Source organism: Xenopus laevis, chromosome 9_10L (genome assembly GCF_017654675.1).
Source record: "Xenopus laevis strain J_2021 chromosome 9_10L, Xenopus_laevis_v10.1, whole genome shotgun sequence".
In the NCBI taxonomy this organism is placed as follows: domain Eukaryota; kingdom Metazoa; phylum Chordata; class Amphibia; order Anura; family Pipidae; genus Xenopus; species Xenopus laevis.
Window position 1 is genome coordinate 49,403,754 of NC_054387.1, and position 72,089 is coordinate 49,475,842.

A 72,089-nucleotide genomic window follows, 5' to 3' on the forward strand; every position below is an offset into this window, starting at 1 on the left:
AAGGGGAGCAAATAAGAGTTCAAGTCTTCCTGGGGTATATAGAAGAGCAAATATGTATTATTCCTAAATCTCATGCTAAATGGATTTTAGATTAACCCCCTCCTTACTTCTGACCCCCTCCCCAGGGGCCAGCTCCACAGTTTGGAAACCACTGATAATTTGTGGAACTGAAGGGCCAGGTAATAGCCATAAAATTTCAAGGACATGTAAACCCCCCACCCAAAAATGTAATCACTGAACAGCCTCTTTGAAATCCCTAAATACCTGCCACTCTAGTTGTTCAAAGGTTAGTAGTAAGGCTGCAGCATTCCCTTAATTACTTAGGATTCCCTTTGCTCCTCTAACCCACTCAGCCCCCTTCCTTTGGGAATTTCCTTTTAGCTGCTGTCTCATGGACATGCATGAAGAGATAGAAACTCTGCTCTAGTTGTCTGCTCCTATTTTTAAATCCTAACCCCTCTCCTGAGCTCAGAGTAACCATTACAGTGCTCAATCCAAGCAAGACTTGTCTTTGCACATGTGATGTTGGCAGATATAAATGCACTGATGATGTGTCAGAGGGAAAATGGCCCCTGGGTGAAAGCTGCTATTTGTTTTAGGGAAATGTAATGACTCTGGCAAATGGAGGGGGTATATGCAGTACAAATAATGCCATTTGGGTGGGGGAGATGTGCCCAAGGCTTTACATGTCCTTTATTGGAGAGTGATTCCAGGACAGAGCTATTATTTGTACGGTAACAATATGCCCCAAAATCATTATTCCGGGATCAGTACTGATATAGTTGTTTTCAGGCAAGCGATTCGGATTTTTGATTGATTTTATTGAGTTTTTCCTCAATGCGATTAAATTGAGTTTTTTCATTAATAAATACGGGCATGGGAGTTTTGTTGTGGTTTTTTTAATAAAATATGAGATAAATTTGGATTTTAGTAAATTACCCCCATAAGTGATGTGCTCCTAAATAACTTCAGCTATCAGTATTTCTCCTCCTAGATTTAATGTTATGCACAGAAGCTCTATTTCCTGTGTACTTCTTTCTTATGGCCTATGCCCTGCACACCCCCAGCTTAAATAATTGCCTACAACTCCCTGGGCAGATACTGTATATAATTATGTCCCTCCCCCCAAATCTGTGTCGGTATTATTTCCATTCATAATTAAACAGAGGCAGAAGGAAATGTTTTAGCATTAATTGATGTTTTAGATTATTTGGGCTTTAACAAGACACTGAGGTTAAGGTGTGGAGTAATAGTAGGTGTCTGTATATGTGTTACATCATCTGGCAAAACAGTAAAGCAATGTGGTTAAAGATGGATAATACGAGGTGAATCAGAAGAAAGAGTTTATGTAAGAGGTATGTACGTACTTGGAAGATGATGGATGGCATCTGGGTGGGATGGGAAACTGTGAGCTCTATGTATGAACTTGTCATTTAATTTACTCTCAGAAGTATCCATACTTAGAACTTAAACACCATGGCACGCTTCCAAGACATCTATCACAGCATTGTGCTAAACATCCCCTAGTGCCCACTATTTTTTCACACACTTACGGTAATGCTTATGGTAAAGCTTTAGGTGCAGCATTTATTAGTAGCCCGAAAACATACTGTAGTTATAGAACTCCTCAGTGATGTTTAATATCCTTATAATTTACAGTAAGGGTACATTATCCCCTATAATACACAAGTGATACTCAGAGTTCCCTGTATAACTCAGTCTGCAGCCTTGTGTCTTTATATGGTCACAGAACCACAGAAGATCTTACAGAAGGCCCAAAAACATTTGCTAAATGAAAGGGTTAGACAACTTTACCACTAAGACCCTCAAATTGAAAATGGAACAACTGAAATGGAGCCTGGCAAAATACCTGATACAACTCTGGAAAGGGTGGTTAATTTCACTGAACATGTACAGCTGGCCCAGCACACTAAAAGCAAGTCAAATAAACAAGTTCACCACCTTATTATCACCAAACAACAGTTGGAAAAGGACAGAGGTTATTATCTGGAGGCAGAAAGATGAGACATCCAACAACACCAAAGATATGTGGCTGAAGAACCTATCAGACAAAGTACTTACTCACTTACTCCGGAAAAGGATGTACTAGCCAAGGGTTTAAACTACACATAGACAGCACAACTCCCAGTTGTCGAGCTCATCACAGTCACAGAATCTTCCATCAAGAACAATAATATACCAGTGAAGGACACCGAACAACATAAACTGAAAATCTCAGCTGCCTTGTCAAGTACTAGAATACCTCCCTCTAACCTTACTAGAGAGGAGGGCTCTTAGTAAGGACCCTAACATACCAGCAGATAAAGTGAGATCTGTTGTCTTCAACACTCACTATCACTGCAAAATGACCACATTACACTTTAATGAGAGACCCAACAAGCAGTTAAAAGGAAAAAAGGTAACAGATTGCTCAAAACAACTTAAAAAGAAGGAAGCCATCAATCAAGCTTTGTACCATCACCTGTACCCCAGATAATCCACCCCATGCTTATATGGTCTCCCCAAAATACAAAAGGAAAGAGCCCCACTCAGGCCTATTGTCAGCAGCATCAACCCATTGACTTACAATACTTATCTAACATCTTAGCCCCACTAGTAGGCAAAACAGTGCATCATATTCAGAATTCCAAAGAGTTTGTCACCAAAATCCATGGAGTCAAATTAGAGGCAGAAGAGACAATGGTGTGATATGACGTGACTTCATTGTTCACATGTATACCTACCACAGAGGCAATTGAGACTGTAAGAAGTCGACTCAGCAGAAGAATGGAGCTCAGTCCTAGCCAAGTATGCTTGTTGCTGGACTTGTGCATAAACACAACATAGAATGTAGATGACACTTGGGTCAAAATCAGAGCTCATGAAGTGGCGGCCTTTACGGAACACATTAGTGGACAATAACATCAAGTTCACAAGGGAAGATGTCCATGAGAACAAACTTGCCTTTCTGGTCTGTTTGATATCCATCCAAGAGGGGGGTAACTTTAAAACAGAAGTATACAGAAACCCCAATTATACGGTTTAATATCTGTTGTTCGATTCCCACCATCTGCTGAAACACAAGCTAGGTGTCATTAGAACTCTGCACCACAGGATGGAAAGTGTGACAATTGATACAGAGTCCACAGACATCTCAGAGGAGCACTGAAAGCTTGTGGCTACCCAGACTGGGCCTTTGTCAAAATAGCAACAAAACGAACCAAGCAACTCACTGTACAAAAATGTGTACACTCTAAGGATCCAACAACAAAAGAAAAACAAAGCAATATGACATACACAGTCCAGTGTGAGGAGTGCACAGATCTATATATTGGGGAGACAAAACAACTGCTCACCAAGCGAATGGCTCAGCATAGGAGGATGAACTCTACAGGGCAAGACTCTTTCTACACCTAAAAGACAAGGGACACTCATTTGAAGATAGGACTGAATTTTAAAGGTAAAGCTGTCTGCTGCTGGTATGTGAAACAATAGTACTTTTTCCTGCATATTTTTCCACATTACTTGGGGGTTTATATTAGCAGTATGTCAGTACTTTCCCATAGACTCCAGAGCTGGGGGGCTGGGGGGGATCATGGTCTCCCAAATAACGTTACCCCTGATTCTGGTTTTAAATATTCAGTGCACATTTTGCTGTGGTTTTGCTGCATTCACCCAAAAACCTCTTCTTTGCTTTTCTCAGAACAGCTTAATATGGCAACAGAACCAGTAGTTACATGACTGTGTTACATTTTTTCGCCTTCAGCAACTGTTGGCATTTGGGCACATTTTTTTATGCAAATTTGGGTGTAGTATCATTCTAATATCATGTAATCATCATAGTAGTAGAATTCTAGTGCATCTGGAGCTCTGCCACAGCCTCTGGCTCATCATTAGTGAAACCCCCTCTACTTCTCCAACAAGGGTTTGATAAATGAGAGGGAGGTGACATTATAGGGTGAGGCCAGGTTGGTGTATAAACAAGATATGGTGGGTGTAGGAGGTGTGGATACACATCATTTCTCAAAGTTCACTACTGTGTGTCCCTCCTTTCTGCTTAGAGTCTCAGGCTTGAATTCAAGCCCAACCCCTTCATGTTCTTCCAACAACCAGTCTATAGAGGTCACTGCTCTTCTGGCTGCTGAAAATGCCAACTATTGGCATCATGGCGGGGGAGGATGGATACAGTACCAAAGTATTTGCCATTAATGTAGGATCTTATTTACCCATGGCAGATGTATATCTTCTTATTCATATGGCCGGACCAGTCTAGTCCTACGTAATATCACTGCTTTCTAGAATCTGATGGACTTCTACTTACTCTAAGGTGGGTATCCTATACAAGGTGGCTTGGTGCAGCTGAGTCTGGAAACAATATAGAATCCTAGGTAGAATGTAGGTTGTACTGTATTTGTGTCCCCCAAGCCACCAAAACAGACACCTGGGAGCAAAAGAATTATGGGGCACTGTGTACCCAAGTATGGTTGATTTTTTTTCAGTGGATGGGCACACCGCAACTACAAGGTTAGTGATTTTGGCACCCCATTATGATGTCATCCTGAGCTCATGAAGAGTACTAGAGACAGAAGAGTCTCAAAGGCCTGGGATAAAAGGGTGAGCAATTTTGGTCATATGGTGGGGGTTAATTTACTCTAACAACAGTTTAAGAAAAAGTGCCCAAAATCAGTCTGAATACTTACTTTTCTAGACGTTTGTGCAATCAGAGTTTTAGTTGTTATGCTTTTGCCACTTGGGGTATTGCCTTTTGTGGAAACCACTTGTTTGCAGATAATAAAAGGAGTTGTTACAGCTCAGAATCAAACTCAAGACCCACCTCCTGCAGGGAAGGAACATTAACCACTGGATTTCTAATAACCTGTGCCAGAGGGGGACTGGGCATTTATAGGGGGTAAAACACTGCTCAAAATATACAAGGGAACAAAGCCTTTCAGTTAATTGCCATGGTGGCTCAGTGGTGAGATCTGGTGCCTTGCAGCAATGAGGTCTTCAACTTTATCCTGAGTGCTGTGTGTGAGAACTTATGTTATTGTTATTTATCCTTTATAAATAAATACATGAATGAAAGGCCTGCGCACAAAACCACTTTGTGTCTCAGTGGTAGTTCTGCTTCCTTGCAGTGCTGGAGTTCTGACCCAAGCACTGGAAGGAGCTTATATCTTTATTGCCTATCACATGCGTGCACATACACCTCAAACACACACAAGATAAGCCTATTGACGTAACTCTATGTTCTTTAGTGGGGGGGGGGGGCAAATTGAAACCTAAAAGAAAGAACCTACAAGCTCCTCATAGCTATGTGGTTACAACTCCTTCCCCTGATTCTGAGCAGTAATAGTTTCATTTATCATTATCTGCTAATCGATGTGTGTGTGTGTATGGTTTCTACATTCTACATACCGCACTTTGTAAGTAACACTTGATGAAGAGGCTTGCCCCGAAACGTTTGCTGGGATCTCACCTGAATAAAAGAAGCTTTCATGTTTTGCAGAGGCATTGAGTGGAATTGCTCCCTGTACCCCATTCCCTCTGGCCATAAACATCTCACGCTAAACTGTGTACCCCGAGGTGAGAGATTGTGTTTGCAGGCAAAATAGCAGTGCTTGGAGCAGGTGTGACCCGTTGGTATTTACGCTCCTTTGTTTTGGCTCTGTTCCCATATATACACCTCTTGTTCCCTCATTATACAGGTGCACTACGGCCAGGGCAGCTCTGTACAAACATGAACAGAGACAATGGACACCAAAGCCAAGCTATTTATCTATGTGGCTTACTGTATGTATAACAGCTACCCGTAACTCCGAGCTTTATGGCTAGGAACATACAGTACATCTCCTAGGTAAATATTCACTTTCTTTTCCTTTGCAAATATCTCACAATACACCCATCATAAAGCATGATCAGTTTGAGGAAAAACAAAGCTGCGGTCCTTTAGATATAAATAACTGTCATACAAGGCAAAAGGGAACTTGAGTAGCATGAAAACAGAATAATATCTGTACCAGTATTGGGTGCGGTGTATTTGCATGCCTTGGCTCAGTGACCCAGAGAGGGGCTATTGTTCTTTTTCTGGAAACTGTACATATGCTGTAACACTAACTAACTGCTCTGACAAGGAACCATAAAAATACCCCCCACACATACACACACAGTGATTGAGGGTGAGGTTCAGGCCACAAGCAGCCAGCATAGCTCAGCTAGAGGGTTACGATTGATTCCAGTAACCCTATGTATGCATTAACTCGGGACAACAATGTTGCAGGGTAAAACTTTGTGACTTTTGGCGCATGCGCAGTAGATCCGTACCGGTGAAATGCTTCTACTGCGCATGCGCCAAAAAAGCAGGAAGAAGACCGCTTGGGAGAAGATGGCGCCTGTGAACTCTGTGGACTGGACCTGCGCAGAGGGGTGAGTAACAAGTTAGGGGCATTTGCCCGACGGGACAGGTAGGCCAGGGGGGAGGAGGGAGGGGGGGCAACACAGGGGAAGGGGAGGGATTTTTGCGCCCAGGGGGTTTCCTTCTCCTTTAATGAGCAGGGTCAATAGGCGCTCAGTCTGAGATGCACTTGGATTAGGAAATTAACCCTTATGACTCAGTCATATTCTGACCTTACGCCACCTTCTGAAAATCCTGACACATCACTAGAAAGATGGAATGTGCACTATAAAAGGAACACAGTAATAGCAGACATTCTGACTCACAATGGAAGGTGCCAAGGGGGGGGGGAGATCATATTCTAGTATATTGTGTAAAGAGGTTACATGGGGGCACTGCCAGCCCTATTGAACCTTGTTTATTCATTTTAAGGACAACTGTCCATATAGGATTGCACATAATCTCTTCCTGAGGTTCTGCCATGTGATCAGTATAGACAGGAGACCATTGTGTTTCTATTTCCTTATTCTTAAAGGCTTTGACTGTGTGAGGTGCTGGGAATTATTACCATAGGGCCGCAAGTTTAATTGTGCAGTGGAAAACACAAAACTGCAGCATCAGGCAAGTTAAAAAAAAAACCAATGGTTCAAAACTGAACTTGGAATTTATTTTCTCCAGGTTTCCAACTGTGAAGCTGAGTTTGACGTATATTTTATAATGCTGATTCCAGGCTTTCCTACTTCTCTTTGTTCCCTATAATACAAGCACATTGACTACCATGGTGCAGTTCCCCGTAGCAACCGAGCAGCAGTTTGTTTTGATCAGTCTACTGCTGGAAGAAAAGGATGCATGGACCTGTGACGTTTGCAACTTAGCTCCTATTCTAGTAAATAAGCCTAATGGAGCCATGTTCCTAAACTGTACCCAGATTTTGCTGATATTGTACTTGTTGTTGTGGATTTTTCAGCCCTAAATGTTCTATGTCGCTATCTGTTGTCATTGCAACACTAATATTTCTATCTAACCAATGAATCCTACTAATTAAATAACCAGACTGAACATCAAAACTTGTGGAAAATAAGAGGGACCAGAGGTCACAGCTTTATTAAACATTTAGCATATTAAGTCCCCTCCACCAAATGCAGCCTAGTTGGCATCGCAAGCAATTTTTTTAAGAGCATATACCAAGGAGGCCTTAACCCTGCTATCCTTGGGCACAGGGCCGCCATCAGAAATCACGAGGCCCCGTACAACAACATTTTCTGGGCCCCTGGTCCCCACCTGGCCCCCAAGCCCTACCCCAGGTCCCACCCACACCACAGTAATAAGGCCATACATGGTAAACCCCACCACACACAAGTTATAAAAAGCCATTGGTGGTCAGGGTCCCCTTATAAAAGCGTCCCACATAAATGTGTTTTAAAAAAAAAAACATTGGTGGTCAGGGCCCCCCAACAAGTTCAAAAAAATCATTGGTGGCCAGGGCCCCCCTATAAATTAAAAAAAATACAGTGTTGTCAGGACCCCCCCAAAAAAGTTTTTTTAAACTATATATTTATATTTTCGCCCTGTTAAAAACATTGGGATCAACCATCATTTTTACCTGCCAATAACGGCTATAGAAAAGGATATTGCAGCAAGCAGTAAAAAAATCCAAAATTATTTTTTAAATATGTTAATAGTAAAAAAATGAAGCAGGAAGGGGTGGGACCCTTACTATCAGAGTGGGGTCAGCTGGTTGATGAAAACAAAATAAAAGCGCAGATTCTGAACTCATATTTTTCATCTGTCTACACAAATGAGGAACCAGTAAGTGAAAGTTTCCTTCTCAACAGTACCAATTCTAGAAATACAACTAATGATGCATGGTTCACACATGAGGAAATTCAAAAGAGACTAGAACATGTTAAGATTAACAAAGGTCCGGGGCCAGATGGTATTCATCCCAGGGTAATTAGCGAGCTTAGCTCTGTGATTGCCGAACCTCTTTACTTAATTTTTCAGGATTCATTGAGATCTGGCTTAGTGTTGAGAGACTGGCGAATTGCTAATGTGGTGCCTTTATTCAAAAAAGGATCCCGTTCTCAGCCTCAAAACTATAGGCCAGTTAGTCTGACTTCAGTGAGAGGAAAGCTTTTCGAAGGTTTAATAATGGATAAGATACTGGACTTCATAGCAAATCATAATACTATGAGTTTGTGCCAGCATGGTTTTATGCATAATAGATCTTGCCAGACTAACTTAATTTCTTTTTATGAGAATGTAAGTAGAGACCTCGATTCTGGGATGGCAGTGGATGTGATTTTAGACTTTGCTAAAGCATTTGATACAGTGCCACACAAAAGGTTACTGGTTAAATTAAGGAATGTTGGCCTGGAACATAGTATTTGTACCTGGATAGAGAACTGGCTAAAAGATAGACTACAAAGAGTGGTGGTAAATGGAACATTTTCTAATTGGACCAGTGTTGTTAGTGGAGTACCGCAGGGCTCTGTACTAGGTCCCTTGCTTTTCAACTTGTTTATTAATGACCTGGAGGTGGGCATTGAAAGTACTGTTTCTATTTTTGCAGATGATACTAAATTGTGCAGAACTATAGGTTCCATGCAGGATGCTGCCACTTTGCAGAGTGATCTGTCTAAATTGGAAAACTGGGCGGCAAACTGGAAAATGAGGTTCAATGTTGATAAATGCAAGGTTATGCACTTTGGCAAAAATAATATAAATGCAAGTTATAAGTTATACACTAAATGGCAGTGTGTTGGGAGTTTCCTTAAATGAGAAGGATCTAGGGGTCTTTGTAGATAACACATTGTCTAATTCTGGGCAGTGTCATTCTGTGGCTACTAAAGCAAATAAAGTTCTGTCTTGCATAAAAAAGGGCATTAACTCAAGGGATGAAAACATAATTATGCCTCTTTATAGGTCCCTGGTAAGGCCTCATCTGGAGTATGCAGTGCAGTTTTGGACTCCAGTCCTGAAGAGGGATATAAATGAGCTGGAGAGAGTGCAGAGACGTGCAACTAAATTGGTTAGAGGGATGGAAGACTTAAATTATGAGGTAGATTGTCAAGGTTGGGGTTGTTTTCTCTGGAAAAAAGGCGCTTGCGAGGGGACATGATTACACTTTACAAGTACATTAGAGGACATTATAGACAAATGGCAGGGGACCTTTTTACCCATAAAGTGGATCACCCTACCAGAGGACACCCCTTCAGACTAGAAGAAAAGAACTCTCATTTGAAGCAACGTAGGTGGTTCTTCACAGACAGGACAGTGAGGTTGTGGAATGTACTGCCAGGTGATGTTGTGATGCTGATTCAGTTAATGCCTTTAAGAATGGCTTGGATGATTTTTTGGACAGACATAATATCAAAGGCTATTGTGATACTAAGCTCTATAGTTAGTATAGGTATGGGTATATAGAATTTATGTGAAAGTAGGGAGGGGTGTGTGTAGGGATGCTGAGTTTTCATTTGGAGGGGTTGAACTTCTCTTTTTTCAACCCAATTTAACTATGTAACTATGTAACTATGCGCACCACATGGTGGTCCATACTTTAAGCATCCATGCAAGTCTGACCATGTGATCACAGCCTGCTAGTCTGGGCATAGGATGCAGCCCTGGCACTTTTTATTTTTTGCCGATCTCTGAGTTCTGATGTACATTCTGCCACCTGCCTGTGACCTCTGTCCTCTAGAAGATCTGAACCTGTACAGCTTATGGAGTTGGGAGGATGGGAAAAAACACAAAAAGGATATCTGACCCCCTCTCCACCTCCATGTCTCGTACCTGCCTTGAATATACTTAAATAATTCTCCAAAGCATGCTTATAAGTTAAAAAATATAAAATGATTACATCAAGGTATTAAAAAACATTAGAAAATCCCCTTATAGCGCCTAACGCGTTTCATGCTTACCTAGCACTTAGTCATAGGCAAAATCTGACCAATTTCTCCTTTTTTGTTCCTTAAATACTAGCTCTCATAGTCCCTCCCCTCAATAAAACCAATTACAATCTTACACGTGTGTTACAACTGCCATATACTGTATCATCCACAGGGCTAATGGATTTGTTCAACGTCAAATGATCTATGTGTTAAATAATCCATGTTACAGGGCATTTAAAAGTATAATTTACACAGTATAAAATAATATAAATATAATTAGATATAACAAGTGACATCAAAAGTATAATTGAGTCCGAGTGGCAACCTGGTTTGTAAATGAAAAATCCAATAAACCTCCTTTTTCTTTAATTTCATTAGAAGATCTCCCCCTCTGATACCTGTCTTAATTTGTTCTATCCCCTGTATAGAAAGATACTGTAAATTACTTCCATTGCATTCATGAAAATGCCTAGTGACATTGGTTTGGTTGCTTAGTTTAGTATTACTCACTTGGTTAATGTGTTCTCTGATACGTTCTTTTCATGATCTAATAGTACAGCCCATGTATTGCTTACCACACTTAGTACAGGTAATGAGGTAAACAATACCTTTGCTGCAACAATTGATGTATTGTTTAATTTTGTATACATTTTTTTTGTCACAGTTGAATTAAATTCTTTAGAGGTTTTTAAGTACTTGCATGTAATACAGCGATTATGCCCGCACTTGAAACACCCACTGAATCTCAAAAAATCATCTTGTTTTCTCTTTTTATTTTCTTTATATAGACTCGGAGACAGTAAGTCGCCAAGAGTATAGGCACGTCTTGCCACATAACCTATCCCCGGATCCAAAGCTGCACAAAAGTCGCCATCAGCATATAGTATTGGCAAAAACTTTTTTACTGTTTTAACTATTTTCTTATATTGCCTACTATACCGCGTAATAAAGGAAATTTTTTGTAAATAATCCTTCTGGTGTGTTTTATTCTGTGGGAACAAGAGAGTATCCCTATCAGTGTTTTCTGCTCTCACTTAGGCTCTCTGAATTAACTTATTGTTGTAACCTCTTTCTTTAAACCTTCATTTCGTCTGCCTTAGTTTTATATTCACCTATAGTGGAACAGTTCCTTTGCAGCCGTAGGAATTGTGCAGTAGGGATTGCGGCTATTTGACTTCTTGGGTGACACGACTGTGCATGAAGCAGCGTTTCCACTACAAGGTTTTCGATAAATTGTTGTATGTATACTATTTGCTTTGGCCATAAATTTTACATCTAGAAATTCTATTTCCATCTTTGAAAACGTATCTTTAAATCGTTAGTTCAGATGATTGGTATTTATTTTCTCCACAAACTCTCTGAACTTTTGTTCTCCTCCCGTCCAAATGCATAATAGACCAATATAACGAATGTATATCTTTAAATATTGATTCCTATCTGCTGTCGTGTACGTCTCTTCCCACCAACCCATATAGAAGTTGGCAAAAGAGGGAGCGAGCTTCGCTCCCATAGCTGTCCCACATTGCTGGAGATAATATTGTTCATTAAACAGAAAATAGTTGTGCTCCAGAAGAAATCTTATAGCCGGAAGAAGAAATTCCTTCAATTCCTCTGTATAATTACAGTATCTATCCAAGTGATATCTAATAGCTTCCAGTCCTCTATCGTGTGGGATAGATGAGAAAAGCAGGGTCACATCAAGTGTGGCCCAACTGTACTCCTCACACCACACGATCTGCTTCAATTTACTACATCTGTAGTATCCCTAACATCGCTCTCCAAGCGTAATACTAATGGTTGTAAATGTGCATCTATCCACTCGGACAGGTGCTCATTCAGTGAGCCTATTCCAGATATAATTGGCCTTCCAATGGGTGGCCTCTGGGCTTTATGCACTTTTGGTTAATGGTAAAAGGTAGGTATAACAGGAGATTTAGGTATAAGATAATCTTTTATTATATCATTGATAAGCTAACTCAACCAATGTCACCTGCCTTGAGCCAAGGGAAAGGAAGGTTAAAAACCAACTAGAGAGACCCCCTACCATTGGCAGTCAGCAACACCTAGCCCCAAGAAAAATGGGTCATGGTCCTCCATTTAAAGAATTTCAGCCGCCTTTAACTGTGTTGCTGCACAGTAGCAGATACAATGTCGCAATCTATGTGAGCAGATTACTGACTCAGCACCATATTCAGAAAGTGAAAGTTAGTTGCGTGTTTGTGTTTGTTGTGTATTTGCCATCTGCATGGGACTTTAGCATGTTCACGGGGAGCTGGTTGCACGTCCATAGGATCAGCTGCAGATGAAGAAGCGTCTGTACAGGTAAGGGAATACCCGAGAAGAATGACATTCGGGTGTTTTGAGGGGGGGGGATGAGGCAGGTACAGTGAGCGGAGGAATCACATATCCTTCCCTTCATACATGCCATCACTTCTCTCACCTACCTGAATATGTTGTCATTAAATTGATAAATATAAAGAGAAATTAGTATAAATACCTACCAGTATGAGTGAGGACCCGCTGTTTTAAAATATAAGCATATTATAAGCCACAAAGGGCTTCCATGAATAACTAAAACTTTTATTATACAAGACATGGAGCTCCGAGGTGACTTCTAATATCCTTATATTTTACATCTGGGGTACATTATTTGTTACAATCACACCGCCATAAGGGGGTACTCCTGTACCGGGCCCGGGCTTGAAGGGGGGCCTGGCTGTGCTGCACCTTTCAAATAGCCGGGCCCCCTTAACCGTGCCGAAGCCTCTTCCGTCCCGAAAAGCCGAACAGCCGAAGTGAAAAGACCCGAAGTGGTTGAAACGACCCGAAGTCCTGAAATGGCGAAAAGACCCGAAGTCACGAAAGGAGGCGAAGTTGAAGTCCTGAAGCCACGAGTTCAATTCTACTGAACAACAATTTTTTTTTTCTAATCCCCTGGCCACCAATGTATTATTTTAATACTCTATAGGTCCCTGCCACCAATGTTTTTTTTAAAAAATATTCTCTGGGGGCACCATTTTTTTTAACTTGTAAGGGGGCCCTGGCACCAATGTTTTTTTTTAAATATTCTCTGGGGCACCAATTTTTTTTTTTACTTGTAAGGGGGGACCAATGTTTTTTTTTTTTTTTAAACTTTTAGGGGGGGCCCTGGTGCAACAGTTTTTTTAACTTATAAGGGGGCCCTGACCATCAATAGCTTTTTAGAAATTGTGTGTGTGTTACCTTTTTTAGTGCCGATGTCTCTGTGGTGTTTTAATTGGTCCCAGGGGGCCCAAATATTTTGTTGTACGGGGCCCGTGATTTCAATGCATACATTTCTGTGAGTCATGTGACAAATGTCATCGCTAAGTATCAATTATAACTGATGCCATCACTAAGCGGCATTTTATAAGGATATGAGTTACAGGACATGGTCCTTGTGTATTATTCAGATATTACTTGCATTGTAGATATTTTGTATTTATAATAGTTAGCAGGTTAAAATACCTCCCAACATTTTGTAAACAGAAAGAGGGACAAAAGGTTTTGATGCGTGTAGCGCATTGAATTTTTTTTGACCACGCCTATTTTGTGGCCACACCCCCTAATTACCATGCCCACTTTACAAAATTTGGCAGGTTATGAAAATCATTTCTATGGTTTTTATATGTTATTACAGTTTTACTAATGAAGATTAATTGCCCTTAAAGCTGTGAATCTAAAACTGTTACAAAAGTATCTTACAGTAGGTATGTATTCTGGGCTTTCTGCCAAGAGCCAATTAAGTTACAAACTTTGCATATTTTTCTGGCTGTCCCGAGAAACTCTGGACATTTCAGTATAAATCAGGGACTGCGGGTTGAGCTGTCAAAAGAGGAACTGTCCCTCTCAAAACAGGACAGTTGGGAGGTATGGGTTAATTCTGTTTGGCTCAGGTTCAGAGCAGGGTCCAACCTGCTGTTGTTGCCACATATAGATTGCTAGAGTATCAGAGTGAGACAGCCCAGGGCTGCAGTCTCTTCCCTATCTCGCTAAAACAAGCTGCAACTTGGTTTCTCTGCTCTGCTTGTACTTTTTTAGGTATTTTGTGGTCTAATTTCAAACTAGTAGTTGAGAGTGGGTCAGGAACTCTGGCCATCAGATATTTATTATTCCTCTGCTTTTTAACTCCCTATTCTCATAAACCTTATCATCTGCATGAAACCTAACCATTAGCTGATCCACAGAGAGGAAAAAAAATCTCATCTCAAAGTTGCTTCTCTTACTGACTGGACCAATACATTGAATTTCCCGCTTGGAAAATAGTCCCTGCTCGCATTGTCCCACCATCAGATGGAACTAGGGTTGCCACTTGGCCTGGCCGGTAAAAATGATGGCTGATCCCAATGTTATTAATAGGGAAAAATTATAAATATATAGGAAGGCCGGTATTTTTTTCCAGAAAAGGTGGCAACCCTAGATGGAACCTCTTTTCTTCCAATCTCTAGGCATTCCCTCATCAGCATCTACATTATCCTGAATGTTCATTATTAACTTACACCCCTTCTTTCCCCCTTGAGTCAGTGATTTAGAGTAGAGGGACCCCAGTAATTTGGGGAGGATCAGCCCCATCTGCCCAACTGAAGGGTGAAAATAAAATACTGTAAATCAGTATTTAGGTTGAAGCTAATGACAATCCAATCTCTTAGGGTGGTTACTATGTTTTTCAAAAAGACAGAGCTGAGCAATGATCTCTTGATCCTGTTCATCTTCCACTGTGTTATTCAAACCACTTCCTGGTTGCTAGGGAACTAAGAACCCTAACAACAAGATGCCCATATTAATTCCAAACTGTAGAGCAATATATGAAGTGGTAATCCACTTTTCCAGTCCATGAGACACCTCCAACCTAATGTAACGCTTTGTAGAGTGTATACACCAAACCAAAGATAATCCTTCATGGGTTCATGTAGCATAGCCAATGTGTAATACTAAAATGTACTCAAGTTTGGTGTTTTTAGAAACAACATACCTCCATGTGCTGTAATTGTCAACCAAACTACATATTATTATCAAATTTTCCTGAATTTTTTTTTTCTAAAACAAAACATCAGCAAAGCCAAAGGTGAATTTGACAAAAAAAAAATCTGATCGAAATGTTCTAGACTAGAGGTAGCTGGGAAATTGACAATATGTCTAGCCCCATGTCAGATTTCAAAATTAAATATAACAAAATCTGTTTGCTCTTTTGAGAAATGGATTTCAGTGCAGAATTCTGCTGGATCATTACTATTTACTGATGCGTTTGGAAAAAAACATGTTTTCCCAATATCCCTTTAAGGGTGCATCTAGCTCTCTTTTAAGTAGAAAACCCCCTTCTTTACATTTACATTTATGTAGATGTCTGATTAAAAACATGAAAGGAACAGATTAAAAGCAGGTTTCTCAATAAAATTACCATGACAATTAATGAAAAATGATGAGCAAATTCTCCAGAACAAAATGACACTCCCACAACGTGTATGGGAGCATATAGAGACTCGGCAATTTAGCACCCCCAATTGCCCCCATAAGGGCTGTGTCAGATTGGGCCGGTGGGACACTGGGAGAAAACCTGCTGGGCCCTGGTTGTTGTGGGCCCTCCAGCATTGATGTCCCAGGGCCTTGCAGAGTGTGCCAGAACATGGCAAAGCATACGTCATGGCATGAAGTACAAATAAGCTTGCTGGGGCACTTGGCCCACAGTACGGCACCATTTCATGGCACACCTTGCAGTCTCTCTGCCTGTACTTTACAGTATATCAAGTATGGGTGAAATTTGATACATAAAATCTTTCCTGAACAATGCTATCAGTACCAGTCATTTTCGCTTCATCTCTAAATAACAAACAGAGCAGCTGCCAGTTATGAATGACAGTTTTGGATTATAAATAATATAACACTTGTAATGGGCCCGGCCTTTGTTTTTATACTGGTATTTTGCTTATCCTTTATTTATATAGTGCTGATATCAGTGGCTGCCCCAGTGGAGCTCACAATCTAAGTCCCTATCACATTCCCAGTTTTCTTAAGAGCCAACTACTGTATGGAGGAAAGCTGAAGTACCCAGAGTAAAGGTGACCATACACGGAGACATTGCCAAACAAGCGGATCTCTCCCCAATATGCCCACCTTGAGGTGGCCAATATTGGGCTGATCTGATCGTGGGCCCTAGGGCCCAACGATCGGATCCTAATGGGCGGTCGGATCGCAGGACCACATCAACGAACAGATGCGGCCGCGATCCGTCGGCCAGATCACGATCGGGGAAACCCATCGGGGGGCCCCATACACGGGCCAATAAGCTGCTGACTCGGTCTGTCGGCAGCTTTTATCGGCCCGTGTATGGCCACCTTAACACTCATGGAGACATGGGGAGAACACATGAACTCCTTACAGATAGGGCCCTGACTGGAATTGAACCCAGGACCGCTGAACCCTTTGATCTCCCTGGACCGCCTCCTAATTATATCTGTAACTTGCCCAAAGAACTAACAATCTAAATGCTAACCAACTAAATGCAAAAAAAAAACAACTAGAGACCAGTAATCAAAATTCCTGAAACACTGTGCAATGGACCTTTTACGGGTGTAAAAAGCAATCGAAACCAAGCAGAAATAAAAATGCAATGAAATCCCTAAAAGTCCAATAAAAGCATTGAAAGCTATACATAAAATGCTTGCAGAAAGATTGGTGATCAGAATCTCATATTTCATAGTCTCCATTCACAGTAAACATTTTACAAGTGAGAACTAGTTCTGAAAATACAATAGAACCACTACAAGTTCAGTAGAATCACAACTAGTAGTAACAACAACAACAGAAATCGCACAGTGAAATTAGTCAAGCATTCGCCTGGTATAGAAACCCAAAACATTAAGGGGTTTAATTATCAAAGGTCGCGTTTGTGAGGTTTTTAATACCTCGAATAAACACATGACTTTAATGTTTTATAATTTATGTAAAAACTCTTAAGTAAAAAATCAGAATCAGTGAATTCGGGTGGAAAACTCGAATTAATCGAGTTTTCGGCAAAAGAAAACCTCAGATCGCTCGAATTAATTGAGTTACCACCGAAAAATACCCCAAACATCATGAATGCTACAAACATCTTCAAATAGTTGAAGGGACTTCTGCCATTGACTTCTACATGACCTCAACAGGTTTTAGCTGGAGTATTTTCAGATTCTAGCTATTTCCAGCTTTGGGATATAATAATATCTTGAAAAATTCAAGTTTTTTTTAAAAAAAAAACCAAAAACTTTTGAGTTTTTAACTAAAAAACTACCCTCAAAACTTTTTATTTGCCTAATTCTTTGTTGAGCTTTAGTTTTCATTTAAATTTGAATAAAGATTGAAAGGAAGAGAGAGAGAGTTTTTATGTGGGAGATTCCAATATGGCAACACAGAGTGGGGGAACAGGACCTACACACACCAAAAGCTGCGGGAGGGCCTGCCCAGGGGTACGTACAACCCCAATGAAGACTGATAAGGACAAGCAACTCTCTGAACAATGCTCCCCCCCACGTAGAACCTTCCAATCATCAGTGCGTGTGTTCATGTTTATACAATACCCCAGAGGCGTTGGCAAGGACTCAAATGCTGTCACCCAGTCATTTGTAGGAAAATTAAACAAATACATCTTCTGTATGACGAAAACAAATGAGAACAATTATCTCTCCGCTGGGGGCTCCTGTTTAATCAGTGCAGAATATCGAGCTGCCCAGAGCAAATACTGATCCTGCTCAGCAGGTATCAGCTGTCAATCAAATGGTTTAGGATAGTGACACACGTGAACATTCGGGAAGATTTAGTCACCCGGCGACAATTTGCTTCTTCTTGGGCCAACTAATCTCCCCTAAAAGCCTTCCCGCCTCGTGAGGCAACTTCAGGCAACTTCGGAAAACAAAGCGATACGAGTGTCAACCCGCCACCGATTTAGATTCTATCTGGCGGGAAGGTTTTCCAGGGAGATTAGTCACCTGAAGAAGAGGCGATTGGTCGGCGGGCGACTAAATCTCCCCGAATCTTAGCATGCGTCACTAGCCTCACAGATGGATGATTTTTTTGTTTGACAAATGGAGGCGATTTCCATTGGCTCCTTCTATTTCCTTTTTTTTTTAATGTTTATTTTTCGTGTTTGCTCACTGGACACCTGTGTCCCATGGGTAGTGGGCCCTGCTAAGAAATGATTCCCCAGGATAGCAGGACTCTTTTGGGACCCTTAAATTACACCTTTCTGTCTCAGGGCCCCCCTCAGCCACAGGGTTCTATAAACCCACTCTACCAGCCCTGTAAGACCATAAAACCTTGTAGGATCCAGTCTGGGGACTGGAACATTTAGGGGCAAATGCATCAAGGGTCGTATATCAAGGTTTTTTTTTAGTTTTTAGTTTTTTTAGTTCGAATCATTCGATTCGAAGTCGTAGGTCAAAGTAGCCCATTCGATGGTCGAAGTAGCCAAAAAAAACACTTCGAAATTCGAAGTTTTTTTTCTTCTATTCCTTCACTCGAACGGAGCCCCTTAATTCCCAGAATACTTTCTGTGTAAGCACAGCCAGGCACATGCTTTCAGTTCCACCTTCTTAACCCATTGCTTTCTGACATTAAAGAGACAGCACTGGATCCCCTGCCTGAGTAGCAGTCTGCAGTCCTCCAGATGTGGTTCAACGACAAGCCCCAAAATCCAGGTGAGAATGTAGCCAGAAGCTGCCATAACACTAAATCACACTTTCACTGCCTACAACATATGTTTGGATCAAGTACAAGGTACTGTTTTATTATTACCTGTAACTAGTGATGGGTGAATTTATTTGGCAGGCGCAAAATCGAGGCGAATTCCTGCGATTCACCGCCGGCGAATAAATTTGCGAAACCGCAGCGAAAATACGCCGGCATAAAAAAAAATGGACGCCGGTGTCAAATCCGGACGCCGGCATCAAAAAAACGAGACGCTGTTTTGCTAATTTTACAGGAAATTTGCGGCGAAACGCCCCGAATTCGGCAATTACTACTTGTAACTTGTATCTCTCCATAACTCTCCAATCTTGACTGACCTCTCCAGTGGCACTGCACATGCTCTGTGTGTTCTGGACATTCTGGGAGTTCTCTGTAGTGGGAGGGGGGCAGAAGGACAGACACTGCATGTAGATATGAAGCTTCAACCTGGTGCACCAGCCCACCTGAAGGAGTAGAAGGGGAAAGGGGGTTCCCAACCCAAAAACCTAATAAGGACAAGATGTAATGTGAACACTTGTTTATATCCTGATCAGGCCCTTAAAGGAGAAGTAAAGCTTGATATAAAGTATATGGCTCCTGCATAGGTCACCCTCTCTAACCGATACATGAAACTCCTGAAATACACATTTCAGTAAACTGATGGAGCAGTTAGGGTGGCTAGTCTGTATGGGGGGCTCTTTCATTCATAATAGGCTTAACTTCTCCTTTAACAATATGAGACTGACTGTTTATGTATTATTTATTTTTACAATGTTTTGGTACATTGCTGTTCCACAGTAAAACAAAGGTAGATCACTGGTCTTCTAGTTGTAACAGAATTCATTTATCAGCAAAACAGTCATTGCCCCTCCCTTACTTTGTTTACTTTCCATCCACTCTCTGCCCCAGGTAAGTACACAGGGCTATACCTTACTTTTCTTTCTATACAGGCGGAGCTAATGTCATGCCATGACCTCTAACCATTAACCAGCAAGTGAATCAGTTACAGGAGCCGCACACTGCGACGTGATAAATACCGTATTTATTTTTAGAAGCAATGCCTGAAAAGGAATAAGTGGAATGTAATAGGACCTTTCTTGCCAAAGCTGCAGACACTGCTGCTTACAATGGGTATCAGATTGGATCTATGTCACTGTGACAGAATGCTCTGTTATAAAGATAGCTACAATCTCAGCCATAAAGCAGGACAGGACTGCTGCTTACAATGGGGATCTGATAGGATCTGTGTTAATGTGACAGAATGCTGTGTTATAAAGATAGCTAGAATCTCAGCCATAAAGCAGGACAGGACTGCTGCTTACAATGGGTATCAGATAGGATCTGTGTCACTGTGACAGAATGCTCTGTTATAAAGATAGCTAGAATTTCAGCCATAAAGCAAGACAGGAATGCTGCTTACAATGGGGATCAGATAGGATCTGTGTCACTGTGACAGAATGCTCTGTTATAAAGATAGCTAGAATCTCAGCCATAAAGCAGGACAGGACTGCTGCTTACAATGGGGATCAGATAGGATCTGTGTCACTGTGACAGAATACTCTGTTATAAAGATAGCTAGAATCTCAGCCATAAAGCAGGACAGGACTGCTTTACAACAATACCCAAGCCCAAGACATTATTAAATTATCAAATTTAGTTCTTAAAATGAGCTTTTACAATAAGACTTCTTCTGTACAACACTACATTCAAGTGACCACAATACAAACTGTATTTGAGACTAAGGACCCGTCTAGCTTCTGGGTATTTATATCATTCTTATTCATTAATAATTGCCTATTCCTTACCATAAATACTCCCAGATCTACCCTAGCACTGTTGCAGCATTCACTCTACACAATGGAGTTCAATCAACCTGGAACTTTTCCAGAAAGCTTACAGTCTGCTAGAACTGAAACTGTTGTTGTGCCATTGTGGGCAGCTAAGCCCAACGCAAATGTAAATGAAAAAAAAATAACAAAGTAGAAAAATCAGATCTAAACAAAAGTATCCATGAGTTAGTTTCAATTCACACTAATGCCATGATACTGTCTAGAGATTAACACGGAAGCAATGCATCCGGAGCAGTTGCTAAGACAAGGTTGTGGGGGTATTTACTAAGACTTTTTCCCATCTTTTTTTTTAATAAAACAAAGTCGACCTAACTCCCATCTACAAATTGACCTAATTGATCAAAAAAATCTGAAAAGTCGGACGGGAAAAATTTGCAACAAAATCATGTGTCAAATCCAATCGTGTGACTTTATCAATTTCACTCTGAAATTATGCGACATTTTCGATTTGACGCCCAAACAACTCTTCAATCAACTTTTTTGAATTATCAAACAAAAACCACCTGAAACCCTAGAAGATCGTAAAGTCAAGAAAAATTTTCAGATTATACATGAGTTTTATGTGACATTTACATGACTTTGGAGTATTTTCTGATTTGAATTTTAAGCAGCTTCGGAGCGTAATAAATCTAGAGACATTTGTTTTGTTTTTCCTTTAAAAAACTCATCCAGAAAAATCGAGGCTTCATAAATAGACCCCCTTAGTGTAAGAATTGTATCACAGCTTGCTTTGTTTCTGATATCTAAACTGACTTGTCATGTTTACTTCCCCTTTAGCTCCTTCATCTCTATGACCCTGGAAGACTGGGAATGGATTGCAATCAGCTCTCAGTCCGGTTGTTGCTGGTGTTATCGGTTATGTTTGGAGTGCGCGCTGGATGTAAGTTCTCCTCTGCCATCTTTGTTATACAGGCAGTCTCCAGGTTAGGTATGAGGTTGGGTCTTTAGGTTTTTGAATTTGTATGTAAGTTGAAACATTTACTTATTAAATACATAAGACAGATGTTTGTCTTAACATACTATTTATTTTTACCTTTCTCTGCTCTGCAGTAGACCACACATGCCAGAGGAGATTGGGGCAGGTGGTTTATTAAAGCTAAATGCTAATAAAGGCCAAGCAAACCACAGTACATTACTGCCTCTGTTTGTAAGTATAGGTTGTATGTAAGTCGGGTGTATGTAACTCGAGGACTCCTTGTATATTGTATATTTGTCCAACCTATAGGTGTTGAGCCATTGGGTACTCAAACACGTCTTATTGCACCACAATTGACCACAGTGCCTGTGTCTGTGCAGTCCACAGTGGGCTGTAGTTGGTGGCACTGCTTGATGATGGCTCTAGATTCATATTTTTAGCCATTACTCTGCCAGCCACTGTTCTTCAACATAGTTTCTCATGTCAGACGTGCCCCCTGATGCTAGATGGGAGTTTAAAGGAGAAACAAACCCTTAATTAAAAAAACCTACCCCCTCCCTCCTCCCCCCCAGCCTAGCTGCCCCCCCCGGGCAAATGCCCCTAACTTTTTACTTACCCCCCGTGCAGATTCTGTCCAGCGGAGTTCACGGCAACCATCTTCTTTTCTTCTGTAATCTTCAGAATGAGACCGGGGAAGTTGCGCATTTGCAGTCGGAGAAATTTTCTGGTTCGCGACAACTGCGCATGTGCGTAAACTCACAAAAATTGAAGAAGCGCCGGTCTCTTTCCGAAGATTACCGAATCAGCTGAAGATGGCGCCGGTGAACTCTGCTTGACAGAATCTTCACGGAAGGGTAAGTAAAGAGTTAGGAGCATTTGCCTGGGGGGGGAGCTAGGCTTGGGGGGGGAGTCTATGTAGGGTATGGGTTTTATTTATTAAGGGCTTGTTTCTCCTTTAAGTATAAGTTATATTACACTGCACTTTGTGGGAAACTTTTTTAATTGTAAGTTTTCTTGGGTTGGGTCGTTATTTGGTCTTTAATTTTATACAAAACCAATTTACACTCATGTTATGTTACTCCGTTTTACTCTGGCCTGCCTTGCACAACTCATGGCTGGTAGCATATTTGCCCTTTGTGTGCTGTTTGACCAGAATGGCCTCCATGTTGCTCTGCCATCTGATATCCTGGGACTTTGTACAAGATGTTTGGGGGCCTCTCCTCCATGAACTCAAGTGTGTTGTACCAAAATGATGTGGCCATGCCCCTTGTATGTGCTGCATAAAGATTAACTAGCTGTTGCTAGGACAAATGATTGAACTTGATGGATGTGGATGTTCTACTAGAATACAGACTCTAATCATTTCACTCTATAATTAGGGGTGTAAGTATATATGGAATCAGACCCTGCAACTACTGGGGGGGGCAGGAACTATAAGGGGCCCTATGGGACTGATAAGCAGCTGCAATATATGTTCCTGGAGGCCCAATAACTAGTTACTCTGTAATAAGCAGTTGATATTAATAGTTCCATTAATGAATGTGCTAATAAGCCAGTCAGTTCATTGGGATGTTAGGTTTAACTCTATACACCTTCTCCTGTCACAGGTTTATGGAACATTTCACTATCTGGCTGCCCCCTCCCTTCCTTTTCAGTCAAAATTAGACCAGACAGGGACACCAGTCCCTCTTTTATCTCTCTGATGGTGACCCTTCTCTTGTCCTCCAAGAATCTAATCAGACAGTATCTCTGTGACCTTCTTTCTTTATCTAGTGGCCAAGCTCCGGTGCGATGCTCCTGCAATAGACCTGTGCCAGCAACAAGTGACCGTGACGTGTGAGGCATATGATGGTGCAACGGCAATTACAGAAATACATGTTTTTTATGGAGGACCATGTTTAAACTATCAGACCGATAACAAAAACATCATGCAGGTCAGAACTGAAAATGTAAGTGTGAGCCTCAAAGACCGGGTGGTGACACTGACGTTGTTCGGTATAAATACAGATGAACAGAAGTGTTTAAAACTTAGGATCATCACTCCAGAAGGAACTCCTGAGAAGAATTTAAACATCCCCAAAGCAACAAAAGGTAGAGAAACTGTCTAATGGAAACAATATGGTACCTCCATCCCATATGAATAAATAGAAATATGCAGAGAATGAATGTTCTGGGCACACAAGCTATACCCTCATACTGTACTGTCTAAGGGAAACAATATCCAGACATTAACTGTTGACCTTCTTTTGTTTTGATGCAGAAATTCACTGTAATGACCCAGTGATAGATACATGCCAGCAAACTGCGACTATAAAGTGCAGGACTAATAAAAGCATAAGAAATGTGACATTAAACTGGAGCCTAAATGGGAGCAATCACACCATCTACATTGACACACAGAATATGAGCGCTAAGCAGCAGCAGCAGAATCAAGACATCTCAGTGGAAATCCAAAACACACAGTTGATGCTGACTTTTCCCAATATCAAGATTTATAACAATACGATACTCAGGGTTGAGATCAACACACCAGCTACAACACAGTCATGTGGGATTCCTCTCCTCAGCCACCATTATGAAGGTAACTGAATAAAAGATGGAACCATTCACCAGAAACATTTTTTAAGGCAATCCTTCATGCCGATACTCAATCTCACCTCATCCTTTTACAACAGAAGGTCATAGAAGTACAGGCCAAAAAATCTTACAAATTATTAACTCCATGGGCTGATTTACTAATATTCCGATTTCTATTTTTTTCATGAATCATATTTTTTCTCCACAATTGTATGCGTTTTTTTATTTCTCTAAAACTCAAACAATTCAAAATTTATTATGTATAAAAACCAAAAACCATTAATACAAAGCTTCTCCAAGTAAAAGTATTTGTAGTCCTATAGAAGTCAGTGGGAGCTGCCCTGATCCTATTGGACCTTTTTTTGTAACCAGACTTTTGGAATTTTTTTTTTGTCAGTAATTGTCCGAAACCTTGAATTTTTAGATATGATGTTCTTATATTTAGCTCATTGTTCAGCATTTTTTTTTCGTTCCTATTTTTTAAATACCTTCCATGTTTTAGCGAAATAAAGTTTATTCGTGGTTTCAAAAACCTCTAAATCCACAAAAATTTGACCTTTAATAAATACGCCTCTATTAGAAGTACCTCCTTTGAGAGATCCCTATTCTGAGATACTTCCATATTGGAGTAATTGTTGCTTTCTCCATTTTCCTCTTGCAGGTGATTGCAAACCTGAAGCAGGTAAGACTACAGAACCAAGGGTACTGCACCAAATTGAAATAAAGCTATGAAAATATAAGTGGTGTTGGGGTCTGTGAACGTGTCTGTGGTCATTTAAATTCATGCCACAAGATCTCTCATGGCTGATTTCCAGTGGAAAATGACTGACATGGATAGAATCCTCAACAAACCACCACAGAGTCACCCGAGTAAGACACCAACCTTAAAGTTGGCCATTCACAAGAAGATCTATTTGTTTGATGTGGTCACCAAACACATGGATCTCTGGCATGGGGATGCCATACTCAGCAACAGCAGATTCCAAAATGTCTGCTCCAGAACCAAACATTCCCTGCTCCGCTTCTATATAAGCTAAAGGGATGGACACTTAACTACATAACTTCAGCCCCATAGAATACATGGCACGGCATAATGGGGGATGGCATAGGATACTCTTAGTGATGGGCAAATAAATTCAGCAGGCATAGATTCGCGTCAAAATTCCGTGTTTCACCGCCCGCAAATGTTTTTGCGAAACTGTGTCAAAATTGGCGCATGCATAAAAATTGTTATTTATCAAAATTATTGAGACGTCCATTGACTTTTAAGCATTTGGACAAAATAGTCACGCGTCTATTATTATTGACGCCCATTGACTTCAATATGTTTTGCAAATTTTTGCCGTTTTGCAAATTATTCAGCGAAGCAAAACAGGACAGATTCACCCATCACTAGATAACCTCCCACTTGGCCAAAGGGTCACGGAAACCAACAAAAACAAAACACATAAGGAAAACATGATCTGGAGAAATGTTTAAGGCGCAATAATGAAAGATACACAACTCTAGAGAAGATTTTAACATTTCCCTGTGATTGTTTGCAGATACGAGTGCTTTAACTCCTGAATCCCAGACTGGCCAAAACTATATTGTGATTTTTCTCTCCCTTGGTTTGGTATTGATCGCTGCAGCTGCAGGTTATTGGTTGTGGCGCAAGAAAATATCCCCTCCCCGAGAACCACGAGGTAAGTGGCAGGAGTATACAGGTCCACTGTCTAATCCAATACTTTTGGGGGTCTAAAGGGCAAAGTGGCTGACGCTAGCGTCAATTTGCCAGAAATCTCTTCCGCAGGGACATCGCCAATTCACTAAAAGGCGTAGAGAACAATTCGCTAGTGAACGAGACCGTCAGTAGCATTCGTTCACACCCTATCGCCAGGCGACTTTTCACTCTGGCAAACGGACGTTACTCCAGAGTTTACTTTGCCACCTCAGACCAGGCGAACTGTAAAAAAAAACGTGCGGGATTGCCTTCAAAAGTCCAAACTATTAAAGATTTATGCGTGACAAACTTTTTAAAACTAATTTGAGGGGCATGCCACATTTGCTCATGTCTAGGGCATTAGAGGATCTGTTCTTTCTTTATAATGGCATATTGGACATGTATTTGAAAAAGTGGCCCCTTCAAACATTTGCACCAACATTACTATTAAAGCAGGGCCGGATTTACATTGCGGGCGCCCCTAGGCCCACTACTGTTTGTCGCCCCTGTCCCCTCCAGGGGGACAGGAGCAATGGGGATTGGCACACAGGAAATGTAAAAAATTATTGTATCTCCAGTGCATCCCCAGAGTTTTTGAACCAATGTGGGTGTGGTTGGGCTGCATGCCGCCCCCCTAAAATCCTGCTGCCATAGGCCCGGGCCTAGGTGGCCTTTCCACAAATCCGGGCCTGTATTAAAGATGTCCATATGACTTTTAGGTACCCGCCCTATTCAAATTAACCTAAGCGCAAGAGTGTTAACGAAGTTTTGCTAGGCAGAAATGAGCGCTAGAGAAAATTCGCTATGAAATGCTTGCCCAGCCGAAGTAACGCTAGCGAAAATTCGCCAGCGTTCGGCTGCTGAGACTCAACTTCGCATATTAGTGAATTAGTGTAGTGGGAACGAATTCGCCTGGCGAAGTGGGGCAGAGTGTGACAAATCAGTCGCTGGTGAAAATTCGACCTTTAGTGAATTTGCCCCAGAGTGTTAAAGAAGCAAAGTTAAAAATTGCTGGAGGGTGGCAATTTGGAGATACCTCACAGTTATCCAGGGAATAGACCTGAGCCACTATACTGCAGAGAGGAGCCGCTCCATGTACATGCTGCACATAATAGATGGGGGGCCTTGGGTTTTTCTAGAGAGCAGTATTGGTTGATAATGCTGTTATACTGTATTAATTTATTAGTTTTTGGGGGGGTTTTTTTCAATTTAGTTTAAATAATACCATGGTTTCCATATTTTTCAGAACGCAGTGAATCCCAGGGGCCACTGATTGAGGATGGTAAGTATTCAAACAATTAATCTTATGTTTTGGGAAAGCAAAGTAGTGCAGTATTGTAAAAGAACTATGTTTAGAGAACTATGTTTATTTCTTTTGTTTGTTGTTGATGTATTTATTTATTTTTTTTTAATAAAAAGTAAAAATCAAAAAATATAACTTTAGAAGCAATGAGATACAAGAGCAAAAAATAAAAAACCCCAACTGCATGTATTACCTTTATGGGATCCTTTATCCAGAAACCCGTTATCCAGAAAGCTCTGAGGTCATCTCCCATAGACTCCATTTTATCCAAATAATCCAAAGTTTTAAAAATGATTTCCTTTTTCTCTGTAATAATAAAACAGTACCTTGTACTTGATCCAAACTAAGATATAATTAATCCTCATTGGAAGCAAAACCAGCCTATTGGGTTTAATTCATGTTAACATGATTTTCTAGTAGACTTCAGGTAGGGAATGATCCATTATCTGGAAAACCCCAGGTCCCGAGCATTCTGGATAACAGATCCCATACCAGTGCTTTTGTTTTAATATACTTCAGCATGCGGAACAGATCAATGAAAGAACAGTTTCATTTTACATTCTATTCCACATTCTTGTTTATTTAGAGCAGTTGTGGCAGAAAGAGAAGGTGTCTAACCTGTTGGCACCCCAAGTAGATAGTGGTGGGCCGAATGAATGATCAGGTGCACACACACACTGATGACACAGGGTAACTGGTAATTAGTGAATTTGCGGGTGGGGGACAAGGGCCCAGACTAGGGGTCGGGAACAGAAGAGTTAAAGGGATACTGTCATGATTTTTATGATGTAGTTTTTATTTCTAAATTACACGGTTTACACTGCAAATAATTCCCTCTACGATATAAAATTGAATTTCTGAACCAGCAAGTGTATTTTTTTTAATTATTTTTTTTATTTTAAAGCAGCCATCTCAGGTCATTTTGACTGGTCATATGCTTTCAGAAAGAGCCAGCACTTTAGGATGGAACTGCTTTCTGGCAGGCTGTTGTTTCTCCTACTCAATGTAACTAATTGTGCCGCAGTGGGACCTAGATTTTACTATTGAGTGTTGTTCTTAGATCTACAAGGCAGCTGTTATCTTGTGCTAGGGAGCTGCTATCTGGTTACCTTCCCATTGTTCTGTTGTTAGGCTGCTGGGGGGGGGCAAATCACTCCAACTTGCAGTACAGCAGTAAAGAGTGACTGAAGTTTATCAGAGCACAGGTCACATGACTGGGGGCAACTGGGAAACTGACAATATGTCTAGCCCCATGTCAGATTTCAAAATTAAATATAAAAAAAATCTGCTCTTTTGAGAAACAGATTTCAGTGCTGAATTCTGCTGGAGCAGCACTATTAACTGATGTACTTTGAAAAAAAAAATTCCCATGATAGTATCCCTTTAAGTGCTTAGCACCACCATTCGGCCCTAAGCATGTGCCTTTTTACAAGCAGAAGCAGGTGAGGGGACAAAAGTTACTTGCCTTGGATTCTAGTATGTTTTGACTTGGTTATGGCCCTTGGACCTTTTCATTGCAGTGACAAAAATGGCCCAAACAGTAAGTGGAAACCTAGACAACCATATATTTTTGGAAAGAGCATATTTTTTAATGCAAGAAAGTTTTTTCAAGATATAATCTCCCACTTCATAAGGTACTAAGATAAACACCACATATATGAATGCCCAGGGGTCTACTGAACAGTCTAATGTCCAATTGCATAGGATTATCAAAGTATGTAGTATGTTAACTCTCTTGCATAATGACTCATGTATAGGGCCTTGCAAAAGTCAGACTGACCTACATTTGCAGAACATTGGTGAGATTTGAAAATACCGCCAGAAAAGGCACCAATGTGGTCCCATTAGAGCTGCAGTATAATCCAGTAATTGGCCTATGGGCAGGCAGTTGGGTTCTACCTTCCAGTTAAACTTGGTTGCATGTTACTTCGGATCCCACCTCTGTGGTTATTCAGAGCAATTAGGGTGGAGAAGGTGGTACTTAATAATCTTCCCCCACGATAAACCCTCTTTGATAATAGACTCCTCCTTATCCATCCTGTCTGAGACACTACTAGCAATGGACGAAGGGAGATCATTATCTATCTGTAATAATTTCATGGAAATGTAAGAGAAATACGGCTAAAAAGAAACCTAAGATCAAATTTTCCATGACAAAAATTGGCAGGCAACACTTTCTCATGACGCATGTTGAACACAGACGTGATCAGCCGTGGAAAAAAATAAATGTAACAGCATGTAGGTTACTGATAGCAGGTGTGTAGTCACTTTCTTTAGATCCAGGTTTCGGAGTGGAGGGGTATAACCTGAATTTAAAGGAACCAAACAGGTTTGTACAAGTTTATTCTCTGCCGACATGTAAATTACACATCCTGCCTCGATCTCGTCATGTGTTTGTGGCAGAGCTAACATGCAGAACGGCTTCTCTTTTTTTCAGGTCAGCAAACCCAGATCAAGGGGTGGAGACTAACATTTCATAAACAATCCATAAAATTTGTTTGTGGTATTTCATATATCGTGAGAGATACAGATAAGAACTGCCTGGTTTGCCCACAAAGCTTGCAGTTGCTGAGGAATATGAGCAAAAGAGCAGTTGCAGGCTATGAAAAAACTTGTTAAAAGGCAAACCCACAGCAATAGCCACATCACTGGCCCACAAAGTTATAAATCAACAGGACTAATCTTTGAAAGACATGAGCATTATGTAGTAAAATGGGTGAAAACCTGTTTAGTAACTTAGCCATTATATATTACTAATATATATTAACCAGCCATTATATATTATTATTCTTATTCCATTAGAAATGTAAAAAGTAACTTCCCCTTGGTTGTTATATCTATATAACTTGACTTGTCTTGCTGTTTTACTTCCCCTGTCCAAACCATGGCCCCGAAAAAAAATTATAGGGACCCCAGACAATGTAGAAATCTAAGTGTTGCTTTGTATGGACCATTATCCAGCAGCCTAATTACATTTACAAAATTATATTTACAAAATACTGTAACTACACTATGTTGTATGCAAAATTATAGGGGTCTAACATCTTATTCCCAAACCAAGGGGATTTATATGAAGATACCCCTCCTTTTTGATGCTTTAAGATCCCCTACTCTCCGGGGAAGTCTCTAGTAGAAGTAAATCTAGAGCAACTGGACTTGCTAATTAATCATTGATGAGATTTCCATTCATGTAACTCTCACAAGTAACTCCTGCCTGTTTGAGTTGCATGACACAATGGTAATTCTATCACATTAATTACACACTACCTCTGTGAGTTTCACTTGTTACCTCTCTGGATAGTTACACTGCACCATTGTGATTGGATTATTGGAAACGTTTATATGCAGAGGATTTCCCGTACCAGTCAGTTGAACTGAAGAAGCTGCTTGGATGATTAGTAAGTCCAGTTTCTCTAGATTTACTTCTACTAGATATACCATGACCAACAGCTACTGGTAAGGTTCCCACTAGATGTTGGAACATTGTTGCTAGGATTTGTTTCTATTCATGCATGAAAGGGTTGGGCACTGATGTTGGGGATCAGGCCTGGTTCACAGTGGGGGCTCCAACTGATCCTACAGGGGTTCAGTTGGGTTGAGGTCAGGGCCCTGGGCAGTCAGGTTCTTCCCATCTCAGCAAGCCCATTCTGTACGGACCTGCCTTTGTGTATGGGGGCATTATTGTGTTGAAAAAGGGCTTTCACCAAACTGTTCCACAATATAGGAAGCACAGAATTGTCATGAATGTCATTGTACTCTATAGTCTTAATGTTTCATTGGAATTAGGGGGCCAAACCATGAAACATCCATAGATTTGTTTACCTTTGATTATCAGTAGGCATACCCACATGCTCCAGTCCTTGTACTTCTGGAGACAGTTTTGCACTCAGAAGTGAATGTTCCTAATGAGGATGTGATTTTGGATGGGGTGTACTGATACTTTTGGCAAATATAGTGTAGGTCAGGATGAGATAAATTTCATTTGTTGTGTAAAAAAAAGGGGTTTATAAATGTTCCTCAGGCAAATAAAGTACAGAGGAGGGCAATCTGAAGAATAATAAACTAAAGGGCTTTTAATAATGGTCATTCTGTCTTCCAGCCGCACAAACTCTGGAAATTCCCAGCAGAGACTAAATAAACCAGCAAGAACCTATCATTCAAATGAAACCATCTTTGGTTATATCCTTCTGCCATTGCTTGTCTGAACAGAAACTGAAATGCACCAATGAATATTCCATCAACAAAGCTCAGGAAAACTGTACATAAAATGTCATACATCTCAAGAGCCTTATATGTTCATTATGCAAAATACACTGTAAATTGCCATAACGTTAATTAAAGTGCCTCTAGCAGTTAAAATCGTGATTGCTTCCAGACACCTGGGCCCAAACCTCTATATGGCCTAGCTTTGCTCATAAATGTAGCACAGGTAAAGGAAACATAAGGGAAATCAAAGCAACAGAGACATAATTATACATTTACCGATTTGTATTTCCGTTAGATACATAGAAGTGGATAAAAAGAAAGGTAGGTAGAATGACCCAGTAATAACAATGTGGTTAAAGAGTTTTCTTTCCAGCCAAGCCTTGCATTCTACCTATGGGGGGGGGGTCATAGATCAGCAGAAAAGTGAGTAAGCAAACTGTGGGGCAATGAGTACAGAAAGACATGACTGCATTTGCTCAAGACTGCCACACTAAAACAAAATATCAACAGTAGGACAATATTGTGACAGCACCAGCTACCATGGAGACAGTAGGACAAGATGGAGACAGTAGGGCACGATGAAGACAGTAGGACAAGATGGAGACAGTAGAACCAAAATGGAGACAATAGGGCATGCTGGAGACACTAGTACAAGATGAAGACAGTAGGATAAGATGAAGACAGCAGAGAAAGATGAAGACACTAGCACAAGATGGAGACTGTAGGGCAAGATGGAGACACTAGTACAAGATGAAGACAGTAGGGCAAGATGGAGAGACTATTACAAGATGAATACAGTAGGGCAAGATGGAGACAGTAGGGCAAGATGGATAGAGTAGGGTAAGATGGAGACAGTGAGACAAGATGAAGACAGTAGGACAAGATGGGAAACATCAAAACAAGATGGAGAAGGTAGGACAAGATGGAGTAGGGTAATAGGGAGATATTAAGAGAAGATAAAGACAATAGGACAATATGGATAAAGATGGGGATGTTAAAAATAGGGCATCAACTATTTGCTATCCAACCTTTTAAAAGGGCCAGATTATGTTAAACTGATCCCACCAGACGCCCTAAAACAGAAATCTCATAGAAATTAGAAATCTCTTGGACGGGGGACACATCTAGCCGACAGCCTTGTACAGAAAACCAAAATTTGATGATAAATGTAAATTCTTATTGGATTGTGGGATACACAGTAGGTGCCTGTATGGTAATCAATGTGGCACAGTAGATACCTTTATTAGTGTTTTTTTTACTATTCCTGTTAATTCAAGTGCCCTTTTTGTAAATAAATCTCATTTTGACAATCATTTAGCTTTTGTTTTTTGTATTTTATATAATACACGAGCCACAAATATCCTGCAAATTATAGCCTTATAAACCGCTCTTAATGTTGTCATCAGTTATAATCGGTGCTTAGCAATGTAATTTCTGATACATGATTCACTGAGACTTGTATATTATAATAAATAATGAACACTGTTGTAAAATATGAAGATATCAGAAGTCACCATAGAGTTCCATTATGTCTTGTGATCAATACAGTGGAGTGATCTTTACTACAGGGGAATACCTATGCTGCCATAGTTTTATGTACTCTATGTACAGACTATGAGCAAATTTAGGGGGCTGTTCCTGCTTAATTGTGCTTATTACAGAGGAATAGCTGCCATAGTGTTATGGTGTCTTTCTTTACAGGCTATGAGCAAACGTAGGGAGTTTTCTCTCCATGCATCGAATTTTGCCTTTACATTTCCTGTGAACTTTGCAGGTCACTGAACCTTTTGGACCTTGTGCCAAATCCTTTGTACAATGAAAATTTCTTAAACTATGTAAAGAAATCTTCTGAAAAATGTTGCGTGTCCCCTGTGCTGTGGGCAGATTTTTGCTAAACTGCTGGCTTGCAGCCCACTTCTGTATAACAGTATAGTCAGCTGATTTCATAAAAACACTGGCTGAGTTCCCAGGAGTCGGACCTGGATTTACAGAACCTACAGCTGATTTCATATAAACACTGGCTGAGTTCCCAGGAGTCGGACCTGGACTTACAGAACCTACAGCTGATTTCATATAAACACTGGCTGAGTTCCCAGGAGGCAGACCTGGACTTACAGAACCTACAGCTAAAAAAAATAAATAAAAAACTTTAGATGAGCCATTGCTTGTCTTGCAGAGAATGCTAATCCTTCCAAATTTCATATAAACACCGGTTGAGTTCCCAGGAGCCAGACTTGGCCTTACGGAACCTACAGCCAAAAAAAAAAAAACTTTCGATCAGCCATTGCTTTTCTTGCAGGGATGGTAATCCTTCCAGTTTAATTGTTAGAATACAGACCATGGGGCAAATTCACTAAGCTCCGAAAATTCGCCAGCGCCGGCTTCGTTCACATCGCAAGACTTCGCCAGGCGTAGATTCGCCAGGACAATGCTGATTCACTAAAATCAGAAGTTGCATCCAGGCCCGAACTCTGGCGAAGTTGCACTAGCGTTACTGCGCCAAGCGAAGGGAAGTTGCGCTAGCGTTGGCTAATTTGTATACGGTGGGAAGTTAAAGTTGAATGGACGTATATGTTGCAGCAAATACATTACACTACACAATCCCAGGAAACCTTAATAAAACAAAATAAAGTTGTTATATTGCCCTACACATGTGCCCAGTGTATAGTTTATGTGCCATATGTTTGGAAATGTAAGGGGCAGGCCGGGTACCCAAAAAATTTTTTAAAGACTTTTGCAATCTATCACCCTGAAAAAGTAAAAGACGCCAGCGTTTTTTGGGACTTAGAAAATTTTTCAACTAACAATTGAAGAAGCCCTATACATTCCTTTGCACTTCGCCTGGTCTGAGCTGGTGAAGGCAAATCTGGCGGAACAGGTAACGTTCAGTAAAAGGCGGCTGGCGTAAGAGTGCCAAGTACCGCTAGAGTCTATCTCCTTCACTAGCGAAGTTACGCCTGCGCCTTTTAGTTAATCGGCGAAGTCCCGAAAATGACTTTATGCTGGTGAATTTCGCTAACGTTAGTCACTTCGACCTTTGGTAAATTTGCCCCCATGTGTGGATACATGTGAGCTACATACATTCAGTTCTTCAGATCTCAGTTGCTCACAATAAAAGTGTAACGAGAGACCTGAATAGAAAGAGGAGTAATAAAAAGAAAGTAGCAATAACAATACATGATGCGTGGTGTGATAACATCAGGAAATAACATATAATTCACCACAGGAGTATAAAGGAATATGGAAAGATGCCACGGGATTGTTTGTTTTGCTCTTGAGCACAAAAAGCTAAAATTATTTGGTTACAGAACTGGTATAGAAAGGAAAGAAAACAGAAATAAGGACAGTAATATTGCAGAAGTTTTTGCTTCCGAAGTATCTAAAAATACTTTGTTCATGCTAAGTTATTAATATTATGTAAAGTGCATTACAATATGAGTATAATTAAGCCAAATTAACTGTAATTGAATGTTTCAGCACCGAATGTGCAAATAGCCTAAAGGAGAAATGGAATAACAGCAATACTGCATTTGTGTTGGCAATACAGCAAACTGGTCCCACAGGCAAATAAAGCCAAGCTTGTCAAACTGTGCTGCTGCCCCCCATTAGCGAAACATGTACCAGTTGCTCGGGAGCTGCATATTGTTTTGTGCTCTACCATTTTTTAAAAGTGTTTTGACTGTTTTATCTATGGAGAAAAGAGAGCTCTGACTTTGGGAGTGCTGCATTTCCTTCAGAACATTGGTCTGAGTTTGCAACCAGTGGTTTTAAAGTTTCGTTATAGACAACAAGAGCAACTACACAGAATGAAACAAGAATAGAACAATTAAAGGAATAGTTCAGTGTGAAAATAAAAACTGGGTAAATAAATAGGCTGTGCAAAATAAAAAATGTTTCTAATATAGTTAGTTAGGAAAAAATGTAATGTATAAAGGCTGGAGGGAACAGATGTCTAATAAAACAGCCAGAATCCAACTTCCTGCTTTTCAGCTCTATAACTCTGAGTTAGTCAGCGACTTGAAGGGGGGCCACATGGTACATTTCTGTTCAGTGAGTTTGTAATTGATCCTCAGCATTCAGCTCAGATTCAAAAGCAACAGAAATGACCCATGTGCCCCCCCCCCTCAAGTCTCTGATTGGTTACTGTCTAGTAACCAGGGTAACCAGTCTGTGTAAACCAAGAGAGCTGAAAAGCAGGAAGTAGTGCTCTGACTGACTTGTTATAAATAAAATCACTCCAGCCTTTATACATTACATTTTTGGCTAACTAAGTATATTCGAAACATTTTTTATTTTGCACAGCCTATCTATTTACCCAGTTTTTATTTTCACACTGAACAATTCCTTTAAGGAGACATGGCATATGGGAGGGAGTGAGACTAAAATAAAATATACTGGCACTTGGGAACAGGAGACTAGTGGGAATGAGAGGCGACAAGGGCAATTGAGGAGAGACCGTATTGAGAGGGGAGACAGGTGGGATTGAGAAGAGACTGGTACAATTGGACAAGAGACAAGTGGGAGGGAGGGAGTAGAGACTGGCATAGTAGGACAGGAGACAAGGGGGATGGGTGAGAGACTGGCACATTGGCACATGGGACACGTGGGATGGGGAGAGACTGGCACATTAGGACATGAGAAGAGTGAGACAGAGGAGAGACTGGCACATTGGGACATGAAACAAGTGGGATGGAGGAGAGAGTGGCACATTGGAACATGAGATGAGTGAGACAGAGGAGAGACTGGCACATTGGGACATGAGACAAGTGGAATGGAGGAGAGACTGGCACATTGGGAGAGGCGATAGGTGGAATTGAGGAGAGATTGACCTTTTGAGAGAGCCTCTCTCAGAGAGGAGACAGGTGGGATTGAAGAGAGACTGATACAATTGAACAAGAGACTGGCACATTGGAACATGAGACACATGGGATGGAGGAGAGACTGGCACATTGGGACATCAGATGAGTGAGAAAGAAGATAGACTGGCACATTGGGTTCAAAGCAGTGTAGGACCTCGCACACCCTGCAGAATGAAAGAGACGCCTGGTGCACAAGGGTAGAGGCTCGGCCACCTCACGATAAGGTACAACACGAAAAAATCCGATGGCACACAGGACTGAGGGAATTCTTCCAAATTTTATTTCAAAGCGGAGTGCAAATGCAACGTTTCGGGGAATAAAACCCCTTTGTCAAGCATACGAATTCAGAAAAAAAGTGCAGATATATAGACAAATAAATGATTCAATTAGTGTGTCATTATTACTTGTCCAATCAAATCCAGTGAAACAACAACATAGAAAAACCTTTTTTTTTTAAAAAACACCTTTTTTAAAAAAAAAATATATAAATTGCTTGAAAAGATACAAAGTGTAATATTGTAATACAAGAAATATCAATGCTGTGTGGTAAAGCGCAATAAAATACGATTAATTCCACCAATTTATACAAATAAAGGAAACATATGTATATTCCCATACCCCAACTCCTAAAGCTGTTTAAATTCAGTAATAAACTCAATTGACTTAATCCATCAAGGGTAATTATATACATTTAGTCTTACCCTATAGAGGGAAAACAGGAGCAAGGAGTAGCTGACCTTAATAAAGAACCACAAAATCTGGTGTTTGGTCCCCTGTGATGGATGCAGCACCACATCTCCACTTCTGACGATGAGTTGTTTGAACTTGAGGCCTCCAAGGTAGTAGATAAATTTGTGGATAAAGGTTATAATAAAAGTGAACTATTACAGACAAAAGAGAAAGTGGCAGGGATTCCTCGGAAAGATACCCTTAAGAAGTGATCCTAAAATTGGACATTTATTTCATCTTCTCCCAGTATTTTCGTATCGATGAGGTAGAAAAAGTGATGGGCGAATTTATTCGGCAGGGGCGAATTTATTCGGCAGGCGCGAATTCGCGAATAAATTTGCGGCAAAAATTCGCCGGCGTCAACATTTTTTTTGCGAAAAAACGAGACGCCGGCGCCTTTTCGCCCATCACTAGGTAGAAACATTGGGGATCTTATCAAACCAAGACCTACTCAAAAGCAAGATCTACATTTAACAACCAATACTAAGGGCACCTTTCCCTGCAGACAATGCAGACATTGTAATGGCATTATTGCTGGAGGTGTGGTGGTGCATCCATCACAGGGGACCAAACATCAGATTAATTGCTTTTCCACTGCAAGGCAAGGACAGAACATTAAAAGGCTGCTACTCCAAAGAGAGTGTTATTGGATCTGGCTTCTTCAGACCCGTGATCCCAAGGGTCTTAATGAAGATTTTAATATGTCTTGCTTTTTGTATAAATTTTCGATAGGATGTTTTTATCAAAAATATTTCTTTTCTTTTACAGATGATCACAACATGTTCACCGTGTGGAATTTTTTATTAGGGTCAGCTGCTCCTTGCTCCTGTTTTCCCTCTATAGGGTAAGAATAAATGTATATAATTACCCTTGATGGATTAAGTCAATTGAGTTTATTACTGAATTTAAACAGCTTTAGGAGTTGGGGTATGGGAATATACATATGTTTCCTTTATTTGTATAAATTGGTGGAATTAATCATATTTTATTGCACTGTACCACACTGCATTGATATTTATTGTATTACCATATTACACTTTGTATCTTTTCAAGCAATTTATACTTTTTTTTTAAAAAAAATGTTTTTTTAAAAAAAAAAAAAAAAAGGTTTTTCTATGTGGTTGTTTCACTGGATTTGATTGGACAAGTAATTATGACACACTAATTGAATCATTTATTAGTCTATATATCTGCACTTTTTTTCTGAATTCGTATGATTGACAACGGGGTTTTATTCCCCGAAAATTTGCATTTGCACTCCGCTTTGAAATAAAATTTGGAAGAATTCCTTCAGTCCTGTGTGCCATCGGATTTTTTCGTGTTGTACATTGGAACATTAGACACGTGGGATGGAGGAGAGACTGGCACATTGGGACAAAAGACAAGTGGAATGGAGTAGAGACTGGTACATTGGAACATGAGACCGGTGGGATGGAGGAGAGACTGGCACATTGGGACATCAGATGAGTGGGTTGGAGGCGAGACTGGCACATTGGGACAAAAGACAAGTGGAATGGAGTAGAGACTGGTACATTGGAACATGAGACCGGTGGGACGGAGGAGAGACTGGGACATTGGGTCAGAAGACAAGTGGAAGTACAAGAGGAAGACCGTAGGAAAAGATGGAGACACTACTACAAGATGGAGACAGTAGGATAAGATGAAGACGGAGAAAGCTGGAGACACTAGTACAAGATGGAGACTGTAGGGCAAGATGGAGACACTAGTGCGAGATGAAGACAGTAGGGCAAGATGGAGACACTAGTACAAGATGAAGACAGTAGGATAAGATGAAGACAGCAGAGAAAGATGGAGACACCAGTACAAGATGGAGACTGTAGGGCAAGATGGAGACAATAGTGTGAGATGAAGACAGTAGGACAAGATGGAGACACTAGTACAAGATGAAGACAGTAGCTCAAGATGGAGACACTAGTACAAGATGAAGACAGTAGGATAAGATGAAGACAGCAGAGAAAGATGGAGACACTAGTACAAGATGGAGACTGTAGGGCAAGATGGAGACACTAGTGCGAGATGAAGACAGTAGGGCAAGATGGAAACACTAGTACAAGATGAAGACAGTAGCTCAAGATGGAGACACTAGTACAAGATGAAGACAGTAGGATAAGATGAAGACAGCAGAGAAAGATGGAGACACCAGTACAAGATGGAGACTGTAGGGCAAGATGGAGACAATAGTGTGAGATGAAGACAGTAGGACAAGATGGAGACACTAGTACAAGATGAAGACAGTAGCTCAAGATGGAGACACTAGTACAAGATGAAGACAGTAGGATAAGATGAAGACAGCAGAGAAAGATGGAGACACTAGTACAAGATGGAGACTGTAGGGCAAGATGGAGACACTAGTACAAGATGAAGACAGTAGGTCAAGATGGAGACACTAGTACAAGATGAAGACAGGAGGGTAAGATGAAGACAGTGGGACAAGATGGGAGACATTAAAACAAGATGGAGATGGTAGGACAAGATGGAGTAGGGCAATAGGGAGATAGTAAGAGAAGATAAAGACATTAGGACAATACGGATAAAGATGGGGATGTTAAAAATAGGCATCAACTACAAGACAGAACACTGCTGTCCAACCTTTTATAAGGGCTAGATTATGTTAAACTGATCCCACCAGGGGGCGTGGCCAAGATGGCGATCTGAACGGTCGTGTTTGAAGCAGCTCTCTAACAACCCAGTTATCCTGATTGCCACAGCAGCTGGAACGGCGATTGATTTATGCTGATACTGCTAGATAACAAGCATGGGAAAGTATGGACAGAGGGGGAAGTCTGAACAGTCGCAGAAACTGGACAAATACCCGCAGACGCCACATCCTGAGCGGGACCACGAGGATGACGCAGCCTCGCGGCCTGTGTCTCCCCCTCCGCCTGCCTCTAGCCAGGACATGCCTGCCAGTGAGCCCTCGAATGCTGAACTACTAGAGGCAATTACCAGCTCGCACTCTAGCACCACGGCGCAGCTTGAAGCGATTAAAGTAGACACGTTTCTCCTACGCCAAGATTTACAGAATCTGTGAGAACGGACCGTTGAAGCGGAGACTTGTATTTCTACGCTGGAGGATACTGTAGCCCCATACCCCAGACTGCTAACAACTTTACAGCAACAAGTAGCGGCTCTCTCGGCTAAGGCAGAAGACTTGGAGAACCGCAATAGGCGCAATAACCTGCGTTTGGTGGGCCTTCCGGAGGGCTGTGAAGGCGACGCACCTGAAGCCTTTGTAGAGGCCTGGCTGAAGCGGATACTGGGTGAGAACACTTTTTCTGATATCTTTGTTGTTGAAAGGGCACACCGTGTCCCCACACGGCCCCTACCACCGGGCGCTCCTCCTAGGCCCCTGATAATGCTTAATTATAGAGAACGTGACATATACATAATTGGTTCAATCCAGATCCTGATAACCCCTTAACAGCCTTGCACGGAAATATGGGCTCACTAGAGGCCTTACGTAACGCGCCATATAGGTCCCTTAAAGACTCACCAGATATACCTGAAGTGTTTATCACTCCTATGAGAGTTATGGGATAAGGTACTGAAACAAAAGTCAAGGGTCAGTAACGGTACCTCCCCACATGTGCCCATTTGGAGAAACTCTAATCTCCAGCAGTTTCTTGATCTTCCTGACTTCTATTACTGGCCCCGGATAGGAATCAAGTGGCTATCTGATCTACTGGTGGACGGCATTTTCCCCCAGTTTGAAGTGCTGAAAGAGAAATTGGGAAATCACAGTCTACAATTTTTTAGATATCTGCAGTTACGCCATGCCTTTCAGTCACAATTTAGTTCTCTCAAACCGAATTTGGGCACAACCGAATGGGAGGACTCTGGGAACCCGACGCTGATAAGTTACTCTCACAATTATACAAATTGTTGCCTCTAACCACACCTACCCCCTTTGCCAAAGCAAAACTTAAATGGACTAAGGTGATCCCTGCGCTTGATGAGGAACAATGGGCAGAAGCAACTGATCATATACAGTATATGACTTCCTCATTGCCACAAGAGATAGATTCATACAATTTAAATTCTTCCACCAGGTATATATCACTCCACTTCGGTTGAAAATTATGGGGAAATCATTTAATGCTGAATGCCCAAAATGCCAAGTAGTGAATGCGGGCTTCGAGCATATGGTATGAGAATGCGTACACATTAGCAGGTATTGGTCTGAGGTAATGGGTTATGTAGATGAACATCTGGCTTTGCCTAGGGTTAAGTCTCCAGAGGTGTGTCTCCTGGGAGTGGTAGAGGATCTCCTTCCTCGGGCTGACTCCAGGAAACTGATGAGAGCGATTTTGTTTTATGCAAAGAAACTAATTGCCATTAAATGGATGAGTTCTGAATCACCGAAATTGCTAGACTGGGTTACACTAGTGAACAAAACTCTACCACTTATAAAACAAACATATGCAGCTCGAGGCTCTCCTACTAAATTCGATAATATCTGGGCCTCTTGGTTAGACGCTAACCCAACAATTGAGCTCCCAGAGGTCCCCCCTGCCTAGCTACTCTTGGTGTAGTGCACAGACCATTTCTCAGGATTTGACAACATTGCTACCTTCTCCTTTCCTTGTATTGTATAAACATTGTGATTGCTCTGTCAGTAGATAATGCTGTGAGGTTTATTTTGAATTGTACATGGACTGTGACTGTCTTGTTTGTATGTCGTTAAAAGCAAAGAAAATAAAAACCTTTTAAAAAAAAAAAACTGATCCCACCAGACACGCCCTCAAACAGAATTAGAAATCTCTTGGACGGGGGACACATTTTGCTTGCTGCCATAAACCCCTCAGTGACTTCTAATATCCTTATCATTTACAGTAGGGGGTACATTATCCCTTATAATACATGAGTGATACTCAGAGTTCCCTTATAACTCAGCCTGCAACCTTGTGCCTTTATATGGTCACAGAACAATCCCTCAGTGACTTCTAATATGGTAAGGATAACACTGACTTCGTTATCTCTTTTAATTTATTTATTTATTTATTTTTAAATGTTTTAAAAAGTTATACATTTATTTATATATATATATATATATATATATATATATATATATATATATATATATATATATATATATATATATATATATATATATATATATATATTGGGGAAAAAGTGATGTATTTCCAATACACACGAAAAAGGTTTTTCATTTATAATCACATTTCATTGCTTCATAAACTAAAATTTGACTAAACCACTGTACTATATTGTATTATACTAAAGTATTCAATCACTGCCATTTTAGCACAATCCATGTTATCTTGGCTGGAAATCTGATACATTCTGGTATAATTATTGTGATGAGAGTTGAAAAGAGGGACAACGACCTTAAACAGTGTCCCCTTGCTTGCCATAGTCAATCAGTTTTTCTGCATACTGCTGCAGCTGTTCTGCTGAGCCCAGGTTGTCTTAATCCTCACATGTTGGGTCAAGCCTGTAAGAATGTGGAATGTGGTCCTAGGCAAAGCTGTCGGGCAATGCAGCCGTGGGATATCAGGGGCCCAGGAAAGAGTCAACCTTGTGCCTCCATATGGCCGGAAATGGCCGCATTTACGGCCGCATTTCCCATTTACAAGTGGCGTGCGAGCTGCCGGGGGGCCCCGAGGGGGTGCGGGCCCTGGCACAATCGCACCCCCTGCTCCCCCGGTAGTTACGCCACTGATGACTATGCACTCTGGGATGCCCTGGCATACCTGAGGGGGGGTGCTGCATGCTGAAACATCCACATATAAAAAACAGGCTTCCAATGAGGTGAAGGAAATAGAAAAATATATCATGACCCTTGAAAATGACCTAGCTTTAAACCCACAACCGCAAAAGTTTGCAGAGCTTAAAAAAAAGCGCAGGATGACTATTCCCAATATATGAAAGAAAGGAATAAATACAAACATTTCTTTTCGGAAACTAAATGGGATAGAGCATGGTGAAAAAGCAGGGAAAATGTTGGCCCATCTCACAAGGTTCCACTCAACCTGCAATGGGATGGGGATGACCAGGGTTCCCTTACTACAGTCCCCCACGGAATCAAAGAGATAATGTGCAGGATACACTATGGAAATTCCATTTAAATCCAGAACTTTATGGGAGGACGATTTAGGGACAATAACAGACTAGCAGTGAACTACTTTCTTAAATCCCCTAACAGAGTTTTGATCAATCCCAGACACAAAATCCTACAACTCTACACAAGGCTTACTATACTCCTGCTTGTCTGCACAAAATTAACCCAGACCTTTCTTCCTTATGCCTGAAATGTAAAGAGCAAGAGGGCACTCTTTTGCACACTTTATGGTCCTGCAAAGAACTATAGCCCTATTGGAGAGCTAAGTAATATAACTCCAGATCCTACCATCTCAGTCCCTCAGTCCAAAGCCTTTCTCAGTAAAGTCATGTTACAGGCCAGGAGACTTACAACTTTAAACTGGAGGTCTGAAAATCCTCCCTCCCAGGTCATGTGGACCAGTGTAATGTCCAGCTTAGCCTCACTGGAGTATCTTTTACCTAAAAAATAAGGCCAAACAGTTCTAAAGGGAAAGGACCCCCTGACTTAATAAATTTCCCCTCCCCACCATACAATCCCCAAATGATCTCCCAGCCATCTAAAGTAATTTGATACTAAGGAGCCAACACATACTAGTGTGACCTTAGCATCATGATATAAGTCATTGAAGAGGTCTCCATAAAGATATAACCGGCACACTTGTCCTTCTGTTACATGTAATCTAAGTCTACTAGTGTCCAATGAGAACCAGTGCTAAAACACACCATTGCACTGATCAATGCTCAATATGTTATCCAAATGACTGAATAGACACATACGAGTGGTCATGAACATATGTAGTCACCCTCCTTTTGTTCCAGTACTATAGCCCAATTTAAACTTTCCTCATTATAGAAGCAGCTGTAAGTTTTATGAATTGGAAAACAAGGCCAGCAAGTTTGCAAGAAACCAAAGAGTAAGGAACAGCGGCATATTTCAGTGATATCATTTATAGAGTGTGATAACATCAGGAAATAGAGCTATACACATAACATATAATTTACCACAGGAGTATAAAGGGATATGGAAAAATGCCAAGGGATTCTTTGTTGTGCTCTTGAGCTCAAAAAGCTAAAACTATTTGGTTACAGAACTGGTATAGAAAGGAAAGAAAACAGAAATAAGGACAGTAATATTGCATTTGTTTTTGCTTCCGAAGTATCCAAAAGCCCTTTGTTCATGCTAAGTTATTAATATTATGTAAAGTGCATTACAATAGGAGTATAATTAAGCCAAATTAACTGTAATTGAATGTTGGAGAACCAAATGTGCATATAGCCTAAAGGAGAAATGGAATAACAGCAATACTGCATTTGTGTTGGCAATCTTGTCAAACTGTGCTGCTGCCCCCCATTAGCGAAACATGTACCAGTTGCTCGGGAGCTGCGTATAGTTTTGTGCTCTACCATTTTTTAAAAGTGTTTGACTGTTTTATCTACGGAGAAAAGAGAGCTCTGACTTTGGGAGTGCTGCATTTCCTTCAGAACATTGGTCTGAGTTTGCAACCAGTGGTTTTAAAGTTTCGTTATAGACAAAAAGCACAACTACACAGAATGAAACAAGAATAGAACAATTAAGGAGACATGGCATATGGGAGGGAGTGAGACAACAATAAAATATACTTGCACTTGGGAACAGGAGACTAGTGGGAATGCGAGTAGACAAGTGCAATTGAGGAGAGACTGTCATATTGAGAGAGGAGACAGGTGGGATTAAGGAGAAACTGGTACAATTTGAAAAGAGACAAGTGGGAAGGAGAAGAGACTGGCATAGTGGGACAGGAGACATGTGGGATGGGGGAGAGACTGGCACATTGGGACATGAGACAAGTGGAATGGGCGAGAGACTGGCACATATGGAGAGGCAACAGGTGGGATTGAGGAGAGACTGACCTTTTGGGAGAGGAGACAGGTGGGACTGAGGAGAGACTGATACAATTGGACAAGAGACAAGTGGCAGAGAGAAGAAACTGGCATAATGGGACATGAGACAAGTGGGATGGGGGAGAAACTGGCACATTGGGACACATTTGGGATGGAGATGAGACTGTCACATTGGAACATGAGACACATGGCACATTGGTACATCAGATGAGCGGGATGGAGGCGAGACTGGCACATTGGGACAGAAGACAAGTGGAATGGAGGAGAGACTGGTACATTGGGACAGAAGACAAGTGGAATGGAGGAGAGACTGGTACATTGGGACAGAAGACAAGTGGAATGGAGGAGAGACTGGCACATTGGGACATGAGACCGGTGGGACGGAGGAGAGACTGGCACATTGGGACATCAGATGAGTGGAAAGGAGGAGAGAGAGACTGGCACATTGGTACATGAGACAAGTGAGATGGGGGAGAGACTGGGGCAGGAGACAAGTGAGCTGGAGAAATGAATATCATATAAGACGATAAAGGGGAAGGACGAGCGTGAAGAAGCAAATAGAGAAATACATGTTTTTATTTTCTATAAAGCCAACAATGGCACCAACATATTGCTTTGTGAAGGTGTGAAATCAATCCCTTTCCTGAAGAAACATAGATGTGATTTGGCATCAGGGTATTGGTCGGAAAATTACTCAAATATATTGTGTATGGGGCAGAGGTATAAATGGAAAAAGAGGAGATAAAGATACATACTGGCTAAGAAGGGTAACAGATAAGAAGAAAGTAAGAAAGAGGGAAAGTAAGAAATTGAAATGATGTTTAAAAAAAACAAAAAGTAAGAGGAGAAAGATAAGGAGGGAAGGAAACAGGGTAACATGGCATTAGGGGGGACTTACTGAGAGTTCATATTACATAGTCAGCGAGGTCAGTGAAATAACTTTTTTTTTTTCATAATTTTAATTTTTATTAAGTAAATTAAATAAAACAATATTTCATACAAGGGTGTCAATTTGGGTGCTAGACATCCTAGGCTTTTTACCTCATTACAGAAGCAGCCTGACCCTGATGCTAATGCCACACTCTAATGCCACACTAAGGCTAATGGCTGTGTATTTCAGCAGGCCGATTCTCAGTCCTGTGTGGCATTAGCCTATGCATAGGACAAAGTAAGGAAGAAGGATAAGGATAACTCATTACCTTTAAAACATGGAAACAGAACTATAAATACTACAAACAACCAACCAGAAGAGCACCAAGGGATTTGGAAAATCCCCAAGCAACAAAGATTTAATCAAAAAACTTCTGTAGAAAGGAAGGAAAATCTTAGAAAAAGGAGTACAATGGTGCTCCAGTAGCATTGAAAAGGCTTTGGAAGGCAAATTAGTTTGTGCTGCTTAATTAATTGTACAGTGCAACATTAATTCAACATTGATTTTAAGCTTTCCTGCATTTTACACCATTTTTTTCTGATGACCTGAAAAATATACAATTCTTCTCTATGTACAAGAGAATGACCGCTAAATGGGAAGCACTTGTTCTTTACAGGCAGACATAGTCTGAGGGACAGAAAAACATACTCACAGATAAAGCAATAACTTCAAGTTGACATCAACAGAATAACATACCTCCCAACTGTTCGCAGGACAGTCCCGGTTTGGACAGCTCAGACCGCAGTCCCGGGTTTGTTACTGAAATGTCCTCTTTGATCTCCTGCACTGAACAGTCAGAAAAAGATATGTTTTCTAAAAACTTAATTGGCTTTTGGCAGAGAGCCCAGAATACGTGGCAGGTGTAACAATTTAAGATAAGCAAAGAAACAATTGTAACAATTTACGTTAAGCAGGTCCCTTGGGAAAACTGTGACTTGCAGCTAAAAGGGCAATTCACCTTCCCACATCAAATCTTTCTGTCCCTCTTTCTATTTCCAAAATGTTGGGAGGTATGGAATTAAACGGTTCAAGTGGATTTGATGTTTATGTTCTGGAAAAAGGGTTGGACTGGGCCGGTGGGACACTGGGAAAGAAATCAGTGGGCCCCTCCCTGGGGGGGAAGGCGAATTGCTCTTTAAGCTGTGAGTCTAACTTTTTCCCAAGAGACCTATTATCTTATATTGTCACAATTACTTATTTGCTAATCTAGAAATTGTTACCAAAGTATCTTATCTTCTGCTGTGGCTGTTCTGGGCTCTCAATTAAATTTTCTGGCTGTTCAGTGCAGAGAAAAACTGGACGTTCCAGTACAAATGAGGGACTGCAGGTTGAGCTGGGCTTTGGAGGGACTGTCCCTATAAAAACGGGACAGTTGGGAAGTATGCAGAAACCTTGCAGTTCAGCCAATAGAAAGCAGCATGGGAATGTTTTTTTAAGTAAGGAGACACTTTGTTATGGCTTCTGAATGTGTCCGGGAGCTACAGATAGACGTGCAAGGAGTATGTAATTGTACATTCCTCCAAACAATTTGACTTTGTACCATGCCAATATATCAAAACTATTGGCATTGTACCATAGCAGCTTATTAAATCTACGTTCCTCAAAACAAACCACTGTTGTTTGTATTCAAGTCTTCTTTGTGCTGTTAATTAGCAGCCAGTTGCATCATGTCCTGCACCTACTGATCTACCAAGAATAGCTGAAATCACTTAGGGTTTGACAGTACTCACTGTGTGAAGATTTGTTTCTTCCAAGAAAGTCTGGGCCCCTGAATACATTAGAGTAGATTATAGTTGGCCTACAAAGGATATGTAGCAAGTTATTTACAAACAAACCTGCAGATACCTCCCTACTTGTGCAGAAATTCACAATTCATACCAGGCATGAGTAAGTATCACCAGGGAACGATAATTTAATAATTTAATATAAGCTTCAGCATACACTTTAATAATAATGCACAATCAATTCAATATTCTGCATTATTTCTTAAACAATCAAGTTTATGTTCACTATTCCTCTCTCAGAATCTGCTTCTCTTCATTCTGTCTTCATGCAGCAGTTGGGTGTCAGATATTCATTGACAGTTAGATCCAATATACATCCAGTTACATCCAATACATCGTATAGGGCTTCCTGACCTAGGAGATATATTAGAGCCCACCCAAATAACTGATTCCAGTACAAACAAAAACTAACAAAATAACTGCCTTCTGCACAAATTCTGCATGTAGAGAGACAATGTCTGGTGATTTTAATATAGTGAGCTCTAACACATCTTCTAGGCAAAAGGAGCCCCCCCCCCATAAGATATATTGGATCTAACTGTCAATGATTTTCTTGTGCAGAATGATTGCACTTGCTTTGCAGGATATTCTATAGTAAAGACATAGAATTGGGATTTTGCTGATATATCAGGGTCCATCTGCTGAATAGTCTCCTCTCATTGTTATAATATTATTGGCTCATGTAACAAAGGCTTACACAAATACAGCAAAATAGTGACCTTAAATATCCTACTGGTAAATCTGTAGCAGTCCAGGGAGGGAGAATAAGCTTTGTATAATAAGCTCCATTCTTTCATTATGTACTGTCTGTGCTCTCATTATAAATAAGGAAGTGTTTGTTGAAGAGGGGAAAAATGGCTCGTATGTACACATTCTTGCAATTGTGTCTGACTCCTCTGGTGCTACACACAAAGGGGACAAAGTAAGGATCTTGGCAGGAATTAGGTAGAGGGCTCACTTCCAACTAACGCACCATAGTATACACAACAAGTAATTTCATTTAGGGAGGCACCGAATCCACTTTTTTTGATTCGCCCGAACCCCCGAATCCTTCATGAAAGATTCGGCCGAATGCCGAACCAAATCCGAATCCTAATTTGCATATGCAAATTAGGGGTGGGAAGGGGAAAACATTTTTTACCTCTTCGGTTTGTGACAAAAAAGTCACGCAATTTTCCTCCACGCCCCTAATTTGCATATGCAAATTAGGGTTCGGATTTTGGTTAGGGTTCGCAATTTCCCTCCATGTCCCTAATTTGCATATGCAAATTAGGGTTCGGATTTGGTTAGGCAGGGCAGAAGGATTCGCCCGAATCCTGCTGAAAAAGGCTGAATCCTGGCCAAATACCGAACCTAATCCTGGATTCAGTGCATCCCTAATTTAATGCATAGTAAAAGTATCAGTAGGTGCAAGTGGGCACAGCTCTTAAAACTCTGTGTGAGTGTGAGTATGCCAATGCACTCTGAGACAAAAGAGCTTTATGAGTTGTGCCCACTTGCACCTGCTGATACTTTTACTATGCACTAAATTGCTTGTTGTATGTGCTATGGTGCATGAGTCAGAAGGGAGCTAAGGCCACTGTATGTGTCAGTGCTATATAAACAGTGAGCAATAAAAGATGGAGAGAAGCAGCCAAGTCTTTCATCATCCTGTACTTTCTAAACATTGTCATTGCACTAATTTAACTTGAGATGAGCACCCATTCCCAATGCTCCTGCACCCATGATTCCCTCACTCACTGCCAATGGCACACCAATACTTCATTCACCTATTAAGTTAATTAGCAACAAGTTTTTTTCATCTCCTCGTCAGTTCCAAGGGAAAATGCTACATCCAAACTAAATAGCTGGTCCCAATGCCATGTCATTACTTTCATTGCCCTTTGCTGCCTGCAGTTATTATTCTCCTTTATATAGTAAGATATAACATGGCAGGGTACAGAGATTATACATCATAAATATATAATATTATAATTCTAAATCCTATCTGATCCCCATTGTAAGCAGCAGTCCTGTCCTGCTTTATGGCTGAGATTCTTGCTATCTTTATAACAAAGTAAATACAAGATTATAATGTCCCATTAGGGTTGTAAATAGCTCTGAAATTATGTCATGTACAAGTCGAACCAAAGGGTTCAGTTTTGGTGCAGCCTGGTACTTATTTTAATACATGAGATCAGACAAACAACACCCCTTGGTGTAATAAAGACCGAGCTGACGCTTGATTATCACACACTGTCTCTCATAGGAATATCCACCCTTTAATGTAAAAAGATTAATATTCACACTCACTTCCAAACTGTGTCTCTTCTGTTTTAAACCCAGAGCCCTGCCCAAATTTCAACATCAAGAACCTGCCCAAATTTCAACATCGAGAAGGCCAAATTGTGTCATGTCAGTAGAGATTGGTATCACTAGCAGACCAGGCAGTGGCTGGCAGGGTAATTATAAACCAAAAGCACAACCTACAGAGTCACCCCATATTTTGGCTGCCAAGTTATCCAAGAGTTTCCCTTAACAATTACATATCTTTATCTCATATAAGATCCAAGCTATTCCCATGGGAATTATGGACCCTGGCAGCACAGACTTTATCATTTATATAGGGGAATCCCACTGCCCTCCCTTTGGTTTCTGATACGGAAGAAGTTGCCAATGAAATAGAGGATAATTTAAAAGATAAAGGTGTTTTTATTAGGGTTCAAGGTGCAGATCAGAGAGACACCAAAGGAATTATAATTATTATACACCTGCAGTAATCAACAGTCAGCTGCTTGTGTTTCCTGCTCTTGGGTTTCGTCCTGGTGCACTAGTCTTATGCTGCCACCCAAGCAATTATGGGTATTATCCTATTTAAGTTCGCGACAGCAGGAGGAATACAGACACTCACAGACATGCAATTCACTCTATGGCAAGGACTAACAGTGGTGGCAATAGGGGAGGTAAAATGATGCCCCCTATAGCATGGGGTACCTGAGCAATTCTAAAGTTGGCCATACACAACACAGAACTAGCACCTGCCCCTAACCAACTCAACATTTTATCAAGTCAAAGTCTAATGAAGCATTGGTCAAGGGCTGGAAAATGCCAAGGGGTGAAGACTTATTGGGCCTTAGTTGAGATCTTTTTCATATGGATCTGCATGGCCTCCCATAGCCACACCAGGCAAAGATCTGCTTGTTTAAATTAAATCCCAGGGTATGGGCTCTGGTGCTCAATTACTAATGTTAATGGCTGGGGCTGTCCTTGTAGGAGGTGGTGCTTAGTGTAGAGACCCTCAAAGGTGTAATCAGGTAGACTCTCTCTCCAGCCCACAATAGCTTTATTCAGATTCTAATTCATTACCAGCCGCCATCATAAAACAGGTATCATTAAAGGGGTGGCTTGCCTTTAAGTTAAGGTGTAGTATTTTATAAAATGTATAATTGTAAGCATTTCAAGTGGTCTTCAGTTTTTATATAGTTCTTTTTAATTATTTGCCTTCTTCTTCTGACTCTTTCCAGTTTTCAAATAGGGGTCACTGACCCCATCTAAAAAACAAGCTCTGTAAGGCTTAGGGTTGCACCGAATCCAGGATTCGGTTCGGGATCCGGCCAAGATTCAGCTTTTTCCAGCAGAATTCTCCGAATCCAAGCGCCTAGCTGAACTAATCTAAAGAAATTATGACTTTTTGTCACACAACAAGGAAGTCCAAAAATGTTTACTTTTTTTAGGGGCCGATTCACTAAGCTCGAGTGAAGGATTCGAATGAAAAATACTTCGAATTTCGAAGTATTTTTTGGGTACTTCGACCATCGAATGGGCTACTTCGACCTTCGACTACGACCTTCGACTTCGATTCGAACGATTCGAACGAAAAATCGTTCGACTATTCGACCATTCGATAGTCGAAGTACTTTCCCTTTAAAAAAAACTTCGACCCCCTACTTCGGCAGATAAAACCTACCGAAGTCAATGTTAGCCTATGGGGAAGGTCCCCATAGGCTTGCTAAACTTTTTTTGATCGAAGGATTTTCCTTCGATCGTTGGATTAAAATCCTTCGAATCGTTCGATTCGAAGGATTTAATCGTTCGATCGAACGAAAAATCCTTCGATCGATCGAACGAACGTTTAGCGCTAAATCCTTCGACTTCGATATTCGAAGTCGAAGGATTTCAATTCGAGGGTCGAATTTCGAAGTATTTTTTACTTCGAAATTCGACCCTTAGTGAATCGGCCCCTTAATCTCTTTTCCCCTCATTTACATTTACATGGTTCGGATTGAGTTCAGTATTGAGCCAAAGCCGAATCCTAAAATTCGGTGCATCCCTAAAGGCTAAAATGTATACAGGCCCTCTCCAATTCATATTCTGGTCTCTCATTTACATCAGTGTATGGATTCTATGTAACTTGGGCCCTAGCAACCAGATTTGTGAATCTGGAGAGCTGCTGAATAAAAAGCTAAATAACTCAAAAACCACAAAAAAGAAAAAAAGAACACCAATTGCAAATAGTCTCAGAATATCATTCTATACATCATACTGAAAGTTAATTTAAAGGCGAACAACCCTTTAAAGGAGAAGGAAAGTGTTCTTCCACTTGAGGGAGCCAAATGTGATTGTATTGACTTACCTGAAACCTCAGGCCAGTGCTCCTATCAGCATAAAACTGCACCGGCCCAGGGTTATACCAGTGAGCACAATAGAGCAATCCTCTTCCGTCTTCCTCTTTTTTCCCACGGCTGCGCATGCGTAGTAGAGCGAAGAGCCAACCTTTAACTAAAAAGTCGCCTGTTTCGTTCTACTGTGCATGCATCTGCCCCGGAAAATTTGAAGAAAAAAGAAGACGGAAGAGGATTGATCTGTGGTGCTCACTGGTATAAAACCGGGCCAGTGCAGTTTTCTGCTGATAGGATGGCCCAGGGTTTCAGGTAAGTCAATACAATCACTTGGGTGCGCCTAACATTTTGCACTCATGTGCAAAAAGACTTTCCTTCTCCATTAAAAAGGTGAAAAATTAGATGGAGAAGCCAAGAAGTAGAAGAAACTCAGTGGCGTAACTAGATATTACTGGGCCCCACAGCAAATTATTTTTCAGGCCCCCAAAATGTTTAGAGGTTGACTTGTTTCTCCAATGTTTATTGAAATTGTATATGAATTAGGGCCTCATGGGGGCCCTATACCTCCTGGGCCCCCCTGCAGCCGCAGGGTCTGCTTCCTCTATAGTTACGCCCCTGAAGAAACTGCTCCACCATAAGTTTATGAACTTATAAACAGAGGTGATATAAATGTGCCAAATGTTTCTAACAAACACCCTTCAAGAGTTGTTATTATCATAAGCATTATTCATGGTTCCTGAGGGCTTCTACTATTACATTGCTTCTTTTAAGTGTGTTTATTCCCCTTTACACACATATCCCTGCTTAAGAGCTAGAACTAGTCAACCCTCCAGAAATCATAACTGGCACCAAGTCAATTCCAGAAGAGCCATCACCCAATATGGTGGCTGGGAAGATGATGCCAGGGATGGGCTTGCAAGGGGGGAATTTAGATTCATTGGGCCACCATACCCTTTCTATTAAAGGGGTTGTTCACCTTCAAACACTTATTTCAATCCAGTTGGTGTCAGACACTTCCCCAGAAATAAAGACTTTTCACAATGACTTTCTATTTGGACTATTTTTCAAACATTGAAGCGTAGCGTTTTATTTTACACCTTCTAAAGCAGCTCTTGAAAGGGGGGAAGGTCGCTGACTCTCTAAACTGTTCTAAATTGATACATTTAATTGATACATTTGGGGGCCCATTTACTTAGCTCGAGTGAAGGAATAGAAGAAACAAAACTTCAAATTTCGAAGTGTTTTTTTTGGCTACTTCGACCTTCGACTACGACTTTGACTTCGAATTGAACGATTCGAACTAAAAATCGTTCGACTATTCGACCATTCGATAGTTGAAGTACTGTCTCTTTAAAAAAAAAAACTTCGACCACCTAGTTCGCCACCTAAAACCTACCGAAGTCAATGAGCCTATGTGGAAGGTCCCCATAGGCTTTCTAAGCTTTTTTGGGTCGAAGGAAAATCGTTCGATCGATGGATTAAAATCCTTCGAATCAAACGATTCGAAGGATTTAATTATTCGATTGAACGAATTGCGATAAATCCTTCGACTTCGATATTCGAAGTCGAAGGATTTCCATTTGGCAGTCGAATATCGAGGGTTAATTAAACCTCGATATTTGACCATAAGTAAATTTGCCCCTTACTATCTTTGTCATTGCTGAGCAGAATCCCTGAGTTTCATTAAAGGCAGCTGTTAGAATTGATACAATAGTTGCACTTATATTCCACAGATATCAACTAATTGTAAAATGTAACAAATTGTAACAGTTAAGATGCTCCTGGATCATTAAACTGCCAGACTGAGACGCTAGAGACAGGAACATTACAGGGGAACTCCACAAAAACATAACTTGAGCTTTTTGAAAAGTAACTTTGCAATATATATCATTTAAAAAATATGCAGATTTTCATGATTTTTAATGGTTTCTGACAGTTCCCTAAGCCTGCTCTCCTTCTGATCTGTCTGACTACTTTGCTGAGCTGTCTGACTACTGTTACTTTGTATCAACAGCCAATTGTCCTTAGCCTGTAGCCTCCAAACCCCACAATTCCCTGCACAAGTGATTTCAATAAGGAACGTAACATCACAGTGCAATGCATTGTGGGAGATGTAGTTCCTGCATGCTGTCTGTAAGCTGTGGAGAAGTTGTTACAATTTGTAACATCAGTGTTTAGTCCCTCCTTCCCTGCCAGGATTTCAAATGATGCAGAAAGGGAAGAACTGTTAAACAGCTGGATTTCAGCATAGAAAATGGCATTTATTCATACTTTTGGAAGAAACAGGTAACTGTGCTGGATATATAAAGGGTTTCTGTGTTATGTGGACCTCTTTATCAAATTTTGGTTTAGAAGCCAGAGTTCCCTTTTAAATTTTAAACTTAAATCGTGGGAAAACAGTAAAAGATAAAAGATTTAAAGTAATTTTAAAAAAAAGTCTTTCTTTATAGGGAATCTGAAAACAACTGAAAAAAGTGTTTTTCAGGTGAACTTCCCCTTTAAGGCTAATATATATATATATATATATATATATATATATATACAAGCTGCGAGTGGAGCGCACAACCAAAAGAATAGCGAAGTATGGGTGCCAGAGCAAGGGATAATTTGTACAATAGCGCTGGTGTCGGCACTCCCAAAACATCAAGGTCAAAGAGGCAAAGGTGCTGATTAAAGCAGGTTTATTTTATCCGACGTTTCGGTTCTATATTAGAACCTTCCTCAGGGAACAGAAACCAAACAGTGCACAAACTCATTTAAACACAAATTGGCGCCAAAATTGGTTGCTAGACTTGCCTAGCAACCACCAAACATTGAACAGTGTATACCAAGAAGCACCCAAGTGTATAGAAAAGCGTTAAAAACAATACCGCTATACATGTGTCTGCCAGTCTTCTGAAGCCGGTGAGTATTGTAGCCCCCAAGATCTGGAATCGCAACCCGACCTGCACCCATAGCGGTGGACCGGAACTCATTAAAGCTCCGTACAGTGCAGAGAGAAAGCGTATAGTAGCGTTGCTAGGCAACGCGATCCGGAACGCTCGTGACAGCGGTTGCTCCATAGTTAAGGCAGAAGCCTAAGGGTGTGCAGTTGTACAGGTGCGCCGAACTCAGAGGGTACCTAGCGTGGCATGGATGGGACACGGTCTGCTAGTTAAAGCTGACCGTCTTCCTCATCCAGTGCCTGAAAAACCCGTGTCAGCGCCAAACTCCTGTATTTCACTACTGCACCTGGCTAGGCTTAAAGGTGGAGAGTGGGGGCAACACGGTCTGCTAGTTAAAGCAAGCCATGAGCCCTTCTCCATATCGCCTGTGCCCATGCCAGTAATAAGGGGGCAAAAGGAGACAACAATTGCTGGGAAATGCGCTCTCTCTCATAGGCTGTAATACATCCACATATAGGGTATGGGTATTCATGGAAAGCTTTAGCTGAAGGCACAAATAGCATAAGCATCGGTATTGGGGCAAACTCAAACCTGATAGCTTCACCTATGCATGACAGTGCTGTAGTATAAAAGCGGTAAAGAGCGTGGACTGTTATCTTCTATGACAAACGGGACCCAATACACAAACGGAGGGGCACATTAGAGGGTAATGCATAGAAGGGAAGGTTATGTTACATAAAGCATCCTAAGGGTAAAGTCTCGTTAAGACCACGAGGGGTCACTGTGTCCAGTCTGTGGATCCATCTGGACTCTCTTCTTAGCAATATATATATATATCAATTATACTTTCCCTTAAAAGCAGTCCCTGACACATCCTTTAACAATTCCCAACAGTAAATAGATTTCCTCCTAGCTACCTCCCTTCTCTTCCCTTACCACCCATGAGATTTAGAAGTACAGGTTATGGGATCCATTATCCAGAAACACGTTATCCAGAAAGATCTGAATTATGGAAAGGCTGTCTCCCATAGGCTCCACTTTACCAAATAATGCAATTTTTTAAATTGATGTCCTTTTTCTCTTTAATAATAAAACAGTACCTTGTACTTGATCCAAACTAAGATATAAATAATCCGTATTGAAAGCAAAACCAGTCTATTGGTTTTTATTTCATTTTTACATGATTTTCTAGCAGACTTAAGGTATGAAGATTCAAATTACAGAAAGATCCATTATCCAGAAACCCCCATGTCCAGAGCATTCTGGATAACATGTCCCATACCTGTACTCAGTGTAACAGCTCCAGCAGCTTCCACTAGTTACTTTGTTCTTCTTTCCATCCTTCCCAAGCTACTGCCCCTTTATCATGTGCCCTCTGAAATGCCCATTCTGTCTGCAACCGACTTAACTTCTGTTCATCACCAGATCAATTCCCCTAACTAATGCTCCCTATAACAAAAACCTGCATTTCCTCCTCTTCATTTCACTCTTGTTGCTCTCACATCTCCACCATCTCAAATTCAAATTTATTATAAGCAACCTAGCTCTGCCCTTGATGCTCATCCATGGTAATGGTGCACAAGACCCAGACCCAAGCTACCCTTTTCTGGACCATTGTGTTTATACCCAGTCCATGTTTTCCCCTTACCGTAAAACCCTCTTTACTCTACTGGTGTATTGACCACTGATTTGCCATCTGGCAGAAAATAGAGGTGGTCAAAAGATTCATGTGCTCTAGGCATACCTCCATACAGAAGTTTGTGGTAGAAGACACTAAGGCAGTGCATCTCTGATTCTGAAGCCATATTCAATAACAAAAAATAAAGGGCATCCAGGCACTCAAAACTCCCCATAACTCCCTGGGAGGCATGAAACCGGTAGGGCCAACGGAGATGTTGACATTTTTAAATTATCTACAGTAAAAAATAGATTTTCTATACTATTTTTTGCGACTCTTGGACTCGTGGAGTTTTTTGAGTTCCTGGATACCCTCTATTATCAGCTCCCCAAGCTGAGGGTCCGGGGCTGGTGCACCTGGACCAGCTGATCTATGTGGTGCTTCAACACTGATTCCTGTGCCCACTTTTGTTGTTATGTACCATCTGGTACTATATTTCTCAACCTCATTCATCTAAATTCTCCATGTTTTCATTAGGGCAGTTGGAACTAAATGGTTGCAGTCTAAAAATTAGAACTGAATGGCATCCATCTGAAAATTAGAACTAAATGGCAGCTACCTGAAAGCTGCAAATAAACTGTGGCCCTCTGGAAATTGAAACAAATGGCAGCTGTCTGGAAATTAAAACTAGATGGAGGCTGTCTATATTTAAGTGAAATTAATTGGTAGCAGTTTGGAAATTGGAACTAAACAGCAGCCATGTGGAAACTGGAACTAAATGGCCGCGCATCTGATTGTTGCAACTAAATGGCTGCTGTCTGAAAATTGGAACGAAATGGCTTTTCCTACACAGAAAGTTTATTTCTTGTAAAGAATTGTCATTGTTTGTGCAAAAGGAATGAAGGAAATCCCCAGTGCTGCCTTTGCAAGCCATGTTAAGATTGTTTTCATTGGGGGAGGAAATATTAACAGGACCCAGCAAGAGGCTATTGAGATCTTAAATGTCATATAGGTATTGTGACCAATTTCCAAGATTTGAAGAATCAAAACGCTTGAGCAATGGCTCTTTCTGAAACATAAAGTGTACTCATACTGCTAATAAAGTAACACTTGCAGTTTGCTAAATCACTGCCTTGGAGCAGTTTTTATTCTTCAAATCTTGGAAATTGGTTATTATACTTTGTGTGGGTGCACATAAGCCTGGAATCTACATCTATCTAAACTCTATCTGATCACGTCTCCAGAATCACTAGAGAGCTGGCATTTCCCAGGAGACAAAGCGGCATATTTATGAAAAGGTTAACTATAAGGGTCCCGCATAGAGCATCGCCAGAGAGTTTTCTGCCACTTTTAAGGGGCATAGATATAAATGGGTGAAAGTGAGATTATTTGCATTTCTGCTAATGTTTTGAGATACAGCCTTGTGCTTTGGTCTGAAAATATAGCTTTTAAATAACCAAACGGCTCATTTGTAGAAACTACATAAATAAAAAGCAATTTCACCTAGTTTCAATTATTTCTCAGCTGATGTAGTACATATATACATTATATGAGTAAATCATGTGCTTTCTTTAAGGCATGTTAGACCAATTCAACCTGTTGGGCAAGACTCTATCCCTATAACAATATTCTATAAACTGAAATAAATTGTTTCCCCTTTATGGGAAACTGCAACTTTTATTCCTCTAACTCTCAGTAGGTTTTGTGAGACCCCTACCCTTTCTCCACTGGGATTGAGCTCAAGTGTTTTCAACAAAGGCACATGACTTCTGTGAAGATATTCTGCTCTATAAAAAAAACATTCCTTTCTCACTTCACTGGGAAAAATCCCTGTCAGCCTGGGAGCAGGGTGAGCTTAGTACTGGAAGGGTTACTGTCTGCTCTGCTTTTATTTCCCCTACAGAAATTGGGATTGATGCCTAATATATAGGGTTTTTTACAAGAAAATGTTAACTTAATTTAGAAATAGGGATTGGTAGGAATACATAGGTGCCTAATACAGAGGGAAAGAAGAAGAAAATGTTGGAAGGGTTACTGCCTGCTCTGCTCTTTTTTTTCCCCAAGAGAAAGTGATTGGTTACACTAGATAGGTGCTTAATATACAGTGTTGTAATTAATAAGTGTTGGAAGAGTTACTACCTGCTCTGCTCCTATCAGTAATCTATCACTGTGACCTGCCATAACAAGTTTCATGCCGACCTAACAGGAAATATTACTGCCTGTGGCACCACAAGGCAATTGAGTCATCGTGCCGGCACCCAGTTCGCACCGCCCCCGCCCTCGAGCTTGCACATGTGTTGGAGCACTGGGGATGATGCGTACAGGAGTATGCATCCCCAGTGCTCCCTTGGATTGTGGCTGGGAGCGGCATACCACCCCTATAATCGTGCCGACCTAGCAGGGCCGGGCCAAGGTGTAGGCAGAGTAGGCACGTGCCTAGGGTGCAAAGCTGGGGCGCTCCAGGCACGTACCTGTCAGCTACCCCCAGTCCGGTCCCCTCTGTGCCCGACTCTCTCTGCTTTTTTCTTCTTTTGGCGCTCCTGCACATGCGCAAGAACGCATGCTTGCGCCAATTTGTGCCACCGTGTGCATGCTATGCCTAGGGCCTCTATGCGGCGCGGCCCTGCGCCCTAGGCCTGGGCCTTTGTGGCCTCGCATAATTGTCAGAAACACAACAGGTTTCAGAACAAAAATAGAGATATTCCAAGAATCGCATGAGAGAGGACAGTTGGGTGACACAAGGTAAAAACCTCTGATTATATCTCTGCCACTTCCCATCTGCTCTTTATCAGTTTTATAAGGAAGGAGCGCAGCCTGATGCTAGGTATGAGCAAACTGCAACTGCGTTTTATAGAGGTTGTAAAAACGTATACATGCAACATTTTCAGGCAACAAGTGAGAGAGTTCCCAACTGCACAACTGAGAGCAAATTGAAATGCTGACTTTTTTTTTTCCGTTTGGACTGTGCTACAAGTTTATATATTTTGACAGAGGCCCAACAGGATCCAATTGTATGCTTATTACTGGAAGCTGCCACTGCGAGTTGAATTTATTACCTGCCCAAACACAGTTGTTATTAAAATACACTTCTGGTTATTAATTGGACTCCTTTCTCTGTCCCCCATGTCTAGCTTGCCAATCGACATAAACGGTTTCTTCAAATTTAAAGGGGACCTGCCACCCAAAGAAATAATTGCAAATTCTTTTTTATTGTGTTAGACGAGTAAAATAAACTTTACTTGCACTATATACTGTAAATCATTTACATTTTGTTTCCTTCAGTCTGGGAATTCACAATCACAGCAAGTAGGCAGCCATCATACATTGTGAATACTGTTATTAAGAACAGCTTTGCATCATAAAATCTTGTATATCTGCCAGAATGGGGCACCCAATAATTTGAAAAGGACTTTTATTATACAGATTTTATGTTTGGGTGACAGGTCCACTTTATATCATTTTTCAGTATGATGCATAGAGTGATATTCTGAGATTTGCAATTGTTTTTCATTTTTTATTAGGTGTGTTTTATTTTAGTTATTTAGCTTTTTATTCAGCAGCTCTCCAGTTTGCAATTTCAGCAGTTTGGTTGCTAGGGTCCAAATTACCCTAGTAACCATGAACTGATTTCAATAAGAGACTGGAATATGAATAAGAGAGGGCCTGAATAGAAAGATGAGTAATAATAAGTATCAGCTATAAGGGGCCTATTTATTAAACCTCAATATTTTCAGGTCAATTTTTAGAGATTTTTTATACCCCAAAGCCAAATCCAAAAATACTCCATCTCAACTTTGTCGAAGTCATGTAGAAGTCAATGACAGATATCCCTTAAGTTGTTTCTTGACATTGTGATCAGTGCTGGATAATCCGATAAAGTCGGGGGTTTTCATCCGTTAATTGGATAAAGTCGAGTTGTCCCAGTGACAATCTGATAAAAATTAAATTTTCGTCATTTCAGTCAGGCAATACAAATTGCTGCTCATTTTTGTCGCAGCGTTTTTTTTCCACTGAATTTTTCTAGATCTATTCATGGAAGGGTAGACCAATTGCAAAGTTGCTAGGAATTAGACATTCTATAACATACTAAAGTCTTTTTATGAGCACAGCGCACACAGTAGCTAGTTACGCTTCCATACATAATGGGAGGTACATTCTGCTCTTATATAGTTCAATGCATTTGTCACTAGTGATGGGCGAATAAATTTGTCAGGCATGGATTCGCTGCGAATTTCCAGGTTTCGCCTCCAACGAATAACTGTGGCGTAGATTCACTGGCGACAAATACGCTGCGACAAAAAAAATTGGCGCTCGTCAAGATTGTTGTGCGTCAAAATTATTTTGATGCCCATTGACTTGAATGTGTTTCGTGAATTTTTTACCATTTTACAAATTTTTCACCATTTCGCAAATTTTTCGGTGAAGCGAAACGCAACAAATTCGCCCGTCACTATTTGTCACTGGTTGGCCTTACTACAATTTCCCTAATAGTTTCTTGTTGCCTCCCTGCTCCCCCCAGTCTAGTTGTGACCCTCAATAAATGCCCCTAACTCTTTACATACCCCTTGTTGCAGATTCAGGGCACGGACGCCATCTTTTTCTCTTCGGTAATCTTCGGGAAGAGAGGGGCGTGTTGGAGCATTCGCAGTTGGCGCAATCTGCACGTCCTGAACAACTGCGCATGCGCCGAAAGCCACGGAAATTGCTGAAGCGCCGGAAGAAGAAGCATTTACCCAAGGTAACACCTAGGGGCAGATTTACTAAGGGTCGAATATCGAGGGTTAATTAACCCTCGATATTCGACCAGGAACTAAAATCGTTCGACTTCGAATATCGAAGTCGAACGATTTAGCGTAAATCCTGCGATTGAACGATCGAAGGATTATTCGTTCGATCGAACGATTAAATCCTTGGAATCGAACGATTCGAAGGATTTTAATCCAACGATCGAAGGAATATCCTTCGATCAAAAAAACGCAGGCAAGCCTATGGGGACCTTCCCCATAGGCTAACATTGAGTTCGGTAGCTTTTAGCTGCCGAAGTAGGGGGTCGAAGTTTTTCTTAAAGAGACAGTACTTCGACTATCGAATGGTCGAATAGTCGAACGATTTTTAGTTCGAATCGTTCGATTCGTAGTCGAAGTCGTAGTCGAAGGTCGAAGTAGCCCATTCGATGGTCGAAGTAGCCAAAAAAACACCTCGAAATTCGAAGTTTTTTTAATTCGAATCCTTCACTCGAGCTTTGTAAATGTGCCCCCTAGGGTGGGAGGGGGAGCAGGGAGGGGGGTCTATGTAGGGTAGGGGGGTAGGGGATTTTAATAAAAAAGGGTTTGGTTCTCCTTTAAGTTCATATCTACAACCTCATTATGCATTTCATTGTATCCTTTGTAAGTCGTATTCCCCAAAATATTAACTTGGATCAAGAGTTGGAACCAAGAAGATACCAAGGAAACTGACAACACTGAAGAGTCTGGGGAAGAGAAGCAGTACAGGTGCAGGCACAATGTTGTGGGAGGAGGGGGGTCAGAGATTGACAGGGCATAGCAGTTGGTGGGGCAGACCCTGGAGCTTTAGAGGGCACCAGGAAAGCAGAAGGTCAATTGCAGGCCTGACCAATACAAATTAATGTCTTTGCATATTTATAGAATTTTGGAAGTCCTGTTAACACAAGGATCAGTAACATCCAATGTATAGTTCTAATCTGGAGTGGCACTCCTTGTTCTGCTTCTACCTCAGGTGGCAAACCCAGCGCTTCCCCCATAGCTCCTTGTCTTTTTCTCTCCTTGGTAGCCCATTATCTTCCCCTTACATTCGATATATATATATATATATATATATTTGTTTTTTAATGTTTTCATTTTTTCTTTTTCATTCTCTATACATTATAAATGCAATTTTGTGTACTTTTCTTAATGTTAACCTTGTATACAGGTATGGGATCTATTACTTGGAAACTCATTTTCCAAAAAGCTCAGAATTATGCAAAGGCAGCCTTTTTATCCAAATAATCAAACTGTAATAATAAAAAAGTCCCTTGTACTTGATCCAAACTAAGATATAATTAATCCTCATTGGAAGCAAAACCAGCCCATTGGGTTTATTTAATATTTACACGATAATATAGTAGACTTAAAGGGATACTGTCATGGGAAAAAAAAAAAATTCTCAAAATGAATCAGTTAATAGTGCTGCTCCAGCAGAATTCTGCATTGAATCCATTTCTCAAAAGAGCAAACAGATTTTTTTATATTCAATTTTGAAATCTGACATGGGGCTAGACATTTTGTCAATTTCCCAGCTGCCCCTGGTCATGTGACTTGTGCCTGCACTTTAGGAGAGAAATGCTTTCTGGCAGGCTGCTGTTTTTCCTTCTCGATGTAACTGAATGTGTCTCAGTGGGACATGGGTTTTTACTATTGAGTGTTGTTCTTAGATCTACCAGGCAGTTGTTATCTTGTGTTACGGAGCTGTTATCTGGTTACCTTCTCATTGTTCTTTTGTTTGGCTGCTGGGGGAAAAAGAGAGGGGGGTGATATCACTCCAACTTGTAGTACAGCAGTAAAGAGTGATCGAAGTTTATCAGAGCACAAGTCACATGACTTGGGGCAGCTGGGAAATTGACAAAATGTCTAGCCCCATGTCAGATTTCAAAATTGAATATAAAAAAATCTGTTTGCTCTTTTGAGAAATGGATTTCAGTGCAGAATTCTGCTGGAGCAGCACTATTAACTGATTCATTTTGAAAAAAAAAATTTTTCCCCATGACAGTATCCCTTTAAGGTGTGAAGATTCAAATTACGTAACGATGCGTCATCTGGAAAATCACAGGTACATTAAGGATTATTAAAGATTATTCATATATTTTATGTTTTATTTTGTAATTACAATTTGTAATTAGTTTTGTAAATAACTTTTTCCCTGGTTTTATAGTTTGAAAAAATATTGTACAGGTATGGGACCTGTTATCCAGAATGCTCGGGACCTGGGGTTTTCCGGATAACGGATCTTTCCGTAATTTGAGTCTTCGTGCCTTAAGTCTACTAGAAATTAATTTAAACATTAAATAAACCCAATAGGCTGGTTTTGCTTCCAGTAAGGATTACTTATATCTTAGTTTGGATCCAGTACAAGCTACTGTTTTATTATTAATAAGATAAATGAAATCATTTTTAAAAATTTGGATTATTTGGATAATATGGAGTCAATGGGAGACAGCCATTCCGTAATTCAGAGCTTTCTGGATATCAGGTTTCCGGATAAGGGATCCTATACCTGTATATGTTTTTTAGTTTTGTAATATGTTTATTTTTGTACATGTTTTTTTTTTTTCATTTGCTTTCTATTGATAGTTTTGTATTTTATTTTCTAGAAATGTTAGGTACATATATTTATTTGAGTTCATTTTTTAATTTATTTAGTCGATATTTTGCACATATTTTAAAAAATGTTGTCACTATGATTTATACATGTGTTTATTTGTATGTTTTTGTATATGTTTTGTTAGTTTTAAAATGTTATAAATATATATATATATATATATATATATTAAAACTTGCTTTAAGCCAGCGCAGCACGTCTAGGGGTTTAATGTGCCTGGGTGCAAAATGCAAACAATAAAATAACTGTCCCAAATAAGGCATGCACTCACAGGCCTTATCCAAGGTAAAACTATGTTGTTTATTCAGCAATGAGAATTGAAGCGGCTGCCCTTTAGTTACATATTAGAATAGAAACAGAAACTACAGTATCAGCACTACAAAGTGGTGAGCTATACGGGGCAGTATCGCTATTAAGGCAGGTAACGTAAATTTCTTACATTCATTTGTGCATTTAGTGCTTAATCAACAATATACAAAGTTTGATTGTTTAAATGTAATGTGGAATTTTGAAGCCAGTTGGACTCTTCTTTGCAGGGACCTCCAATTTCCAAGTTTCTAATTAACTTTTCATCCTATCACGACAGGGGGGTGGAGTTATGGGCGTTTAAAGTCTTTTGTATAATGTGCACCTTTGAATACTTGAAAAAGAGCCACATTGCTCGAAGCATGTTCTGTTGAATAAACCTTGCAGCAAAGCATCTGTGTTTTTTGAGCCTGTTTTGTCCATAATTTTTTTTCACGAATTTAGTGCGTATACATTTCACTACCAAATAAATTCCCTGCCTAATTTACTTGAGACAAAAATGGCAAATAAGTCAATCCCAGAAAATCTCATATTTTCAGAAAATAGACTAAAAAGTGCTAAACTTGCCGGTTTTTATGTAATTTCTGAAAATGGTCTTAAAGTTTTCATCTTCGCCCTATGTATGCCCCTTATTTGATAATGTACCAGCATGAAACATCCTAAATAAGCACATAAGGAGTCTACTGAACAGTTTGATGCGCACTATGCATAGATTTACCAAACTATGTGGCCTACAGAGAACCCTCCCCAAAATTAAAATAGTGCATATGAATAGTCAGGACGGACACTCTGGCTGGTGCATTATAAGCCTTTTACATTATATGCCCCTCATTTCATAAATCATCCTGAATATGAATGCCAGGGGTCTACTGAGGAGTTTGATGCCCCAAATGCATAACTATGTGGCATACAGATGACCCAAATGCATATCTAGCAGATATGAATATCCATGGGTAAAACACAAGTAACAAAAACAGTGCAGAATGCAATAAAATAAACTATAATATATAACATTTCTGGCAAGTTTAGTCAGAATCACAGTTTAAACATTTTGGCTTGGCCAAATAAGTTTTACGGACAGAAACAAGCAAAAAACACTTACACAGAACTGAAATGCAATAAAAGGGTTGAAAATGCAACAAAATCACTAAATATGGAATATAATCACCATTTAAAAAAAAATTTCAGTCAAAAAGACACATGATGTAGTAAAAAAAAAACATCTTTTGATGGCTGGCCCAGAGAAGTTTTAAACAATTTGTGCTGGTCTGCATTCCAACACTGGAGTGTAGGAAAAGTTACACAAATTTCTCACAGGGAAAGGGTTAAAGATATGCCCAAGGGTTAACCCATAAATACAGTGTCCTTAGTAATGAATTTGCGGCTCACTGCTATTCAGTCAAATCACAACCGATGGAATGTACACTACCATGAATGTAAATTCAATTTCTGCTCAGTGAACTTGTATAAGAAATAGTACCTTTGTTATGCTTGTATCAATGTCATAAATGGTTATGTCTGACAAACTGTTTGTACTGGCAGACAACAGGAGTGACAGGGTCTCCATCTCAGTTACCATACTAGTGAGCGAAGGTCTATCAACACTGCTGTACAATTAGACTTTCTTTACTCTGGTATAGTAGGGAGAGATGGTGTCTATAGTAACAGTGAGATAATAGTCTCTGGGAAGGGACTGTGACTGTGGGATAGCAGGTATAGTAGGGAGAGATGGTGTCTATAGTAACAGTGGGATAATAGTCTCTGGGAAGGGACCGTGACTGTGGGATAGCAGGTATAGTAGGGAGAGATGGTGTCTATAGTAACAGTGGGATAATAGTCTCTGGGAAGGGAGTGTGACTGTGGGATAACAGGTATAGTAGGGAGAGATGGTGTCTATAGTAACAGTGGGATAATAGTCTCTGGGAAGGGACTGTGACTGTGGGCTAGCAGGTATAGTAGGGAGAGATGGTGCCTATAGTAACAGTGGGATAATAGTCTCTGGGAAGGGACTGTGGCTGTGGGATAGCAGGTATAGTAGGGAGAGATGGTGCCTATAGTAACAGTGGGATAATAGTCTCTGGGAAGGGAGTGTGACTGTGGGATAGCAGGTATAGTAGGGAGAGATGGTGCCTATAGTAACAGTGGGATAATAGTCTCTGGGAAGGGACTGTGGCTGTGGGATAGCAGGTATAGTAGGGAGAGATGGTGCCTATAGTAGCAGTTGGGATAATAGTCTCTGGGAAGGGAGTGTGACTGTGGGATAGCAGGTATACTAGCGAGAGATGGTGCCTATAGTAACAGTGGGATAATAGTCTCTGGGAAGGGACTGTGGCTGTGGGATAGCAGGTATAGTAGGGAGAGATGGTGTCTATAGTAGCAGTGGGATAATAGTCTCTGAGAAGTGACTGTGGGATAGCAGGTATAGTAGGGAGAGATGGTGCCTATAGTAACAGTGGGATAATAGTCTCTGGGAAGGGACTGTGACTGTGGGATAGCAGGTATAGTAGGGAGAGATGGTGCCTATAGTAACAGTGGATAATAGTCTCTGGGAAGGGACTGTGACTGTGGGATAGCAGGTATAGTAGGGAGAGATGGTGCCTATAGTAACAGTGGGATATTAGTCTCTGGGAAGGGACTGTGACTGTGGGATAGCAGGTATAGTAGGGAGAGATGGTGCCTATATTAACAGTGGGATAATAGTCTCTGGGAAGGGACTGTGACTGTGGGATAACAGGTATAGTAGGGAGAGATGGTGTCTATAGTAACAGTGGGATAATAGTCTCTGGAAAGGGACTGTGACTGTGGGATAGCAGGTATAGTAGGGAGAGATGGTGCCTATAGTAACAGTGGGATAATAGTCTCTGGGAAGGGAGTGTGACTGTAGGATAACAGGTATAATAGGGAGAGATGGTGCCTATAGTAACAGTGGGATAATAGTCTCTGGGAAGGGAGTGTGACTGTGGGATAACAGGTATAGTAGGGAGAGATGGTGACTATAGTCAGGGCCGCCATCAGGGGGGGAAAGGGGGCAGTTTTCAAATAGCCAGGCACCCCTTGCGGCCAGCCAAACAGCGGAAGTCCCGAAGTGGCGAAAAGACCCGAAGTCACGAAAACAGCCGAAATTGAAGTCCTGAAGCGGTGAAAAGACCCAAATTCACGTAAGGAGGTGAAGTTGAAGTCCTGAAGCCATGAGTTCAATTCTACTGAACACCAATTTGTGTTTTTTTTTTTTTAATCCCCTGGCCACCAATGTATTATTTTAATATTCTATAGGCCCATGCCACCAATGTTTTTTTTTTAAATATTTTTTTGGGCCCCCAATTTTTTTAACTTGTAAGGGGGACCCTGGCACCAATGTTTTATTAAAAAATGTTTTTTTGGAGCACCAATTTTTTTTAACTTGGCCCTGGCGTCAATGTTTTTTTAATTTTTTTATTTTATGGCCCCAATTTTTTTTTACTTCTAAGGGGGGGCCCTGGCACCAGTGCTTTTTTTTAAAAAAAAAAACTTTTATGGGGGGCCCTGGCGCCAATGTTTTTTAAAAAATGTTTTTTTGGGGCTCCAAGTTTTTTTAACTTGTAAGGGGGGCCCTGGTGCCAATGTTTTTTTAAAAATATTTTTTTGGGGCCTCAATTGTTTTTTAACTTGTAAGGGGGGCCCTGGGATCAATGTTTTTTTTAAAAATATTTTTTTGGGGCCCCAATTTTTTTCACATGTAAGGGGGGCCCTGGCGCCAATGTTTTTATAAAATTTTTATTTTGGGGCCCCAATTTTTTTACATGTAAGGGAGGCCCTGGCGCCAATGTTTTTTTAAAATTTTTATTTTGGGGCCCCAATTTTTTTTACTTGTAAGGGGGGCCCTGGCACCAGTGCTTTTTTAAGAAAATTTTTTATGGGGGGCCCTGGCGCCAATATTTTTAAACTTGTAAGGGGGTGTTATATATCAGTAATGCAGACAGGCTGTTATCAGTTCACCATCTTTATTTCACACACACAGAGAAACTAGCTTCCCAGTTTCCTCCCACTATTCCCAAGGCTGCAGCCTTCTAACATCCTTCAAAGGTAATTAACTTTATAAAACTTAACAAAGCTTATGCAAATACACAACATCTTCCCCCCCCTCCATTATGCTTCAAAACCTGGAAACCTTATAAAGTACATAGTCATCCAGATGAATAGGTAAATTGCTTGTGCGGGCTGAACTTGGGCATATTTCAGTGGCCCGTTCAACAGGGGGTGGAGTATTGCCTGATGCCACTTTTCACAAGCCCATATACAGGCCAGTGCCTCCCGCTCTCCTGCTGCGTATTTCTGCTCAGCTGGAGAGGGAGCTCGAGAAGCAAAAGCAATAGGGTGCTCCACTCCATGCTGAATCTGTGATAAGACTGCACCTATGGCAACAGCTGAAGCATCACAAGAGACAAATGTAGGTGCCTTTGTGGAAAAATGCACAAGGGTTGGTGATGAAGCAATGCGATGTCTCAGTGTACAGACTGCTTGGGAACATGCTGGTGTCCACTCCCAGTGCACATCTTTTTTAAGTAAGGCACGTAATGGTGTTGTGATTTCTGCATAGTCAGCTACAAAACATAGATAATAGTTTGTGAATCCTAGAAATGAAGCAAGTTCTGCTCTGTCTTTTGGCTCAGGTAATTGATGTACGGCCTCAACATTGGATTGCAAGGGTTGAATTCCCAGTGATGAGAGTCTATGACCCACAAAGTCAACTTCAGTTTGTGTGAAAACACATTTTGTTTCATTCAAGGTGAGGTTATAGTCCATCAGCCTGTGAAATACCTTATCAAGGATTGCATTGTGTTCCTCCAGAGACTGTGCATCAATGAGTATGTCATCCAGATAAATAGTTACCCCAGGGATTACTGCAAAAACCATGATTTTCTGGAAACAGCTTAGAGCAGAACACAGCCCAAATGGCATGCATTTGAAATGGTAAAGTCCCTGATGTGTAATGAAAGCTGTCAGGTTTCTGGCCTGCCAAGAGAGGGGTATTTGTAAATAGCCTTTATGGAGGTCCAGCTTTGTGAAAAATTTTGACCCATGGCATTGGGAAATGATGTCTTCTGTAGAGGGTAGAGGGTAACAGTCAGGTATTATTGCTTTGTTTACCTGACGTAGGTCCACACATAGCCGGATTTGCTCATCTTTTTTTTTATAGAGATTACTAGGTTGGAAACCCATGGGGAAGAGTCAATTGGTTCTATAATATCCTCCTGCAACAGCTTATTCAGCTCTGTTCTACTGCAGCACGGACCGTAGAGGGGGCCTGCGCAGAGGCTGCATCACTGGAGATACCTGGGTGTTTAACATTGGATTGTGAGAAAATTTGCATATACGACCCAGCCCAGTAAAAACCTGGGGATATTTATTCTTCCAGATAGTGTCTACTATGTGTATTTCGGCATTTGTCTGATCAAGAACTTTAAATCCCAGTGCATGAAACAAATCCAGCCCCAGTAGGTTTGCACCCTTCTCTGTGACAAAAAATAGAAAGCTTCTCAAATGCTTGTTTTTGTGTGTAACAGGTAAGGTTACTTTGCCCAAGACTGAAATTTGGGTATTACTGCAACCTGTTAAGCAGGTTAGTGTATCTTGGAGTGGGTAATGCCGAAAATATGCATTGTATGTAGCAGAGTTTATAATAGAAACCTTTGCTCCAGTGTCCAAAAGCAGTGGAATTGTGACATTAGCAATAACACAGTTTGAAATTTTCATTATCCTTACCCACCGCATTAATCTCACTATTATCAGGTGTACAGTCATTTTGTTCTAGATTATGAACTGGTGTGTTTGGCACTGAGCGGCAGAATTTAGCAAAATGGTTCAATTTGTTACAGCGCCTGCAGCGCTTCCCTTGTGCTGGGCACAGTTTCATGCCACCTTTATGGCGCCTGCCTCCACAATTGAAGCAGTGTGCATTAGATGTACTGTCAGTCAGCTTGTGTACATGAACAGGGACCTCACTCCCTCCTGAAGCGGGCAGCATATTCTAGGCCTCCAGCAAAGCCATTTCCATTTGGCACCCCAGCTTTTTGTAAAGTTAGTGTATCTGGTTCCATAAGAAACCTCTCTCAAAGTTTAGCATTTGTAGTTTTTTCAATAAGTTGGTCTCTAATCATTTCATTGTGCAAGGGACCAAATTTGCAGGGGACTGCTAGCCGCCTCAGCTCTGCAACATAGTGACGTATAAATTCCCCTTCAGCCTGACAGTGCCCCCGAAACTGAACTCTGGCCACTAAAGCATTTGGGGCAAGGTTTGAAGTAATTCTCCAGAGCCTGTACTGTGGCAGTCAGGGCCGGAACTAGGGGTAGGCAGAGTAGGCACGTGCCTAGGGCGCAATGCTGGAGGGGCGCCAGGTACGCACCTTCTCTACCTCTGCTATCCCCTAGTCCGGTCCCTGCTATGGCCGACGTGCACGTTTGCGCTAGTGCGCATGCGCGAAAAATATTAGTGTGCATGCTCGAAAAACGAAAGTGGGAGGTCTCATCCAGGCCAGATGCCAGTAAATAGATAGAAAACTGTTCATACCAGAGATCCCAAGACGCTGCAGGCTCTCCTGGGTGCTGCAGAAACTTTTCAGGGGGATGCACAAAGGGTTCAGATGTCCTTGTCGCCATTGTTATAATCTCAGTAATGCAGACAGGCTGTTAGGGATGTAGCGAACTGTTCGCCCGCGAACTAGTTCGCGCGAACTTCGACCGTTCGCGTCCGCCGAATGTTCGCGAACGTTTGGGAACGTTCGCATTTTGAGTTCGCGTTCGATCGTTCGACCATTCCAATTCCTTCGACCGCTAAAAATCAAACGATTTCCATTCGTTCGAACGATTGTAAGCATTCGATCGAATGAAAAGCATTCGATCGAATGGCTTCGATCGTTCGATTCGAATGAAAATCCTTCGATCGAACGATTAAAATCCTTCGATTGTTCGAATCGAACGATTTTAGCGGTGTTCGAAGTTCGCGAACTGTTCGCGAACGTTCGCATTTTTTACCGGTGTTCGCGAACGGCGTTCGCGAACACCAAATCGGCAGTTCGCTACATCCCTACAGGCTGTTATCAGTTCACCATCTTTATTTCACACACACAGAGAAACTAGCTTCCCAGTCTCCTCCCACTATTCCCAAGTCTGCAGCCTTCTAACATCCTTCAAAGGTAATTAACTTTATAAAACTTAACACAGCTTATGCAAATATACAACAGGGGGCCCTGGCGCCAATGTTTTTTTTAAAAAATATTTTTTTTGGGGCACCAATTTTTTTTAACTTGTAAGGGGGCCCTGGCGCCAATGTTTTTTTAAAAAATATTTTTTTGGGGCCCCAATTTTTTTTAACTTGTAAGGGGGGCTTAACTTGTATGTGTGTGGTTACTTTTTTAGCGCTGATGTCTGTGTGGTCTTCTAACTGTGATATGGAGTGTTGTACGGGGCCCCGTAAATTTCTAATGGCAGCCCTGCCTATAGTAACA

General features: G+C 40.9%; 1 protein-coding gene across 1 annotated transcript; it reads left to right on the forward strand.

The window, feature by feature from the left end:
• Positions 1–12,503: 12,503 nt before the first annotated feature.
• Positions 12,504–32,168, forward strand: LOC121398164. Its single transcript, XM_041576936.1, has 9 exons — positions 12,504–12,606; positions 18,894–18,971; positions 21,627–21,729; positions 23,539–23,856; positions 24,026–24,346; positions 25,004–25,024; positions 25,887–26,027; positions 27,291–27,326; positions 31,447–32,168. Exons 3-9 carry the CDS (start codon positions 21,660–21,662, stop codon positions 31,479–31,481), a joined length of 942 nt encoding a protein of 313 aa, XP_041432870.1. The 5' UTR covers positions 12,504–12,606; positions 18,894–18,971; positions 21,627–21,659; the 3' UTR covers positions 31,482–32,168.
• Positions 32,169–72,089: the final 39,921 nt, after the last annotated feature.

Coding starts and splice junctions, on each gene's coding strand:
- LOC121398164 (XM_041576936.1), top strand. CDS start 21,660: ATGGATTGCAATCAGCTCTCAGTCCGGTTGTTGCTGGTGTTATCGGTT. Junction 26,028..27,290: donor CCCTCCCCGAGAACCACGAG/GTAAGTGGCAGG, acceptor CATATTTTTCAG/AACGCAGTGAATCCCAGGGG. Junction 27,327..31,446: donor GGGGCCACTGATTGAGGATG/GTAAGTATTCAA, acceptor TCTGTCTTCCAG/CCGCACAAACTCTGGAAATT.